The sequence below is a fragment of the Vicia villosa genome, linkage group LG4, assembly GCF_029867415.1.
Source record: "Vicia villosa cultivar HV-30 ecotype Madison, WI linkage group LG4, Vvil1.0, whole genome shotgun sequence".
NCBI classification, from domain to species: Eukaryota; Viridiplantae; Streptophyta; class Magnoliopsida; order Fabales; family Fabaceae; genus Vicia; species Vicia villosa.
The window spans coordinates 151,379,140-151,451,228 of NC_081183.1; the positions used below are offsets into that span (position 1 = coordinate 151,379,140).

At 39.1% G+C, this 72,089-nt stretch overlaps 1 pseudogene; it reads right to left on the reverse strand.

The window, feature by feature from the left end:
* Positions 1 to 3,985: 3,985 nt before the first annotated feature.
* LOC131598083 (probable 1-deoxy-D-xylulose-5-phosphate synthase, chloroplastic) lies at positions 3,986 to 52,389 on the reverse strand (annotated as a pseudogene).
* Between the last annotated feature and the right edge of the window lie 19,700 nt (positions 52,390 to 72,089).

Below are 72,089 nucleotides of genomic sequence, written 5' to 3' on the forward strand. Positions count from 1 at the left end.
GACGAAGGTACGATGCTGCATCTTGCTCGTCCAAGTCCCCGTCTTCCCGAGCATGATGTTTGGGGGGAAAATTGAAGTGGGCCTTCCACCAGACAAAGGGGAACACACTGCAGAGTCTGGTCTGAACATTCCCTTCCTCGTCCCTCTCCGGGGCCCCGTCCTCGCCACGCACTGTCACCATTTTCGACAGCGAGGTGTAGGCTGCCCGGCTGTGCAGACGGATGACATAATACCGGTCTTTGAAGTCCTTAACCGAGTCAACAAACATTTTGAAGAGCTTACGGTCGGCGTTCTTGAAGGAAACCCAACCATACCGCCCGTCGGCCACCTTCCGTTGGACTCTGAAACACCGGCAGAACAGGTCGGTCGTGGCCCCGATGCCCAGATACTCACAGACAATTTCGAAGGCTCGCATAAAAGCAAAAGCGTTCGGATGTAGTTGAGACGGCGCCAGTGCAAGACGAGCCAGAAGCGAAACCTGGAAGCTGGTGAACGGCAGACGAAATCCGAGCTCCCGAAAAACATACTCGTACATGGCGAAACTATCTCCATGAAAGTGAGAGCAAATGCGCTCGTCGGCGGACGGGCATACCACCCGAAAGTTTAGTTCATCGCTCGGACCTCGTTCTTCAACTTCACGGAACGCACCGGACAGCGACTCGGTGTATCGCGATACCTCCAGTTGGGGCTCCTCGGCCACCCAATCTAGGTCCACTTCAAAGTCATACTCAAACAAGGGGGTCACGGGGACATCCTCGTCGGACCCGGCTTCCTCGTCAGACCCAGCTTCCTCGTCAGACCCCGGGGACACCCCCTCATCGTCACCCTCTTCTATCACTGAAAGAGGTGCGCTCTCGACCTCTACCACTTCGACCTCGGAGCTGCTCGCACCCGTCTTTTGAGACTCATCCCACGAGCTCGAGCTAGACCCTGAGCTTGACTCCGAGCTAGACCCTGAACCTGATTCACCTGCACGCAGAAGGAAAAAATGAATTCGACCGGTCATCAAATCCACCCTTCCACCGCGAAGCAAGTGAAAGGGTGGAACAGCAAGCAATTAAGCCACCGACCAAACCCCTTCAATGAATCAACCAAGACAGCGGCCAGGACGCTCGGGTCCACCTCGGCAAAACTCAACGGGGCCTCAATAAGGCCGGCAACGTTGTGGAACAAACCGATTGGAAACTTAAACACGCCGTCCGTTCCATGAATACGACAAGTTGAGACATGAAAAAGCCGGGCGGAAAACAAATAGCATCTAACGTTTACATTGGTTCCCCCCGGGCATCGCATGAATAACCCGAGGAAGATACCCTACTCCGCAGCAATATGCCGACTTAGATGGCAAAAAACGGCATAAACTCATAGCTAAACTTATCATAAAAATGCATGAAATCATTCAAAGTCCAGTAGGAACACAGTCGTACCTGATCCAGACATGATTTTGGGGAAACTCGATTGCTGGAAGAAATTCTTGAATGAGAGATTTGAAGATCGACCACAGACGCCGAGCACTTGAACAGAGGCGAAAAAATGCCCTAATGAGAAGCCTCGTTCCTTTTATAGGAGATTTTGCCCGGAATACGAAACGTCACGTCGGCTGACACAGATTCCCTAGGCGCCGCCTCCTACCTCTAGGCAATCATTACACTGCCACGTTAGCGCGTGCCCTCCACGCGCGACCTTCCGACTTTCCCCTCGAGGTGACGCTGCTCGGGGCTGCCGGTCAACAGAAGTAAAACTCGAAGCTCCTTCCTCGGAACTCCGACTTGGGGGGATCCTGTTTTGGGCTGGGCCGAGATTCGGCCCACCTAGTTTCAGCCCATTAGGCTTAAAGGCCCAAACCAACCTAAGCTACTGGCAGACGATGCTTCATGTTCGTCTCGGCTTTGCCCGGCACCGCTCTCCGTCTTCTAGCTGGTGCTCGGCACAGTGCTCTCCATGAGCAGGTGGATGCTCGGCACACAACTCCCCGCGAGCACCTAACTGCCGAGGACCCTGCTCCGCGCAGTGGTCCTTCACACCCAATCCTCCGAATACTACGGAGTCCACGTGGCCCCTATAAGACCGCGTCTCCCTGGGATTCCGGAGCGGTTAACCAGGACAGAGGGCATCACGCACCTCCGATATTTCCGCCTAGGAAACCTGGCAGTCTCCTAGTTGGGCCTGGAAATCCAGTCCACTAGCGTGATCATGGCCCAGCGCTGGGGGCTATAAATACCCTCTCTCAGTAGAGGGTCAGGTACACACTTCTTTCTAACCTTTAGCTAGTACTTGCGCTCCTTTGCTCGTCAACTTACTTTGGCATTGGAGTACCTTGCAGGTACACCCCCCTCCTCCTTCCTAGAAGATCCAATCCGAGCAGCCTACGACGATTCTTCTGATCAGGTACGATCAGCCCCCTTGAATGTTTTTTTTAATAAACGCCCCTTATAAAACCCAAAACCTGGATTTACCAAACCCTTTAACCACATTTGCTGACTGGGCTTTGACTTTGGATGATGTGGCAAAAGGTTGTATAAATAATTAATTGAATTATATTTAGCCACTAATATAAAATAGTTTCCACCACCACCACCTTCACCATAACCAACACCACCACCACCACCACCTTCACCATAACCAACACCACCACCACCACCACCTTCACCTTAACCAACACCACCACCTTCACCATAACCAACACCACCATCACCACCACCTTCACCTTAACCAACACCACCACCTTCACCATAACGGCACACCGGTCCCAATGTCCAAGATTTTGTTCCACCATTTCTGTTTCGTATAATCACAACCGGGTATATATTTTCGCTGCACAAAACAAACCAAACAGAAGGTTAAGAAATAAGCAAAAACTTGTCTGAAATCTCAGTAGTAGGCTCAGCTGAACCTAAACGCAAAAAGTAAACTTTTAAGCCAAACTGTTGCTCAAGTATCATCACCATGAAACATGAATTGTGATATTCTAATGAATTATTGAATGATTCTCAACTTGAATTTTCATCAAAATTTTAGTTCTAATGCATGCAAGTTAAACACGTCTTTGGTCAATTTGGAAGTTACATTGAAATTAACAAATAGTAACAACACATCACATATATAATATTCAATTACTTGCACCATTAATATACATATTTCACAATTTTCTAACACCATCTATCATTTCTCAGAAATGGCTTCCTCTATCCTTTACATGATTTTCATTCTTTTTCTTCAACTTATGTTAGTCCATGCAAACATTGCTCCAATTTCATCACTCACCGCCACCACCAACAATAACAATTCATGGCTATCACCTTCTGGTGAATTCGCCTTCAGATTTTGCCAACTTAACACCTCAACAAACCCTTTCATGCTTGCAATATGGTACAACAAAATACCTGATAAAACCATTGTTTGGACTGCCAGAGACTCAAACAACAACAACAATCTCTTACAAGCACCTCCAAGATCAAAGATTCAGTTAACATCAGGAGGACTTACTTTGACTACTCCACAAGATGTAACCATTGTTAGAATGAAACCACAGGGTGCCCAGTGGAGAAATTTGGATTTTGATACTAAGTTGTATTATTATAGAGCAACACTTGATTATTATGGAGTTTTCACTCAATATTCTCATCCAAGAGACACAATGGCGAAGCAAGAATGGACTATTGTGAGGTATGTTCATGAGAACATTTGCAATGATGTGGACAATGAATTCTAGACTGAGTTGAGTGCCATTGGTAAAACCTGCCACAAAAACTTGGTAAGGTTGATTGGATTTTGTGATGAGGGAATCCATAGAATGTTGCTGTGACAGCTAAAGTGGATGTTTACAGCTTTGGCGCCATGTTATATTCATCTTCTGATTATAAAAAAAAAGTAATGAAAACCTGCCAACCAACAACATAACATAACCCTTTCAACCAAATAGCAAGAGTAATACAAGATAGCATGTGTAATACTCCCCTAATGTTCTTCAGAGTTGAAACAATCTTTACCTTACAAATCGTTCTTCAGAGTTGTCTGGGACATCATTAATCATGAGAGCACCATTAGGTGGTTGCCAATGTTGGGGAACAATACTAGCCGTGGCCTTTAAAACCTACAGAAAAAGAAATCAGAAATATTTAAAAGAGTACATGTGCTGTAGACACAGAAACTGTTTGGTATCCTATTGTTGAAAGTAAGTTCTTCTTCAACCACAATTTACTTCTCTCAGATTTACTTACATGTGTGATCATTTTCTCATGAATTTTTTTTTTGTATTTTTGAGTGAATGTGTATAATGGTTTGACAACTTTTGGATTAATTCTATATAAGGAAAATAGACATGGCCCAAATGCAACTCGATACCTCTCTGCCAAGCTGACAAACTAACTTCACAAAGGCATTTTGTCTGCAAATTCTCAGTTTTAAGTGTTTGCTCATCATGAGTAGATGTTATTTTATATAGAAATAATGCCTTTTTAATTTCAGTGTTTGGTCATCAGTAGCAGACATACCCAGCCTCAGCAAAAAAATTCCAGATGCACATGAGGAAGGGATACATGAGGAAGGGATACAGGTGGTGGAGGTTCAACGGTGAGGTGGTGGAGGGATTGGAGGTTTAATTGAATATAAGGGATAAAAGGGTAAAAGCTATGGTCATATACAGTCATCAAGTCTTATTTTGCCACATCATCAATTAATTCAAAGCCCAGTCAACAAAGAGGGTAAAAGGGTGTGGTAAATCCAGGATTTATGTTTTATAAGGGGCTTTTAATAAAAAAAAAACTTCAGGGGGCTCAAACCAAAACTCGCTATAATGGCAGGGGGTGAAGTATATTAAACCCTAAAAAATAAAATAGATAGTATATTCATAGTAACATGTTAGGGTGTTCGTGATGCGGTTTAGGTTGGGCGGTTTTGACGTGAAAAATCATCCGAACCGCAAGAGAAAAAAGTGTGTGGTTCAGTTTGGATTGATTCGGTTTTTTCTTCCAAAAATTTATTTAGTCATACATACACATATAGATGACAACATAACTTTGTATTTAGTCATTTATGCGTTATCAAATAACAACAAAATTCATCATATTTGGATAACAACTTTTCATTTAATCTACAAAAATAATATCAGAAGAAAATGGAATAAAAAACATAAAACAATAGCATAAAATAATATCAAAAACATTATAATGAAATAGAAAAAAAGAGGAGATGAAATATTAGAGAAGACGGAGAATAAATGGCAGAAGAGATAAGAGATTAGATAAGAAGATGAACATTGAAAACATATTTGGAAGAGAGAACAGTAGAATAAAAATAATAAGATGAAAAAGAAAGAACTTAATAGATGAAAGACTAGAAAAGAATAGGTGATATGTACTTGGAAAAGAAGATGAGAAGAATGCGCAATACCGCTAGGAGAGATTTGAGAATACTTAAACTGAAACCTAAAGTGTGAAGAAGAAAAAATCATTCGTAATCGTAAGGTTAAGGCATAATAGGTTTGAGTTTGGTTGGATATTAGTTAATTGAAGTTTGGGGAGGTATAACATAATGCGGTTTGGTTCCGTTTATAAAATACAAACCGCAAACCGAACCGAATTGCACGGTTTGTTATAAAATGGCTCAAACACATCCAAACTAAATGCGATTTTTTGCGGTTTGGTTTGGTTCGACTTTGCAATTTTCTATTGGAGTGGTTTGGTTTTGAACACCCTTAATAACATGTGATTAAGACTTTAATTTGTATTTATGTGTTTGGACGGATTTGAACATAGGACGATGCTTGACATGCTTACAAATTTAGTAAAAAGCAACATACTTGTGTGATGTAAATTGTCCTTAAAATTATATATTATATCACACAATCAATTATCATCAATTATCATATATATAGTTATTATTAGACAATGCGTGCATATTATCGTTTTTGTTCTTCACTTAAAAATTATTCGCACTAACAAAAGGTTAAAAAATTAAATATATAATCTTTTAAATTAATACCACTATAATGCTATCATATGCTGACACTTGATAGTGCAAAAAATAAATTCATCTGTGACTTCCTATACTAACATGTTAGAGACACTTTATATTATCATTATTTATTTTATAATTAAATAACTTATTTTAAATTTATATCTATATCTAAATAAATTTTATATCATATTAAATAAATTTATCCGTATAGATGCCCATATATTTTCTTAGTAATGAAAAACAATATTGCAAGAGTGGCCGCACTAACATAAAAATGGAGTTGTACAAAATTAAAAAGTATTTTCTTTATATGACTAATTTCAAATATAACCCATCTATTTATATAATTTTGAATTACATACACTTGATGATAAAATCAAAATATTGAAATGGAGATTGCACAATTGTGTTGATATCAATGAGAACAGGGACTTTCCTTTCTGTAAAATTCAGCAGCAAGTTTGAGCTTTTATCTAAAACAAAAACTGTTTGTGATCTTCAAAAAGGGAGACCCCATATGACTTTGAACAAATTCTCCAAAATTTGCACTGCCTTGAGTACTATCATAGTGTTAAGATAAGTTATCCCAAAATATGCAAGTTAGACTTGGGTTTTTGTATTCAGAAGCATGGTGACCTAACATAAAATATCTTGTATTTGTTGACTAGCATTGAAAACGGACGAAGTTCTTGATAACCAATGAACTATTTGATTTCAGGACATAAGCCGCTCTCGAACTTCACACACTTCGACCCTTAAGCTTCCACATCATTATAGTGGGGATGAAATCTGACCAACTCCTAAAACTTAGGTGTATAGTCGTCCACAATCATGTTTCCTTGCTTCAGCTATAAGAACTCAATTTTTTCTTATTGCGAACATCATCCAAAAAATACTTCTCCAAAAACTCTTTCTTGAAGTTCCCCCAAGTGATCTTGATACCTGCAACTTCCAACCTCTGACGAGCATTATCCCACCAATACTCAGCCTCCTCTGACATCGTATGTATCTCAAACAATACTATCTGTTTATCAGCATAAACCATATTGATCGAGTTCACTTATAATAACAATTTTTACGCTATTGGAATGACGTCATTTGAAACATTGTACGGCCGGAGGTGTATAACACCTTTGTGTTGGTATGAATCTGGTCAGAGTGTTGTACTTGGACCGTAAATTTTCTACCAGACTACTGAGAAGGTGAAGTTGATCCGAGATAAATCAAAGCATCACAAAGTAGGCAAAAAAGCTACCATGATAAGAGGAGGAAATATCTGGAATTTAGGGAGGGTGATCATGTGTTCCTAAGAGTCAATCATGTGACTGGTGTTGGGCGTCCACTAAAATCAAAGAAGCTTACTCCTAAGCAGTGTTTAAAAATCGGGTCGGTCATCAAACCGATGAAGGTACTGGGTTACTGGTTCATTGGTTGAACCATTGGGTCAGTGGTCGAACCGCATGACTAAATCGGTTTAAACCGGATAACTCAGTTGAATAAACCGGTCTCTATTACAATACTATATATTTATTAAATCGGTCAAACCAGATGACTTAGTCTCAAAAAAATATTACAACACCTACAATTGTTAATCTTGAGAATTTGTGACAAGTATGGAATGTTGTTATCTCTCCTGAGAATCAAGATGATATAAATGCTTCACATTGAGATTCCTTAGGATTACTTTTGAGATTCACTAGTTTTTTTTTGTATTTCTATCTTGTAACTCTTGAAAGTGTTTGTACCTTAAGGTGATCCTTGTCCCTCTGAAAACTCTTGAGAAAGTTGGTACTTCGATGATCCTCAATGACCCCCGATTGTCCCTCGATGACCCTTGCCCCTTTTAAATGTACCAAGGATGTTTTGTCCATTATTATTAACGAATGAAAATTTCTTCTTCAAGTTACTATATTGTGTTTACATTTACAAAATCCTTAAATAAGTCCTTGAAAGATGTTTATTTTTTACATTCAAATTCTAAATATAATCATCACTCACAACAAAATAATACAAAATATAAATATAAATAAATTTTAAACCAAGTATAATTGCAAACAGAGGAAAAGTTGTTCCAAATAAGATTTGAATAAGGTCTAATTATAATTTTTATAAAAAAAATCACGAAAATGGCGTCGTTTTGTGCAAAAAAAAAGTATGCATTTGAACCACCGGTTTTCTAAAACCGCCGGTTCACCGGTTTTTTCCGGTTCTCACCGGTTCAATAGCATATCTGGTCCAATAATCAGACCAGACCAGTGACCCCTCTGGTTCCAGGTCTGACCGGTCCGATCGGCCAGTTTGGTCCGGTTTTTAAAACACTGCTCCTAAATTTATCGGTTCATATCAAATTTCTTAGAGAATTGGAATTGTGGCTTATAGAGTGACATTCACCCGATCTTTCAAATTTGCATGACGTGTTCCATGTGTCGCAACTTCAGAAGCATATTCCTGATCCGTCTCACGTGATTCAGATGGATGATGTGCAAGTGAGGGACAATCTTACGACAATCTTAAGGTAGAAGCATTGTCTGTGAGGATTGATGACCGAGAGTTGAAGAGGCTGAGGGGCAAGAAGATTGTTCTAGTGAAAGTTGTTTAGGGATGAGTTGTTGAATGAAATATGACTTGGGAGTTGGAAAGTCGGATGCGAGAAATATATCCGGAGTTGTTTGTATTAGGTAAACTTTTGAGGACGAAATTTTTTTAAATGGAGAAGAGTTATAACACCCTATTTGAATTATTTAATTATATAGAATATTTTATTTATATTGTATGTTTTGAATGATTGAGACTAGTGTCCCTAGAATATTAGAATACTAAAAGAGTTTGTAAGAATTTACCGGTACTTAGAGAGTTTGTAAATTTATCTTTTAAAAAATTACATATTGAATACTAAAATATTTTTGTTGAAATATTCTGAATACTAAAATTACATATCCGGAAACTCTTAAAAAAAGCCTCCACTATCAACATGCTGGATTTCATTCTTATCAAAGAATTTAAAGTCAACATTATCCCTCCTGAAGCTCCCTCCAGGGGCGGAGCCAAGGCCCAGCTAGTCCGGGCAGGTGCCCGGGCTCCACCCCTATTTTTTTTTGAATTTCCCCCAATTTAATAGTCAATTTTTAGACAAAATCATGGACAAAATTAGGGCAAATTAGTAAAAATAGAGTGTGAAAATTAAAACAGATGAATAATCAATGGTATAAAGCTTTTGCCCAGGCTGCGTAAAATTTCTGGCTCCGCCACTGGCTCCCTCCATAATTGAAGTGATTTGGACTCCTCCATCGTTTGGATGGATTAAGTGCAACTGCGACGGGGCCTTCTTACATGACTCTTCTAATGCTGGCGGTGCTGGTTTGTTTCGCAATTATAGAGGAGACTTCATCCTTGCTTTCGCGGAAAATATTCGCTGCAATTCTTCGGTTCATGCGGAATTTGGTGCGGTTGTTCGTGCCATGGAGATAGCCATCGATAGGGGTTGGCAAAAGCTTTGGGTTGAAACCGATTCTTCCTTGGTCGTCAAAGCTTTCTCCAACCACAGATTAGTGCCTTTTATTTTTAGGACCCGTTGGTCTTTCTGCTTACAGCAAGCTAACTTTACGAATATATTTATCTCTCACATCTATAGGGAAGGTAACTCCTGTGCCAATTTTTTGGCTAATTTAGCGTTCGGCATTGGCTCTACCATTATTTTAGATTCCATCCCATTGGGGATGAGGAATGATTTTGTAAAGAATAGGTTAGGTATACCTTTCTTTAGGTTTGCGTAATTTGGGGCTAACTGGTTCCCCGTTTTCTACCGTTTCTTTTTATATATATCACCATCTTATTTAAAAAAAGAAAACACCGAATCACACAAAAAAAATTAGTTGTGTTTTTTTTTTTTTGTCTGTTTTTCCAACAGGTATAAGATACTGTTTTATATTTTTGTATTAATGTACTTCATCCAGCAAAATGAATGTGAAAGAGTTACATAATTTGATGGATGAATAGAAAAATATATATTTTAATACCATATTAGATTTTTATACTTAATATTTTTTTTTTTACAAAACTAACTTGAAATTTGTGGACAAATTAATCATTAACTTAGATTGATAAAAGTTTATCAAACAAAAAACATGCTAGTATTTTCTATTTCTCATGTCTTAGTAACCATCTCTAGTGCCTCTCTTGTTTGTCCAAGAATGTTGAATACTGTTTCTGCTATGTGAGATGATGTGAGACCAGCCACGGCCAATTGCTCAGCAGGTGAGCCATGGTCAATATAAACATCAGGAATAACCATTGGCCTCCACTGCATAATATCAAACACATTTCAATTTCCAGCAACTAGCTCAATATTTAAGGCCAAGTTAGAAAAACAAAAATGATTCATAGATACCTTCAATTTTCCATCAAGAAGACCATCTAGGGCCATGAACTGAGCAACATGAGATCCAAATCCTCCTACTGATCCTTCTTCCACAGTGATCAAAACATCATGTGATTTGGCGAGGCGGCGAATGAGGGAATGGTCTAATGGCTTGCAGAAACGTGCATCGGCCACCGTTACATGTAAGCCATGCTGTTCCAACTTGGCAGCTGCAGCTACACAGTTTTGTACTGCTGTTCCAAAACCCAATAGGGCCACTCTTTCTCCTTCAATCAATATCCTACCTTTTCCAATCTATTAAAATGCCAAGTTATAAATGTTAAACTCATTTGCAAAAACTGTTTTTCAATTGTGGCCAAAATTCTAACTCACCTCAAGAGGAGTGCCTCTATTGCCTGGTGGTAATTCAACACCAATTCCATTGGACCTTGGAAATCGGAAACAACTAGGTCGATCGTTAATGGCAACAGCAGTAGCAACCATGTGGATCATCTCTGCTTCGTCCGAAGAAGCCATCACCACCATGTTAGGGAGACATGCCATATAGGTGATATCAAAAGCACCACAGTGTGTTGGACCATCTCCTCCGACGAATCCAGCTTTGTCGACTACCAATCTTACTGGCAGCTTTTGCAAGTCCACATCATGCACCACCTTGGAACGGACACGAAGTATATACTCAAAGCATTATTTACAAAAGTTAGTGTTACTTTATCATGAAGAGTATTAAATTACACTACCTGGTCATAAGCTCTCTGCAAGAAGGATGAGTAAATAGTACAAAAAGGCTTAAAACCTTCGCAAGCTAGACCTGCAGCAAATGTAACAGCATGTTATTCTGCTATCCCTACATCGAAGCATCTTGTAGGGAAACGGCGAAGGAAGTGATTCATGCCAGTTCCACCTCCCATTGCAGCATGAATTCCAACAATGTCTTTGTCAACTTCTGCTTCTGCAATCAAAGCATCAGCAAAGCATGATGTGAGTACCGGGGTTCTAGCCTTGCCCTTGAACTGTTTTCCAGTAGCAAGATCAAACTTGGCAACTCCTGCAAAATTACACAATGTAAGACACATATCATGAACATTAATCATATGCTTTCTATAGAGAAATTGTGTTTTCTTTACCATGGTACTTATCTGCCGCTCTTTCTGCATAAGGATATCCAAGGCCTTTTTTAGTGACAACATGGATTAGTACAGGACCAGTTTTCTCAGTACTCTTAACTTCGTCGAGAATAGCAACAAGATCATCAATGTTATGACCATCAAGAGGACCAATATAGCAAAGTCCAAGCTCTTCAAATAGTGTTGATCCAGAACCACTAATCATGCCACTATGCAAAGGTCCAACAATTTGTTTTGATTGTAACTTACTAAGAGTTCTACTCAAAGCACCGACAGGTTGTATCGGACCATCAAGATCAGCAGTAGGTAGAGAGACTTGTTTATTGTCATTCAGAATAATAATCATGTCAGATTGAAGATAACCAGCATTGTTCATGGCTTCGAAAGCTTGACCGGCTGTCATAGCACCATCACCTATAACCGCGATCACATTATTATTTTCTCCCTTCAAATCCCTTCCAACAGCCATTCCTGTTTGTGCAGTAAAATTGTCAAACTTTAATGAGCCAAATCACAAAACCAATTGTACCTAGAAACATATTTATAGATATGAATAACAGAAATACCTAACCCTGCTGATATTGTTGTTGAACTGTGACCAGTGCCAAAGCAATCAAATTCACTCTCAGACCTTTTTGTAAAACCACTTAATCCATCTTTCAATCTCAAAGTATGCATCTTATTCCTTCTACCAGTGAGAATTTTATGAGCATAACACTGCAAAATTCACACACACAGGTTTGTATTATTATGATCAAGTGTCAAAACCAAATACTATGCTGATAGTAATATATAACAAGTAACCCGATGACCAACATCCCACAAGATTTTGTCTTTAGGAGCATTGAAAACATAGTGAAGAGCAACAGTGAGTTCAACAACACCAAGGTTTGATCCCAAATGACCTCCAGTTTCAGAAACATTGAATATAATATCTGAACGCAGCTCATCCACAAGTTGTTTCAATTCCTATATCACAATTTTAACAACATTAAATACGATTCTCAGATATGTATATTTGAACAATTCAAGGTTTTTGTCTACATTTTCTGGCCAGCTCTCTTGCTTCTTTGTTCTTATTTTAAAGATAAAAAGAAACTAGACTTCCAAAAAACAACACAGAACATATTTATACTTATATTACAAATTTGCAATGATAGCCAGGCCAATATTGTTGCTTTAAAAAGAACATATTCACTAGATATGCCCCGTGTTCAAGCCAAATGGTGAATGTTGCCAAATCCACAATTTATGCAGGTTTTATCTCTAAAGCTATGCTCCCGAGGATTGCCAACTTTATTGGCTTTAGCATTTGTAGTCTTCCTTTCTGGTACTTAGACATTCCAATTTTCAAGGGCAGGTAAAAGATGGCCTACTTGCAACCTATTGCAGACAAGATTAAAAGTAAGCTAGCTGCTTGGAAAGCATCTCTTATCCCTATTGTTGGAAGAACACAGTCGGTGAAGTCAATGGTTCAAAGTATGCTCACTTACTCTATCACAATTTATGCTTGGCTCATTTCCTTATTGAGAAATTTAAAAAGATGGATTAAAAAGTTATTTGGGTTGGAGATATATCTCAAAGGAAAATTTTCACAGTGGCATGGAAGAAAGTTTGACTGCATTATTGTCAAGGTGGGCTTGGGCTTAGATCCTTGACCACCCTCAATGATGTCAACAATTCTTGGCTTGATACTTTTCTCATTATTATTTCTCGTATATATAAAGGTTACAGGGCTATATCGGTAATTACACTAAATAATTACATTTAAACTAATTCCTATTCACATCCCCCCTCAAATTGATGCTGCTTGTCAATGAGCATCAATTTGCTAACAAGAAACTGATGACGTGGACGCGGAACAGCCTTGGTAAGAATATCTGCAATCTGCAACTGAGTACTGACATGAGGAAGTGATATTATTCTGTCATCATAAGCGTCACGGATTGAGTGACAATCAACTTCAATATGTTTGGTGCGTTCATGAAAAACAGGATTCGCAACAATTTGGATGACACTTGTATTGTCAGCATAAAGTGAAGTTGGCTCTATTTGAGGAAATCCAAGTTGTAGCGGTAAAAATGTGACTCGAGCGTTATCGCGCGCTCGAAATATCAACAGAGTCGCCACCGAACTTTATTTATTCCAAAGAGGAAAGGGAAAATATCGATAAAACCCACGAAAGAAAAGATAACGGATAAGATGGTCGTTCGTAACCAAATTAGGGTTCGGGAGTCGGTTAAGCAAGGGGAAGGTATTAGCACCCCTCACCTCCATCGTACTCGATGGGACCCATTTAGTTAGTTTTATGAATGAGTGTTTGCGTGATGTATGCGTTCTTTAATTTATTAATCAAGAAAAGAAAAGGGGTTTTTATTTTTTATTATTGTGAAGGAAAAAGAAAGATTTTTTATTATTATGCTCGCCAAGACGTTTGTATCTTGTGCCTACGTATTCCCTAGTGCAATGGGAAAGTCAGAGCAATCGTAGTTCGGGCTAGGAACCACGAAAGGTTTGTTGGTTGATTTTAGCGAGAGGTACTCGATCGCTTTCAAATGGAAATACTACGCGCACATGGATATGATATCACTACAAGAATGGATGACTAAATCAAGATAAGACATGATTTTGGCCATCATCGCATTCGAGTGGAAGATGTTCGATCTTCACATGTGGAAGTATGTTCGTATTGAAAATTGGATAAGTGTCTCGTTTATGAAAAGAGTTTTAAAATGAAAAGGCCATAAGGCAAAAAGGTTGAATGAAATTGAGATTGTGTTTTAAAGGGACATTTAGCAAAGGATTGAGCATAGGTGTTCACCTAGCGCGTCTTTACCCAAGGTATTGAACAGGAGCGAGCCCCATTGTCACTTGTTGTCCTTGTTAATTAATTTGTTTCAAAAGATCAAGGTATTCAAGAGGTGTGCACTTCTTGTCACAAGATCTTTCGGTTTGATTAATGTGTTTTAATTCAAAAGATCAAGGTATTCAAGAGGTGTTCACCCCTTGTCACAGGATCTTTTGGTTTGATTAAGTGTTTTAGATTCAAAAGATCAAGGTATTCAAGAGGTGTGCACCCCTTGTCACTCAATCTCTTGGTTTGATTGATGTATTTTGATTCAAAGGATCAAGGTATTCAAGAGGTGTGCACTTCTTGTCACAGGATCACTTTGATTAATTAAAGAGTTTTGGTTCAAGAAAATCAAGGTATTCAAGAGGTGTGCACTTCTTGTCACTTGATTTCTCGATTTATTTAAGAAAGCATTTTATTGTTTGATTCAAAGGATCGAAGGTATTCAAGAGGTGTGCACTTCTTGTCACTTGATCACTTTGATTTTATTAATGTGTTTTAGTTTCAAAAGATCAGGGTATTCAAGAGGTGTTCACCCCTTGTCACAAGATCTTTCGATTTAATTAAAGAAAGGTTTAAAAAAATGTGTTAATCCAAAAGAATCGAGGTATTCAAGAGGTGTACACTTCTTGTCACACGACCTTTCGGTGCGGTTAAGAAAAAGATTTTTGAAAAGAAAACTCGACTTTGGATCGAGAAATGATTTGAAATGACTTGGCGTTGGACCAAGGTTTATTTATTTTCGAATTGTGAGATTAATCTAATATTTTTAGTATTTTAATAATAATAACTAATAAAAAACTTAATTAAAAAGCATATTTTTTTTGTATTTGTTTTTATGAAATCTAAATCTAAACATATTTTTTATATTTTTATATTGATTATGAATTATGCAAAACAAATGTTAAATAAAACTAAAAAAAGAAATTAAATAAACGAATAGGCTAAAAAAAACAATACGATGGGGGTGTACAAGGAAATTGGGTGTAGGCCCATAATAAAACAAGAAACTGGCCCAAGACTGATTAAAAAAAATAATAATAAAACGATGGACCTGGGCCGGGTCAGGTTGACCCAGGATCCATCTCCTCCTCACACTCAGCGGATAGAAAAAAAAAGGACCTAGAACCATATGAATGGTCCGCCTCTCACTCTTCTTCCCCAACTCCCATTTCACGATTTTCTCTCTCAATCTCTCTGTTCATCATCGCGACTCGCTATGCTTTCTCTCTCGATTCGCCTTCATTCAAAAAACAACAACGATGACATAACCGTCATCTCTCAATCGATTCAACAGCAAAACTCTCTCAATCTAATCTCTCCGAAATCTCTCATCTCGGTTCGGTTTCAAACATTTGTTTATCGATCTCTCACTCTTGTTCGATGATACGGTTCAGCAAGCACAAACGAAAGGGAAAACATTCAAAAATAAGCAATCAAAATGGAATAGACCCAAATCGGAGACATTCATCATTCAACAAGAATCACGAAAAAGAAGATATAGCTACAATTAACATTAAGCGCGAATGAAAATAGCACAAGTGAGGAACTCGAAAATACCAACTCTGAAAGTTCTCAGAGGCGAAGATAAATCCAAGTGAATCGATCCTCCTTGCTTTGTTCTCCTCCTCTTCTGATGCGAAAATCTGATAATGACGTGTTGTTTACTTCGGGATGACGTTGTAGCGTTGCTGTTGTGTTGTCACTGTTGTGGTTGGTTCTGTGCGTGTGAAGGTGCTGTAGGTTGCGAAGGTGTGATGTTGTCTGGCTGAACGTGAGGTCGTGTGAGGAGGTTTGGTTGCTGGGTATGCGGTTGGGTCACGAATGGTGTGAAGATTCAGGTGTAGCTTTTTCGGTTTTGGAGTGAATGAGAGGCTGAGTGATTCCGATGCTGTTGTTTGTTTGTTATGTTAAACTGTGTGTTGACTGTAGGTGAAAAACGTTTGGTTGAAGGTGGTTTGGAGTTGAGTGTTTTCAGTGAGGTATGAAGTGGAGGATCGGTTTTGAGCAGAGGTTTTTTGTGAATCGTTGCTGCCTCCCCTTTTCTTTGCCTGTTGTTCTTCGTTATATAGAGGGACCTAAAGGGTTTTTGGGGGGAAATTTGGTTGGAATTTGAACACTTATGTGTCATACCCCAAATTTGTCCTACCCCTTATTTCTAACTGGCTTTAGCTTATGCATGTCATAATTTCATGTACATACTCTCCATTAGGTCATTTGAATAAACTTTGCATTCATCCATTTAATAAGACATCTAAAAATATGGGATCAAGGGTCATGAAGCAAGTTGAAGTTTCACTTGGGTCTTGGCGAATATTGTTCGAGTTTTGTTTCTTCTATCACAAGATATGGGATTAATGGTTAGTTTGAAATTTGAAGTGCAAGTTCTGTTGATATCAAGCATTGAGAGAAGTAAAGAAATAATTGATCATTTAAATTTGGAAAAAGAAGGAAAATTAAAGATGATCTCATTGGGCATAAGTTGACTTTTCATAAACAAGTCAACCTTGGAATGTTGATTTTTGTTGACCAAGTCATGTTGACTTCCTCATTCAAGATGGACTATGATCGCTTCCTTTTGAGATGCATTAGGATCATATTGAATATCGAACACTGAAGCATGAAAAGTTCAAATTCAGAAAAGTATGGGAATTCACTCAAAGAAAAAAAAGTTTTGTTCATTACACTATTCAACCATCATCCTATTACAAAACAAAGGAAATCATTACATAATATTCCACAAAAAAAAACACAGTTGATCCTCCTAAGGCCTATTATCCTTCAAATCTTCAAAGACTTCTTCATTCAGCTTCATGTTGTTTCCATGGTGCACCATGTATTGCTTCCATCTTGCATAATAAGACTTACTGCCTGCACATAACCAATAAAATAAAACATTTAGCAGGCACACATCTCCATTCAACCAGAAAAGACCAGGCATCAATGCATAAACAAATTCAAACGGTTCAAAACCACACACCTTCATCAACACGGTGCCGAACCTGCAACATACAAAAAACCATTCAAAAACCTGCCATGCAATTCAAAACAATTTTGCGGCACTTAATAAACCAAACCAGAAGAATCATTTTCAAGTTAAACCACTGCAAAGCCAGAGAAATTGGTCCAGAAAAAGGCGCAAAGTCAATACATCTGTTCAGAATTTTATATACAATAATCAACATTCACCAATTCATTCAATTCAACCCTTCCATACCAATATTTCAAAACCAAAAATAGACCCCTGCTCCCACATTTTCAAACTCACAGTTACCACCACAAATGCATTCACATACATAGCTGATACCATAAAGCATCACTAACATACCGTACATATCAAACCTGTCTAGCCAAAATATAAAACAGTGCATCAAACAAATTTCCCTGCATATTGTCAATACCAACAGCCTGCTGCAAACTAACAGTTCAGTTTTAACATTCCACACAAAGCCATTCAATTCAAAACCAATACCAAACGGAGGCGAGTTGAATAAAAAGTTCAGCCACAAACCATTGCAACTACCACATGTTCAGTTATTCAGTTACTAACAGAAGCAATTAACCAACAGTTTAAGTTACTAACCTTTTGCTAGCATTTCATTCCTAACAGTTTTATTCCTTTTAACCCCTTTCACTCCAATTCAAAAACCTAACAGCATCTAAACTACTAACTTCCTAACTATAACTACTAAACAAACTGAAAACAGATTCCCTAACTACCTTCTAACAGAACTAACTGAAACAACTTCAAAACTGTCATAACAACCTCCAACTTCTCCTAGCAGAATATAACCGGTCCCTAACTGTAACTAACACCTAACCTCCATAACTGAATTGCAACTAACTCCTAACTGATTCAATCCGCACCACTCAATCTCTAACAAACTTCACTAAATCCATTGGCTCAAATCAATCACCTTCACCTATAAATTCAAACTTCCCTCCACAATCCAAGACTTGACGCCATTCCCTTCACTTCACTCCAAACTCCTCCACCATTTTTGCTCTTCATCATCCTGCTTCCAGAACCATTCATCATTCTCAGACGCCATTTTCCATCACCTTCATACTTCAACCTTCACCTTCATCATCATCATCTTCTTCTCTCTGCACTCTCTCCCTCTCTCAGATTCCACACTCTCTCAGTAACACATCATTCTTTCGTCTTCCTTCTCCTTCCACTCTCTCTGACCTCACTCACACAAAGCTCCTTCGACATATCCTTTGAAGTTTCACATCGAAACTTCATTGGGATAGAGCTAGACCTCAATCCATTCTTCACACACACTGAATTCAGAATAACAACACGCGACACGCCAAAAGTTCCCAGAGAAATCGAAACAAAAAAGAGGAGAAGAAGATAGCTCAAGAAAGGAGAGAATAACGAAAAATTACCGGAACGAAGTACTCCGCGCGTTTATTTCGCCAATCAATCAAAGAACTCTCCTCTCTGACTTCGTAATCTTCAATTACTTCCCGCAAATCCAGGTAAACCTCTTGATACATTCAATCTCGCGTTTTGTGTTTGGCTATTGTGATTTTGTTCGATTCGGAGGTGAGAAACGGAAGATGATAATTTTGCTTCGTTGTAATTCACGGTGGAAGGAGGTCGATGTGGGTTTCGTGATTGAGAGGCTGAGATGTTTCGGTCAGAGACGGCGAGATTCCCCATCGCCGCCGTTATTGTGTAGAAGGAGGAGGGGGATTTGAATGTCACACGAACCCTAGGTCCCAATTTCACTATCTTTTCCTTTTTTTATTTTATTTTTATTAATTGATAATTTTGTAATAAAAATCTGAATAAATCTGGATGCAAGTGGATCAGTTCAATAATTCCTTGGGCTATGCACACGAAACTGCTAATTACACCACCCCTTGGCCCATGACATCTTTTTGCTGGACGAAACTGATACAAAAAACTCTGTTGGGCCAACACCCTGGGCCCAACGCCTCTGCTATATGCATCACTGAATTCAACTTGCACCCCCTGACTCCATTTAATTGATAGTTTTTTAGGTTTTTTACTTAGTTTTTTTGCTACTTCTTTTAGGTAATGGAATGACATAAAAATCTCACAATAAAAATACTAGTTTAGGCGTATTAAAATTTAGGTTTTAGGCTAGTACTAATTTTGGCATTTAATTTCCTTCATAAAAAACCCATAAAAAATAAGTAGTTTTTAGTTTTAATTCAAAGTGGTGTAAACATGATAAAAATCTCTTGACTTTTGTTAGACTTTTAGGTGATTGTTGACATAAAAAGCTTATAAAAAAAATAGTAGTATTTTTTAGTTTCATTTTCGTACTAATGCTTGAATCGCTTTTGTAGTATTTCCATGATCGTTTTGTGTAATTGTTGTGTGACTTTGTTGCTTAGTTTTTGGCCTTATTTTGGGCCTATGTTGTTAATACCACTTGTATGCTTCTTTTAGAATCTATCTCATGTTAACAATAGGAATTAGAATAACTTAGATTAGAGAATAGGTTAGTTCCCTCTTGCATTCTTTTTCTTTTTCAACTCTTTTAAAATGCTTAATAAAAGGAAGATGCGAATCACATTAAGAAAGTGATAGAGAAATGAATGGGATTCATTCCCTAATCTGTTTCTCAATCACTTAGTGGCATAGAAACGAGTGGGATTCATTCCCTAATCTGTTTCTCGGTCACTACTTAATGGGAGAGAAATGAGTGGGATTCATTCCCTAATCTGTTTCTCAAACATTAATTAATGGGGGAGAAATGAGTGAGATTCATTCTCTAATCTGTTTCTCAAACATTACATAATGGGATGGAAGTGAGTGGGATTCATTCCCTAATCTGCTTCTCGATCATTATACATTTTATGTGATTCGAATCGTGAAGTAAATTCCCTTAAAAAATACACAACCAAAAACACTTAAAACATCTAACAATGGTTCAGACTAAAGCAAAGTAGAGAAAGTGGTGAGTGGCCCGGTATTGGGTACTGTTCATCACTCATCTACCCTAAAAGACACAAACCAATCTCTTTCTTCTTCTTAAGGGCATCGTTATCTCCGTTCCATTGCATCCTAGGCTGTCCCCTTGTGCAAGAGCGCGAGCGTTAACTTCGCCCAACTAAAAAACACAAAAACAAACAGAAAATCTTTAGCCGAGCTACGGTAACTCTGATTCCTGAAAAGGATACGTAGGCAGCGGGGTAGGGCCCGTGCGAGTACAATTCTTTATTTTCCCTACATTTTGCATTCATTCCGCATTTAGACATAGACATAGATATACACCCTTTAGATAGAAACAAACATAGGTGGATACCATCGAGTACGATGGGCGCGAGGGGTGCTAATACCTTCCCCTTGCGCAACCGACTCCCGTACCTTGATTCTCTGGTCGCAAGACCCTGTTCCTTCATTTGTTAGGTTTTCTGATGTTCCTTTCCCTTATGGGATAAATATATTGGTGGCGACTCTGTTCATTTTTCGCGAGCGTGCGACAGCTGGCGACTCTGCTGGGGATGTTGCTAGACCTGTTGCTGGTCCATCCTTAGTGAGTCGATCCTAGCCTGCGTTTGTTTGTTTATTTACTGGGTGTTTATTTGTTTTTATGGCTATACCTTGTATATATGTTTGCATGTTTACTTTTCTGCCTGCATATCATGTTTATTTCTGTTTGCACATCATGCATATGGATTATATTCTGTGTTCCTTGGGGTCTTCTGTTCTGTTTTGCAGGTTGGGTGGGATTGTTCTATGAGGTAAAAGGCCCAATACCCAGGCCATGAGTGATACCTTAGGAACTAGGAATAGAGTGGCCATGACGGACAGAAGACGTATGTCTGATTGATCCGATCATGTATCCACGGACAGAGCTTGGTTGAAAGAGGCAATATCGTATGATTACGCCTACTTTCAATCCTCTGTTGGCTTTTTTGACCTACCTTGACCTAGATTCACCTGTGAGTGGGGAGGGATATACATGACAGGTATCGTTGGTGACTATTCTGTTCTGTTGGTGACTATTGGTTTTCCTGGTATTCAAAAAGGTGTCGGACCTTTGATCCTGTGACATTCGACCTGTATCAGTTATTCAGAAGTTTGTACAGTGGTTACTAAGATTATGTGGACTGTTGACCCCATGCTGTTGCATCGCATAACATCATTTCTTTATCCACTTCATTTATGGGGGATCCTAAAGTCTATTTCCAAAAAAAAAAAAAGAGAGAAAATAAAAGAAAAGATATGTAAAAGAAAAGGAAATAGAAAAGCAAAAAAAAAAGATACTCTATACAAAAAAGGAAAGCTTTGATTCCAAAAAAAGAGATAAAAAAGAAGAATGAAAGTGTGCGAAAAGACTTTAGGATCTCTCATAAACGAAACATGCACTCACACTATCATGCATTTCATGGTTCTCTCAGATACTTATGGGACCCTTTCTATTCAGATTTCCAGATCAACAACAAATTTGACTTCTCACCGCCACGACTCCAAAATCAACTATGGAACAACTCCGTGAGGAAATGGATGAGATGAAGGAACAAATGGGTCATCTTATGTTGGAGATGTGAGACTTGATCTGTAATCAGGATGCACTAAAAGAGGAGAATAGTCAGTTGAAGACTCAATTGAGCTTGGTCATGGAAGTTCTGAAGACGGTATTAAGGAAGGAAGGGGATGTTGTTCCTACTGCGGCAACAGAAGTTGTTGATCCCTTCTCTTCAGTAGGATCCCTCCCCACTCATGGAACACCCCAGGAAGTTCCTCCTCAACTCCATGTGCCATTACCTCCATGCCAATCTGTTCTTCAAGGAGGCCAAATGTGTGGGAAAAAGCCTAAGATACCTCAGAGAATTCTCGATCCTATCCCGATGCCTTACGCTCAGTTACTTCCCCGTTTGTTGGAGCTTCAGTTGGTTGAGCTACGAGAATTGGCTACGCCTGAAAAGCTTCCCCCCAACTTTGATGCCAATGCTCGATGCGAGTTCCATTCTGGGGCACCTGGTCATGATGTTGAGCATTGTAGGGCGCTGAAACATCAAGTTCAAGATCTCATTGATTCAAAAGTGATTTTGTTCACCCCCGAGGGTATGCTTGTTCGAGGAAATGGGTTTCCGACTGCGGTGGAAGAAAAGGTTGGTTCATACTTCTATGTCAGACCTACTTCAAATCAGAAGCATAATGCACCATCTTGGGTTCCAGGTTTCCCACCTCATCAGTCTCCATTTGTTTCACAGCCAGGTCAAAAGAGGAAGACACCTGAACAGAATGGGTATTGGAATCATTGCCATCAGCAGGGTCCACAAATGCCAAGGAGACCACCAAGAAGAATTGACCCAATTCCTATGACCTATGGTCAGCTGCTTTCTCATTTGCTCAAGGATTCTTTGGTCCAATTCAGGGAGTTTAAGCCCCCTCCAATACCAATTCCTCAAGGATATGACTTAAATGCAAGGTGTGAGTATCATTCTGGGACATCTGGACATTCAACTGAGGATTGTAGTATTTTGAAACACAAAGTCCAAGATCTCATTGACTCTAAAATAATATCATTCACTCCAAATGGCCTGCGCATAAAACGAAGAGTTCACGCATAAGTGAATGCCCGTATTCCAGAAAGTATCAAAAAAAAAAAAAGAAGAATAAGCCCAAATGGAGTCAAGGCTCCTCAACATTGGCAATCATCACTTCATTTCCGTATTCTCACTTCAGTATTCCCTATTTTGGTTGAAAACTACTTCCTTGTCTGGGTTGGTTGGTATGATAATAATAAAAGCACCACAAATTCTCGAGCAACTTAGTCATAATCTTTTCCAAAAAAAAGAAATCAATAATGTTTTGTAGAAGCGTCTCAAGGTTCTTATGATCAGTTGTATCCGTGGAGGTTGGTGTTTCAGTTGGTGTTTGAGTTCTCTTTGCAACAAATAGCTTCTCTAAGTTTGGTGACTACACAAGGTTCCTCCACTTTTGATAATGAATACTTCTACAACATCTATGCTTGGGGCTCCCGCACGAGGGATAAGCAAGACGCACTCTTATCTTGAGCATTGCATCATTCGCCTTGCTCGAATCCCCAAAGCATTACAAATTCTTGGGTGACTTCGTCATAATCTTCTTCCGTGTGATAATCAAGAGTGTTCTTCACAATGCTTCTCATTCTCAAGGGTCTACTTCATATATCAGTTGCCTTTTCTCAGGATCTCCTTCTCAGTGGCCTTGCTAGTTAACAGAGACAAGAAGAATATGAGAAACAAATTGACGTGATTCTATTGCCTTGTACTCATTCGTTTCCTTGTTTGTTGGAATCACAATTGGTTAAGATTCCAGTATTGGGTCTTCTTCACCACAAGTATCTCTCGAGTTGATGATCATACAAGATTCTTTCCATTTAGGATGGCGATTACTACTCTAGAAACTATGCTTGGGGCTCCCGCACGAGGGATAAGCAAGACGTACTCTTATCTTGAGCATTGCATCACTCGCATTGCTCGAATCCCTAAAGCAAGGCAAAAAGTTTACAACTCATGGGTGACTTGTTGGAGTTCTCTTTTGAAGTAATCTGAAGTGTTTGGAAGGAACTGCAGAAAGTATTCAAGCTCAACAAGTCCAGACGGAGTCAAGTCTCCTCAACAATGACACCCATTTAGTTTCTTACTGCATTCTCATTGTAATTTTTCATTTGTGTGTTTAAGCATCAATAGCATGTAAAAACTTGTTAATTTCTGAATGAAAATCATAATACATTGTCTATGTTTGTCTTGAAGTAATCCATTCGTTTTCACTCAAAAATGTTTTTGGCATTACGATACCAACTTTACTAATCGCTTGCTTAGGCAAAGAGCGGAGGGAGAATGATGAAAGATAAAAAATGCAAAATCTCTAATCGTGTGCTTTTGAGTAAAACCCCGCTGAGGATGTACAGGCATTGTTTCAAATCCCCAAACACCGGAGATATAAGGGAGATAGACCCTCGACAACCCCTTTGAGCCTTGGAGAAGGAGTTTCTTTTCTAATCATAAAAACCCTTATTTTAACCTTGGGGCAGGGTAGTGTTCATTTAACTTGATCGAGTGTTCAGAACTCACCAAAAAGGGTATGCATCCAAGGATACAACAATGGTTATCCTTCAAAAGGTTGAGGAATGTCAAAACCGCAATGGTTATCTTTATTCCATCAAAAGATCCCAAAAAGGATCAAAACCACAATGGTTATTCCTCATCAATCAAGGACTCAGGCAGTCACAATATTTCAAACAAATCAAGAGCAACGCGATATCACACGACTTGTTCAAAAAAAAAAAAAAAGAGAATATAAAAAAAGAGCCCGCTAAGTCAACAACTTGAAAACAAGTGACTTAGGCAAAAAAGTTAGGGCATCCCGCTGGACTCCAATATAAAATTCAAGAGAATTTGTCCAGGCAAAAGTTAGGGAAAGCAGAAGCGAAAAACAAGGATTACAAAATAAAAATCCTTATCAAAGGAACAAATTCGTGTGATGATCAATCAAAAGAATAAGAAAGGAGTGACTGCCATGTCCAAAAAAAAAAAACCTCATTGATTCCTCAACCATTCCAAATTCCTTGTGAGGAATGAACACTCATGTCGAGTTAATTGAACCTAGGAATGGAAAACATCATGAAGGGGGTGGGTACCAAATAATTTTGAGCCTAAAAATCCTTTGTTTCTTTAAACCGTGAACCCAGCCAAGTTACAACCCTTAAAAGTCCTAATTGAAGTAGGGTTTATTTTGAAAGCACACTCCGATGAGATAGAGTTTAACTGACTCCCAATGAAGCGAGACTCATATCCATGTTGGTATCGTACATTTGCTTTATCTTCCATATGCAAAAAATCGAGGTTGTGTCAACTAGTGATCCAGTCACAAGAGGTCGCAACCTCCTTTCATAAAAAGTTTTTAAACTTCAAGACTAACATACGCTTTGCATTAGAATTATCACTCTTAGAATTAACATTCTTTTGCATACAAACATCTGCTTAAACATCAAAGAAATTTCAGGATGAGAATCAGTGAGCAACTTGATCATGTCAAAGTACAAGAGACTTGAGAACTCCAAGGAGTAAAAGCTAATCATCTCAAATGTTGACCATCAAGGGGCAAGTTATCCAAAGAACTCCGTTGGGCATGAACAGTTAATGCTTTCCTTGATCACCTTGAGGGGAAGAGTTTGAAGACTCTGTTGAGCGTGGTAAAGTTGTTTCCATGTTTGTTTGACTTCAAAACAAAGAAGGCTTGAGGATTCTAGTAAGATGTACCCAATCTGGGGCAATCATGTCGATAAATCTCTTCAAGCTTTGATCAATCTGGGGTAGTCAAGTCGAGGAATCTCTCTCAAACTCAACCAATCTGGGGCAGTTACGTCGAGATTTGGCAAATCTCTCTGAGGGTCCACTGGGGCAATTTCCTTCATGGGTCGTGAAACTTGGGGCACGATCTTCTGAGTTTTATTGTCGCTCCATGACCATAGGAGTTTATTTCTCCTAGAAATTTGGTCTCTCCTCAAGCATAGGAGTTTATTTCTCCTAGGAGTCGTTCTACTTCCCTAATCAAGGCTCCTCATATGGATTTCTCATCCCCAACATGGTGGATCGAGGGAATCTCCTCAAACTGAAAATCCTCCAAGCAGTGGCACATGGTGAGGAGTCAGAAATCATTCTTCAAGTCAAAGAAGGTGCATCTTACAAATCAAAGTCCAATATCTATTGGCACCTCCACATGGTCCTTAACACTAAGGGGATTTTCCCTGGTGTTTACCTCACTAATGCCTTTATTTGGCACTCTGCATATAGTATTCACTGCATATAGCATTGCATCCTCAAAAGCGTAACATATCCGTCAAAAGCGGAACATTACGCCATAGAAAAAGTCAAACATGCATACAAAGCATAAACCAGATAATGCAAATCAGCCCTCAATCAGGACAATGATACATCCCCACATAAAATGTCCTTACAAACCCCGATTGATATCTGCTACTACATCACAAATCTCCTCCACCCACGGTGCCGATACTGGGTTTTCTCAATCCCTATCCTCAGTATTTTCGATAATCTTCTCGTGCTCCGGCCTCATTGTTTACCCTCATCCTTTGCATCCTTGTGGATCGTAGGTCTGTCAACCTTATCCTCATCTTTTTCAATTCTTGTGGATCGTAGGTCTGTCAACCTTATCCTCGTCTTTTTCATTCTCGTGGATCGTAGGTCTGTCAACCTTATCCTCGTCTTTTTCAATCCTTGTGGATCGTAGGTCTGTCAACCTTATCCTCGTCTTTTTCAATCCTTGTGGATCGTAGGTCTGTCAACCTTATCCTCGTCTTTTTCAATTCTTGTGGATCGTAGGTCTGTCAACCTTATCCTCGTCTTTTTCAATTCTTGTGGATCGTAGGTCTGTCAACCTTATCCTCGTCTTTTTCATTCTCGTGGATCGTAGGTCTGTCAACCTTATCCTCGTCTTTTTCAATTCTTGTGGATCGTAGGTCTGTCAACCTTATCCTCATCTTTTTCAATTCTCGTGGATCGTAGGTCTGTCAACCTTATCCTCGTCTTTTTTATTTCTCGTGGATCGTAGGTCTGTCAACCTTATCCTCGTCTTTTTCAATTCTTGTGGATCGTAGGTCTGTCAACCTTATCCTCGTCTTTTTCAATTCTTGTGGATCGTAGGTCTGTCAACCTTATCCTCATCTTTTTCAATTCTCGTGGATCGTAGGTCTGTCAACCTTATCCCCATCTTTTTCAATTCTCGTGGATCGTAGGTCTGTCAACCTTATCCTCGTCTTTTTCATTTCTTGTGGATCGTTGGTCTGTCAACCTTATCCTCGTCTTTTTCATTTCTTGTGGATCCTAGGTTTGTCAACCTTATCCTCGTCTTTTTCATTTCTTGTGGATCGTAGGTCTGTCAACCTTATCCTCGTCCTTTTCAATTCTTGTGGGTCGTAGGTCCGTTGACCTTACCCTAGTTTCGAGTCACAGATCGTAGGTCCTACCTTTCCATCAAACCCGTATTTTCTAACCACAGTTTCATACAACAGAATCATTTCCTTTGAGAACCTTGTATTGGCACCGCTACCACGTTATAAGCTATCTCCATCCAAATCCATTGTTCACTGTAAATATATCCACCAGAAAAACAAAAAGAGAATTCTCTTTCCCCAGCAGATATCAAAACAAAAACAAAAAATAAAGATAACACTTACACCATCCTCTCTTCAGGACAAATTTCTGCTACTTTGATATTTAATCTTCTTCTACCTTCAATGTTCGAAAGGCTAGCGCCAATCTCACTCTCAGGTTTAAGACGATTAAATAGGGGCAGCTGTCATACCCCAAATTTGTCCTACCCCTTATTTCTAACTGGCTTTAGCTTATGCATGTCATAATTTCATGTACATACTCTCCATTAGGTCATTTGAATAAACTTTGCATTCATCCATTTAATAAGACATCTAAAAATATGGGATCAAGGGTCATGAAGCAAGTTGAAGTTTCACTTGGGTCTTGGCGAATATTGTTCGAGTTTTGTTTCTTCTATCACAAGATATGGGATTAATGGTTAGTTTGAAATTTGAAGTGCAAGTTCTGTTGATATCAAGCATTGAGAGAAGTAAAGAAATAATTGATCATTTAAATTTGGAAAAAGAAGGAAAATTAAAGATGATCTCATTGGGCATAAGTTGACTTTTCATAAACAAGTCAACCTTGGAATGTTGATTTTTGTTGACCAAGTCATGTTGACTTCCTCATTCAAGATGGACTATGATCGCTTCCTTTTGAGATGCATTAGGATCATATTGAATATCGAACACTGAAGCATGAAAAGTTCAAATTCAGAAAAGTATGGGAATTCACTCAAAGAAAAAAAAGTTTTGTTCATTACACTATTCAACCATCATCCTATTACAAAACAAAGGAAATCATTACATAATATTCCACAAAAAAAAACACAGTTGATCCTCCTAAGGCCTATTATCCTTCAAATCTTCAAAGACTTCTTCATTCAGCTTCATGTTGTTTCCATGGTGCACCATGTATTGCTTCCATCTTGCATAATAAGACTTACTGCCTGCACATAACCAATAAAATAAAACATTTAGCAGGCACACATCTCCATTCAACCAGAAAAGACCAGGCATCAATGCATAAACAAATTCAAACGGTTCAAAACCACACACCTTCATCAACACGGTGCCGAACCTGCAACATACAAAAAACCATTCAAAAACCTGCCATGCAATTCAAAACAATTTTGCGGCACTTAATAAACCAAACCAGAAGAATCATTTTCAAGTTAAACCACTGCAAAGCCAGAGAAATTGGTCCAGAAAAAGGCGCAAAGTCAATACATCTGTTCAGAATTTTATATACAATAATCAACATTCACCAATTCATTCAATTCAACCCTTCCATACCAATATTTCAAAACCAAAAATAGACCCCTGCTCCCACATTTTCAAACTCACAGTTACCACCACAAATGCATTCACATACATAGCTGATACCATAAAGCATCACTAACATACCGTACATATCAAACCTGTCTAGCCAAAATATAAAACAGTGCATCAAACAAATTTCCCTGCATATTGTCAATACCAACAGCCTGCTGCAAACTAACAGTTCAGTTTTAACATTCCACACAAAGCCATTCAATTCAAAACCAATACCAAACGGAGGCGAGTTGAATAAAAAGTTCAGCCACAAACCATTGCAACTACCACATGTTCAGTTATTCAGTTACTAACAGAAGCAATTAACCAACAGTTTAAGTTACTAACCTTTTGCTAGCATTTCATTCCTAACAGTTTTATTCCTTTTAACCCCTTTCACTCCAATTCAAAAACCTAACAGCATCTAAACTACTAACTTCCTAACTATAACTACTAAACAAACTGAAAACAGATTCCCTAACTACCTTCTAACAGAACTAACTGAAACAACTTCAAAACTGTCATAACAACCTCCAACTTCTCCTAGCAGAATATAACCGGTCCCTAACTGTAACTAACACCTAACCTCCATAACTGAATTGCAACTAACTCCTAACTGATTCAATCCGCACCACTCAATCTCTAACAAACTTCACTAAATCCATTGGCTCAAATCAATCACCTTCACCTATAAATTCAAACTTCCCTCCACAATCCAAGACTTGACGCCATTCCCTTCACTTCACTCCAAACTCCTCCACCATTTTTGCTCTTCATCATCCTGCTTCCAGAACCATTCATCATTCTCAGACGCCATTTTCCATCACCTTCATACTTCAACCTTCACCTTCATCATCATCATCTTCTTCTCTCTGCACTCTCTCCCTCTCTCAGATTCCACACTCTCTCAGTAACACATCATTCTTTCGTCTTCCTTCTCCTTCCACTCTCTCTGACCTCACTCACACAAAGCTCCTTCGACATATCCTTTGAAGTTTCACATCGAAACTTCATTGGGATAGAGCTAGACCTCAATCCATTCTTCACACACACTGAATTCAGAATAACAACACGCGACACGCCAAAAGTTCCCAGAGAAATCGAAACAAAAAAGAGGAGAAGAAGATAGCTCAAGAAAGGAGAGAATAACGAAAAATTACCGGAACGAAGTACTCCGCGCGTTTATTTCGCCAATCAATCAAAGAACTCTCCTCTCTGACTTCGTAATCTTCAATTACTTCCCGCAAATCCAGGTAAACCTCTTGATACATTCAATCTCGCGTTTTGTGTTTGGCTATTGTGATTTTGTTCGATTCGGAGGTGAGAAACGGAAGATGATAATTTTGCTTCGTTGTAATTCACGGTGGAAGGAGGTCGATGTGGGTTTCGTGATTGAGAGGCTGAGATGTTTCGGTCAGAGACGGCGAGATTCCCCATCGCCGCCGTTATTGTGTAGAAGGAGGAGGGGGATTTGAATGTCACACGAACCCTAGGTCCCAATTTCACTATCTTTTCCTTTTTTTATTTTATTTTTATTAATTGATAATTTTGTAATAAAAATCTGAATAAATCTGGATGCAAGTGGATCAGTTCAATAATTCCTTGGGCTATGCACACGAAACTGCTAATTACACCACCCCTTGGCCCATGACATCTTTTTGCTGGACGAAACTGATACAAAAAACTCTGTTGGGCCAACACCCTGGGCCCAACGCCTCTGCTATATGCATCACTGAATTCAACTTGCACCCCCTGACTCCATTTAATTGATAGTTTTTTAGGTTTTTTACTTAGTTTTTTTGCTACTTCTTTTAGGTAATGGAATGACATAAAAATCTCACAATAAAAATACTAGTTTAGGCGTATTAAAATTTAGGTTTTAGGCTAGTACTAATTTTGGCATTTAATTTCCTTCATAAAAAACCCATAAAAAATAAGTAGTTTTTAGTTTTAATTCAAAGTGGTGTAAACATGATAAAAATCTCTTGACTTTTGTTAGACTTTTAGGTGATTGTTGACATAAAAAGCTTATAAAAAAAATAGTAGTATTTTTTAGTTTCATTTTCGTACTAATGCTTGAATCGCTTTTGTAGTATTTCCATGATCGTTTTGTGTAATTGTTGTGTGACTTTGTTGCTTAGTTTTTGGCCTTATTTTGGGCCTATGTTGTTAATACCACTTGTATGCTTCTTTTAGAATCTATCTCATGTTAACAATAGGAATTAGAATAACTTAGATTAGAGAATAGGTTAGTTCCCTCTTGCATTCTTTTTCTTTTTCAACTCTTTTAAAATGCTTAATAAAAGGAAGATGCGAATCACATTAAGAAAGTGATAGAGAAATGAATGGGATTCATTCCCTAATCTGTTTCTCAATCACTTAGTGGCATAGAAACGAGTGGGATTCATTCCCTAATCTGTTTCTCGGTCACTACTTAATGGGAGAGAAATGAGTGGGATTCATTCCCTAATCTGTTTCTCAAACATTAATTAATGGGGGAGAAATGAGTGAGATTCATTCTCTAATCTGTTTCTCAAACATTACATAATGGGATGGAAGTGAGTGGGATTCATTCCCTAATCTGCTTCTCGATCATTATACATTTTATGTGATTCGAATCGTGAAGTAAATTCCCTTAAAAAATACACAACCAAAAACACTTAAAACATCTAACAATGGTTCAGACTAAAGCAAAGTAGAGAAAGTGGTGAGTGGCCCGGTATTGGGTACTGTTCATCACTCATCTACCCTAAAAGACACAAACCAATCTCTTTCTTCTTCTTAAGGGCATCGTTATCTCCGTTCCATTGCATCCTAGGCTGTCCCCTTGTGCAAGAGCGCGAGCGTTAACTTCGCCCAACTAAAAAACACAAAAACAAACAGAAAATCTTTAGCCGAGCTACGGTAACTCTGATTCCTGAAAAGGATACGTAGGCAGCGGGGTAGGGCCCGTGCGAGTACAATTCTTTATTTTCCCTACATTTTGCATTCATTCCGCATTTAGACATAGACATAGATATACACCCTTTAGATAGAAACAAACATAGGTGGATACCATCGAGTACGATGGGCGCGAGGGGTGCTAATACCTTCCCCTTGCGCAACCGACTCCCGTACCTTGATTCTCTGGTCGCAAGACCCTGTTCCTTCATTTGTTAGGTTTTCTGATGTTCCTTTCCCTTATGGGATAAATATATTGGTGGCGACTCTGTTCATTTTTCGCGAGCGTGCGACATTATGGAAACTGATTTCTTGCTTTTGTTTATGCAGATTTGTTGTTCCATTTTGATGCAATATTTGGCATGGCATGGGGAGCAGCAAGTTGGTGGGATAGTGATATAGCATGGCAGAAGAAACAGGGCGTGGGATAGTGTTAGCTGAAGATTTCGTTGAACAAATATATGTGCTTCGAAGGAGTGTATGATCGAAGGCAAGGTGGTTACTGATGACCATCTCTGAGAAATATAAAATGGCTACTGATGGCCATGTTTCGATAGCAAGAAACGTCTAAGTTTTTATGAAGGTGATGGCTACTGAAAGCTATTGGAAGGACATATCCTCGAAGACTTAGACAAAATTTATAAATTTGCTTAAGTATTATTATTTAGCGTGTTTGTTAGTAAGTGTTTATTAACATACTGCCACGCGTCGAAGATGGACTCAGGCGGGAAGATTTGAAATTCGAAGATAGTTGCGTAACTGCTTATTCACAGATGTCATCGCTGGAAGTTCTTATGAGAAACGTGGCAGCGGATTAGCGTAGGGCCGTTATGGTCGAAACTAGTATAAATAGGAGTTTTTATGATAGAATTCCGTGTGTTCATTTTGTACAAATCACTCACATATTTACTCAAGTATCAAGCGTTAACGAGAACGAGTTCGCTGAGAAAATGTACGTATGACACCACCATCTTAATACATGAGTATTATCTTTTATTGCTTTTCGTTTTCGAATATCTTTAAATTCTTGCATTCTATTTACTTCTTGTCATTTACATTACTGTATCTTTACTTTCATGTTATTTACTTTCATGTTATTTACTTTCATGTTATTTACTTTCATGTTATTTACTTTCATGTTATTTACTTTCATGTTATTTACTTTCATGTTATTTACTTTCAAGATCTTTAACAGTTTTATGTTTTAAGATTCTTTTTAACAGAATTGCATGTTACGTTATCTGCGTTGTTTACATTTTAAAGTCATAATCACATATAATCAAGTCATCACTAAAAGTGTATGTTTTCAATCGAATAACATTTGTCGAAGACAACGAATCATGAACATGGTTCTAAAGAATATTGATAACAATCTAATTGACTATGTGTCCTAGGATCAATCTAGTCGATCCTGCGAGTAACCAAATCATATTTATTATAGTTTGGAGGACTAGCGGTTGTTTACCGGAAATCACCGTAAACAAATTGGCACACCCGGTGGGACAGTGTCGAACGGATTGTTTTAATCAATTGCTTTGTTTTGTCTAGACAATATCAAGACCTTGTATGAACCTTAGGAACGGTAAATTAACAAACAGTGCACAACCGGTTCCCAAACGAAGGTACAACAAGAAAATGGCTGTTACAGCCAGTGCAGGGGGTGATCAAGATCCCTCACAAGGCACAGGATCAGGAGCGGCAAATTCGAATTCCACTCAAGGAACAAGGGATACAACGGGTCCAAATGGATCGAGACCTGCAGATAATTCCCAGTCGGTGCCTGAAAATAATACAGGACTTTCAGGGACTTTGCCAGTTTCAGTGTCAACAACTGCACCTTCGACCACGAGTGCAGAGGAAGTATTACCGTTTCCCTCAACAAATGCTGCGAATAACTTGTCTAGTCAAGGCACGAATTCAACTTTTGAATGGAGGCCAAATCCTCCATACGGGATGCCATTTCCTTTTGGATCAGGCGTACGAGGGCCCGGACCTACTTATGTCCCAACTAATAATGCGACATTTTCACCAAATGTGGGATCTGCGAGTCGAAGTACACACAACGTTGGTTTTTCTACCCAGGTGCCTCATTATACCACAAACAGCCAAGCAGCATTTCGACAAGAAATGGATGCAAGCAACCATGATATGCTAGGGGCTTTAGCCAAAGAATTGACTTCAATCTTTACCCCATTGTTGACAAACATTACTTGCACAAATAGGGAAAATGTAGAAACTTTCCAAAAGATGTCATCTCAAATGAATCGGATGGCGGAGTTCATGGGTGTAACACAACCAAAAAGGAAAGATAAACAGCCCGCATACCAAGAGGGAATGCCCGTTTTAGAACGCATACAAGATGAGGGCCCATCATCGAGACCAACCATCCGAGATATAAACTCCTTGCGGAGGACGAATTGGACGGAAGAAATTCCAGTAATTAATTTAGAGACTTCAAGTCAAAAAACCGTCCCCGTTCGACAAGAAACGGAGGAAGAACAACCCAGAGTAAGAGTTGTAGGTAGAAATGAACATCCAGATGGGGTTGTTCAAAGAGTCAGAAGGGAAAATCTGGCCACAGAAAATAACTTGACTGCTATGATAGAAAGGGTGATGGCCAATAATGGCCTAAGTACTGGACTCAGACGTCCAAATTATACATCCCCTATATCAGACTATATTATGCAGACAGAATTACCTAGGGGCACTAAGGTACCCAAATTTACAAAATTTTCAGGCGAAACTAACGAATCGACAGTGGAACACATTGCTAGGTATCTAACAGAAGCAGGGGACTTGGCAGGAAACGAGGACTTGAGGATCAAGTATTTCCCTAGTTCGCTGACAAAGAATGCCTTTATCTGGTTTACTACTTTGCCACCCAATTCGATAGATGCGTGGGCATACCTAGAAAGATTGTTCCATGAGCAATTTTACATGGGTCAAACTAAGATAAGTTTGAAGGAATTGGCCAGTGTTAAGAGGAAATTCACGGAGACTATTGATGATTATTTGAATAGGTTCCGTCTGTTGAAATCTAGGTGCTTTACGACAGTTCCTGAGCACGAACTTGTCGAAATGGCTGCAGGTGGTCTAGATTACTCAATAAGAAAGAAATTAGATACCCAATACCTTAGGGACATGGCCCAGTTGGCAGATAGAGTTCGACAGGTCGAACGCTTGAAAGCAGAAAAGGCTAGGGCTAACAAAAGTCATAAGAAGGAAAGGATAGCGTACGTCGAAGCCGAAGACGCTGATGATGAGTCTTTCAATGACTCATATAGCCTGGAGGAAGTCGAAATAGACTTAGCAGAATTAAAAGAGGCACCACCTTATGCCTGCAAACTATTAAATCCTGCAAATGGAAAGAACCCTGTAGAAAATGATAAGAATGATAGGTTTCCTAAGAAAACTTATACATTTGATATTACTAAGTGTGATGAAATATTTGATCTATTAGTAAAAGATGGCCAAATGATACTACCTCCTAATTCCAAAATTCCTCCGTTGGAACAACGGAAGAAAAGAGGTTTCTGTAAATATCATGGGTTTTTAGGCCATAAAACTTCACAATGTTTTCTTTTCAGGGATCTAATTCAAAATGCTATCAATGATGGAAGGTTGAAATTTGCTGACAAGACCAAGAGTCACATGAGGGTCGATACCAATCCCCTAAACATTGCTGATGCTAGCCTCTGTGAGGTAGAAGATATCAACATGGTGGAAGTATCGGAGATCGAAGTGGCGGAAACTAAGGCAATGCTCAACGGAAAGCAGGCTACTGAAAGCCTAAATGATGAAATAATCTTCAATACTGAGATTGAAGAAGCTTCCCAAACAGAGATGACTGAAGCACCAAAAGAAGAGAGCAATGAGGCCACTGAAGACCTCAGGATAAAACTCCAGAAAATCCAGATCTCTGAAGTTGCTCCAGCGGTGGTCAACATGGTTAGCGCCAGACACCCAACATCTGAGTTTGGCGAACTAGAGACACGGCTGACAAGGCAGAATGGGGGTATTAAAGTTCCTCTAAGAGCTGAAAGCCTCAAAGACTACCTATGGAATTGCCATGAGAGAAATGGTGGAAAACAATGGATGTGCCCAAGGTGTTCGATCATGCTGAATCGAAGAATCGAAGCCAATTTCGAAAGGGCTCGACGTGAAAGATGGGAACACCCAGGGAGAGAACCAAATCCTTTACTACAAGTGTACCCAAGGATGGATGAAAGCTTATTAGGATTTTTGATCAGATGCCACAAAGGGAACTCTGAAGTTGCACTCTGCCCCAGATGTGGGGCAGCCTATGATGAGATGCTAGCACGATCATTTGAACGTGTGCACTGCTCCATGAATCAAGAAACTCAGGGGCTACGTCCTGACCTGTATGGTTTCGATGTATGGACCCCAACGAAGAGACCAGATAGTCCACACCCTAGAGTTCGAAGGGTAACGTTCAAAATCCCTGCAGATCCACCTAGGGATAGATGGGTACAAGCCGATGCAAGAACCAACAAACGGCGTAGTTGGGACCAAGGAGGAAGAACCGCAATGGCATATAGGAGACAATTTCAAAGGCCAAATCGAGAGACATATCGATTGGAGAACTATAAGGGAAAAAACCCTATGTCTCGGTCCCAATGGAGGAGGCACCAGAGGATGAAAAAGGCCCAGAAGGAATATAGACCAAGAGAAACTGGAGAAACTAGCAGCAACCAAGTCCCATACCAGGGAGCAAAGTCAAACAAACCTCCGGTGGAACGTGCATTGTTCGAAGCTGAAAAGCTCTTGGATGAAGAAGATAAGATGCGGTCAAATTCCTGGAACGAAGAGGACAGAATGACAAATGATTTTGATTCTGATGGAGTCTCGTCTATAAATTTAAATTGCAATGTTGTGTCCGTACTCCCTCACGAGTTTAACCAGGAAACTGAGGTAGAAGACTGTGAGGAGGCTGATATCGAAGAAATGGCAAAACACAGACCTGTGTGTTACTATGTGCTAAATAATGGTGCAGTCGAAGAGCAGAATGCTTTCTTCGAGAGGCCTGATGAGGGTATGAGAAATCATTTGAAACCACTCTATATTAGGGCTAAGATTGAGAATGTTGGCATCAATAAAGTCCTAGTTGATGGGGGAGCAGCAGTAAATTTGATGCCCCAGTATATGATAAAGAGAATTGGCATGTTCGATACGGACATAAGACCACATAACATGGTCCTGTCTAACTATGAGGGTAAGATAGGACAAACACTGGGATTTGTTCAAGTCAATTTGACAGTAGGCTCAGTTACCAGACCCACTATGTTCATGGTTATACCAGCAAAAGCAAACTATAACCTGTTGCTCGGAAGGGAATGGATTCATGGGGTAGCAGCTGTACCCTCAACAATGCATCAAAGGGTGACAATCTGGAGAGAAGATGGCATAGTAGAAAACATCGAAGGTGATCAGAGTTACTATATGGCTGAAGTTAACCAGGTAAATAAATCCAACTTCGATAGGAATCTGGCAAATATAGGACCTTGTCATACTGCAGAAGAGATGTACACCCCAAATAAGAATGCATTGTATTATCTTACTTTGCACCCAAACGGATTCCAATGGGATAGAGAGATCATGGATGGTCCAACGGATACAGCACCTTTAGAAGATCATGCAGCAATACGGCCAACAGGCTGGGACGATGACATTAATCATGTCTGAGTCTTCATTCTTCGAAAAGATTTCGGCCTACGTGGCCGAGAACAAACAGAAGGCGGCTCTCGAGGCCGAATTAGCAGATGTAAAGGTAGATACCATCCAAATCAAAGAAGAGATAGCAGAATTGGAGGTGCATACAGATTTCGAACACTCCAAAGATACGATCCTAGACGAAGAGATTATGGACGAAGGATCAAACCAAAGATTAGATGCAATATACGAAGAAGAACCTTTAGGGTTCGAAAAAGACCCAATGGCTTCTAATATAAAGATGTTAGCCCAAGATCCACTCGAAGAAGTAAACCTCGGAGACAGGGATCAAAAAAGGATAACATATATCAGCGCGAAATTAGAGCCAGAACTAAAAGCAACGGTCATCAAAATGCTGAAAGAAAATAGAGATTGCTTTGCTTGGGATTATGATGAGATGCCTGGTCTAGGAAGGGATCTAGTCGAATTGAAGCTTCCAATAAAAGAAGGGAAGAAACCTGTGAAGCAAACTCCTAGAAGATTCGCGCCAGAGATCCATTCGAAGATTAAAGCAGAGGTCGAAAGGCTTTTACGTTGCAAGTTTATCCAAACTACAAGGTATGTCGAATGGATTGCCAATATAATACCTGTAATTAAAAAGAATGGCTCTTTACGAGTATGCATAGACTTTCGTGATCTTAATGCAGCCACTCCTAAAGACGAATATCCCATGCCTGTAGCAGAAATGCTGGTAGACTCAGCCGCAGGTTTTGAGTATCTAAGTATGTTGGATGGATACTCAGGATATAATCAGATCTTTATTGCAGAAGATGATGTATCCAAGACAGCGTTTCGTTGCCCAGGGGCAATAGGCACTTACGAATGGGTTGTAATGCCTTTTGGTTTAAAAAATGCTGGGGCAACTTACCAAAGAGCAATGAACTCTATATTCCATGACTTTATAGAAACATTCATGCAAGTATATATAGACGACATTGTGGTAAAATCTACTTCGGGAATGAGTCATCTCGATCATTTAAGCCAATCATTCGAAAGAATGAGGAAACATGGGTTGAAGATGAACCCCCTTAAATGTGCTTTCTTTGTACAAGCAGGAGATTTCTTGGGTTTCGTAGTCCATAAAAAGGGAATAGAAATTAACCAGAACAAGACAAAAGCCATCATGGAAACCAAATCTCCATCCACGAAGAAAGAGTTACAATCACTGTTGGGAAAGATAAATTTTTTAAGAAGATTTATCTCTAACTTGAGTGGACGCACGCAAGCCTTCTCGCCTTTACTACGGCTTAAGCAAGGAAAGTTCGAATGGCGTGCTGAACATCAAGAAGCTTTCGATCAGATAAAGCAATACTTGACTTGTCCACCAATCTTATCTCCCCCAAACGGGAAGAAACACATGCGCCTGTACATTTCAGCATCAGACAAAACAATAGGCAGCATGCTGGCACAAGAAGATGAAAATGGCATCGAAAGAGCCATTTACTACTTAAGTAGAGTACTCAATGATGCAGAGACTAGATATACTGCTATAAAAAAACTCTGCCTTTGTTTGTATTTCTCTTGTATTAAACTTAAGTATTATATAAAGCCAGTTGATGTTTACGTTTCGTCTCATTGTGATGTTATTAAGCATATGTTATCCAAGCCAATATTACATAGTCGAATTGGCAAGTGGGCTTTAGCCCTAACGGAATATTCGCTAATATTCCAACCTCTCAAGGCAATGAAAGGCCAAATTGTGTCAGACTTCATTGTCGATCACGCAGTGGTTGAGAATCATCAGCATTACGTGGACCTAAAACCTTGGAAGTTGTACTTCGATGGGTCGACACATAGAGAAGGTTCTGGAGTTGGAGTGTTGATAATTTCTCCTGATGGAATTCCAACAAAGCTCAAGTACAAACTCGAAGGACCATTATGCTCCAACAATGAAGCTGAGTACGAAGCGTTAATCGCCGGACTTGAGGCTTTGTTAGAACTGGGGGCAACCAGAGTCGAAATTAAAGGAGACTCCGAATTGGTCATCAAACAATTAACAAAAGAATACAAGTGCATCAAAGAGAATCTAATCATGTACTTTGTCATTGCAAATAGGCTACTCAAGAAATTCGAATATGTAGAATTGAAACACGTATCAAGGGTGAATAACCAAGAAGCGAACGACTTGGCACAGTTGGCTTCAGGATACAAAGTATCGAAAGAAAAATTGGAAGAATTGATCGAAGTAAGAGGAAGAGCAATGTCTACTAAACTTTCTCCGAGCGATCTAGAGAATTCACAATTGGGTTATGCCAACAAAGAAGAGTTCGAAGTCCTAAATATTGACTTTTTGGCAGACACGGATTGGAGGAGCCCAATAATCAACTATTTGAAGAATCCTTCGACGGAGACAGATAGAAAAATCAAGTATAGAGCCTTGTCATATTTTCTAATGGGGAATGAATTGTTCAAGAAAACTCCTGAAGGGGTATTGCTGAAATGCTTGGGTGAAGCAGAAGCATACTTGGCTCTATCAAACGTACACAGTGGGGCATGTGGTGCACATCAAGTAGGACATAAGATGAAATGGCTTTTGTTTCGTTATGGGATGTATTGGCCTTCAATGTTGAAAGATTGCATAGAATTTGCCAAGGGGTGCCAAGAATGCCAAGAACACGCAGGTATACAACATGCTCCAGCAAATGAACTCAGTACAATAGTGAAACCTTAGCCTTTCAGAGGATGGGCTTTAGATTTAATTGGAGAAATTCACCCCAAATCATCCAGAGGTCAAAGGTACATTTTGGTAGGAATAGACTATTTCACAAAATGGGTCGAAGCAATACCATTGGCAAATGTGGACCAAGAAGCGGTGATTGAGTTTATTCAAAAATATATTATATATAGGTTCGGAATCCCAGAAAGCATAACAACTGATCAGGGATCAGTCTTCACTGGACGAAAAATGCAGGACTTTGCCAAGGAAATAGGATTCAAGTTGCTAACATCCACACCTTATTATGCTCAAGCAAATGGACAAGTCGAAGCAGCAAATAAAATTATAATTGGTCTTATTAAGAAGCATGTGGGGAAGAAACCCAAGAATTGGCATAAGACTTTGGATCAAGCACTTTGGGCTTGTCGAACATCTCCAAAAGAAGCTACAAATACAACTCCTTTCCAGTTGACGTTTGGACATGATGCGGTACTACCAATCGAAATATGTTTGCAGTCAGTAAGAATACAAAGACAAGCAGACATTTCTCCCAACGTTTACTGGGAGTTAATGATGAATGAGTTGGTAGATCTAGACGAAGACAGGCTTCGAGCATTGGAAATGATTAAAAGACAGAAAGAAAGGGTATCCAGAGCATACAATAAAAAGGTGAAAGGTAAAACTTTTGTTAATAATGATTTAGTCTGGAAAGTTATTTTACCTATAGACCGAAAAAATCAGGCGCTTGGTAAATGGTCCCCACATTGGGAAGGACCTTTTCGAATCTTAAAAACATTTTCGAACAATGCTTATGAAATCGAAGAATTAGCAGAAGATCGTAGGATCTTAAGAGTAAATGGGAAGTATTTGAAGAAATATAAGCCAAGCATGTTCGAAGTTAAGATTGCAAAAACGTAGACACTTGAGGTGTCACGAAAAGCCAAAATGGTTAGCCATGTGTCAAAACACATGAGCCATATTGATCAAAATGGCTTTACATGCAGAATAACAGACTTAAAAAGGAAAAGTCAGTCGAAAAGATTGTCTGAATCCAAACCTTCAGGTATTGGAGTCAAGACACGAACGTGTTCGAGATCTATATGGAGATGTCCTTTGAAGGTATCCAAGGTATGCTTAGTCGGAACCACCCGTTCAGCGCGTTTTTTACTACTGTTTTGAAGATCTTTTAAAACGTTGCCACACACAAACCAATCTGGAAAAGGGGGGCTCAAAGCCACACCAAAATCCGCGCTTGGCAGTGGAGGAAATTTTGGAGGATTAAGTTTGAAAGCCACTTCATAACGTAGTTCTGGTCGAACATACGAGGGCAATTTCAACTTATCCAGTTTGGCGGAAAACTTTTCGCGCAAAGTGATTGCAGCCTCATGAACGGTCCGACTAAGATCATCAGGCCTATAGATAGTTTCAAAAAAATTTTTGGAAAGCTTGTATTTCTTTAATATGAGTTGTAGTACCTTTACGAAAAGTCTCCTGCACATCAGCAAAAGCTGCAGTTAGTTCCTGCGTCAAACTATCAGCATCAAAGATTTGAGAAGTATAATAATTCGTCCACCATTGATGGAAGTCTGGTGTACAGTAAAAGGAAGGTTCGAAAGGAATAGGGGAAAGGTTGGTGACGCCAGCATATCTGTTAACTTTTGTTTCACATTCTTCTTCTGACAAGTATAAGGTGTGGAAGCACATATGACTCCTTTTCTCATATAAGCATTTTGGTTTTATTTGGACCAATCCAAACTGTCGTGAAACCAAATTTGGTTGATAGCACACAAGAATGCATTGCCCTTTCGATGGTCGAAGACGATGGAGGAACAACCTTGGAGTCAGAAAAGATTCCCAAATTTCCATAAGCTCAGTTTGTTGATCCTGAGATGTTGGTGGGAATTTCTGAGTAAACCATTCAGGACCCTTGGTTCTATGTACAAACGGAGCCATAGACGGATCGAATTGACGACGCTGGGCAAACATCATCATATACGCTAAGAAGTATTCTTGAAGTTTCCCAGGCTCTTCTTTTGGAGTCAGGTAAGCCAACCTAGTTCCTTCAATAGTTCGATTCCTGATTTTGTCATTTTCCTCCTTGACTTTCCCTCGAAACGGAAGATGAGCTTCGAACGTAGCATTTAGCCACAGTTGCAAAAGCCAGAAAGGTCCAGCATAAAGTAAGGTACCAGATTGGTAATTCTTGGTAAGGTTTGCAGCTTCGCTAAGGTTTTCATAAAGAAATCCCAGAAGTAGTTGGCCAAGATTGAGCTTTTTTCCATTATGCAATTGATTAGCCATGCAAAGATATCTCTTTGCAACTTGTATGGATCTTGAGCAGAAAGCACATCGCGAAAGCCATAGCGCCAAGAAGGCAATATGTTCGTCAGTGTTCACCAGACCGTGTGGTGGATTGGAGCTTTAGAGCAGGTTGAAGAACATTGGAAGATGAAGCCATCGGACGAGTTTTGAGAAATTCAGATTTGAAAAGTTTGAAGATGTTGGTTCCTTTGTTTGATGAAGAAGACGGAGAAATAGGAATGAGAAGTTGCAAAAAGAATGCAAGTCCAAAGTATTTAAAGGTTTAACGGAAATCCTTTTTAAATCTTTTGGGTAAAACCCAAAGGACACGTGGCGAATGATGATTTAATCCAATGGCGGTCGAAAGATTCAGCCTTACTCCTAGTATATAGGAGTAATGATCAGGAAGTAAGGACAAGGACGTGGGAATGTAAGTTATGAGAAGACATTTTGAGAATGACAAGACGTTTCGGAAACAGAGATTATCAATGATTATGACGTTTAGTCAGTAGTCTTGGAACTATCAAAAATTTAATAAGAGACGAAATCTTATGATGGCAAAAAACGCCTATTTCTGTTGATCTTCGAAACAGGCATTTATTGGGGGCAATTTGTTAGCTGAAGATTTCGTTGAACAAATATATGTGCTTCGAAGGAGTGTATGATCGAAGGCAAGGTGGTTACTGATGACCATCTCTGAGAAATATAAAATGGCTACTGATGGCCATGTTTCGATAGCAAGAAACGTCTAAGTTTTTATGAAGGTGATGGCTACTGAAAGCTATTGGAAGGACATATCCTCGAAGACTTAGACAAAATTTATAAATTTGCTTAAGTATTATTATTTAGCGTGTTTGTTAGTAAGTGTTTATTAACATACTGCCACGCGTCGAAGATGGACTCAGGCGGGAAGATTTGAAATTCGAAGATAGTTGCGTAACTGCTTATTCACAGATGTCATCGCTGGAAGTTCTTATGAGAAACGTGGCAGCGGATTAGCGTAGGGCCGTTATGGTCGAAACTAGTATAAATAGGAGTTTTTATGATAGAATTCCGTGTGTTCATTTTGTACAAATCACTCACATATTTACTCAAGTATCAAGCGTTAACGAGAACGAGTTCGCTGAGAAAATGTACGTATGACACCACCATCTTAATACATGAGTATTATCTTTTATTGCTTTTCGTTTTCGAATATCTTTAAATTCTTGCATTCTATTTACTTCTTGTCATTTACATTACTGTATCTTTACTTTCATGTTATTTACTTTCATGTTATTTACTTTCATGTTATTTACTTTCATGTTATTTACTTTCATGTTATTTACTTTCATGTTATTTACTTTCATGTTATTTACTTTCATGTTATTTACTTTCAAGATCTTTAACAGTTTTATGTTTTAAGATTCTTTTTAACAGAATTGCATGTTACGTTATCTGCGTTGTTTACATTTTAAAGTCATAATCACATATAATCAAGTCATCACTAAAAGTGTATGTTTTCAATCGAATAACATTTGTCGAAGACAACGAATCATGAACATGGTTCTAAAGAATATTGATAACAATCTAATTGACTATGTGTCCTAGGATCAATCTAGTCGATCCTGCGAGTAACCAAATCATATTTATTATAGTTTGGAGGACTAGCGGTTGTTTACCGGAAATCACCGTAAATAGATAGGGTGCAAGCAGAAGAAGACAAACTCTTTTTTTTTTGTTAAAATTGTATCATTTTTGTTTGTTTTTGTTTACTGTAAAAAAAAATGATAAGTGGACTTTATAAAACCAATTTGGGCCTAAACAACAAAAAGCCTTCTTATTTTTTTATCTAAACTAATAATAAACAATCAAAAGTAATAAATAAACAAAATAAACAAAAGTAATCAAAATTTAAACTAAAACTCTAAAACTAATTATTTTTTAATACTTTTTAATAAGAAAGGTAATGATAAGAAAAACTAAACTCTATGGAAAGTAAAAAGTAAAAAAAAGTTCGATAACAAAGTAACTTGACTAAAAATATGTGAAATATAAGTTGTTTTTGTTGACTTTGATGAAAGTCGATATGCAACGATGCGATGAATGAATGATGAATGCGCATGAAACATGAATGTGATTTGACAAAATGAATGAAATATTGTAGGTCAAAAATTGGGGTGCGACACAAGTTCAGCCAGAAGACCACGAAGCCAAATTATTTCAGAACAAGCAGCAGACATGGCACGATACTCAGATTCAGTACAAGATTTAGAGACTCTCGCTTGTTTCTTACTTTTCCATGAGATCAATGAAGAACCAAGAAACATGCACCAACCAGTGACAGATCGTCGAGTATCAGGGCACCCTGCCCAATCGGCATCACTATAAGCACTCAATTTAGGAGGAACTCCAGTAGGAAAGAATAAACCACGATGAGAGCTTCCCTTCAAGTAACGAATTATACGACGAACTGCTGCCAAGTGAAGGTGGCGAGGAGAGTGCATGAATTGACTTACTTGTTGAACAACAAATGATATGTCAGTGCGAATAATAGTCAAGTAATTAAGGCTACCCACGAGTTGACGATACAATAAGGGATCATGCAACAGATCACCATCATCACGATGATATTTAACATTAACCTCAAGAGGAGTATCCACTGGATTAGCCGATTGCAGACCAGCCATAGAGATTAAATATGTGGCATACTTGTGTTGATGGAGGAATATGCCCTTGGATGTAGAATGAACCTCAAGACCAAGAAAATAATGCAAATTACCAAGATCTTTCATATGAAACGCTGCTTGTAACTGCTGTTTAAGGCTTTGAATGAAAGCATCATCAGAACCAGTAATAATCATATCATCAACATACAGAAGAAGTAGGACAATTCCAGTAGATGTTCTATGAATAAATAGAAAAGAGTCGTATTGACTCTGAGTAAAGGAAAACCCAAGTAGAGTGGAGCGAAATTTTTCATACCATGCTCTAGGCGCTTGTTTCAAACCATATAAGGAGCGTTTGAGCTTGCACACACCCTTAGATGACGGAAATAAACCTTGAGGAGGAGTCATATAAATATCTTCCGCCAGGTCACCATGAAGAAAAGCATTTTTCACATCTAATTGATGAAGAGCCCACCCGTTAGAAGCAGCTATAGAGAGTACCGTACGAACAGATGTCATTTTGGCAACCGGTGCAAATGTCTCATCATAATCAATTCCATATTCCTGCTTGTTTCCTAAGGCAACCAAGCGAGCCTTGAAACGGTTGAGGGACCCATCAGAATTCAATTTCACAGAATACACCCATTTGCAACCAATGGGTTTAACATCAGGAGGACAAGAGACAATATCCCATGTGAAATTCTCTTGAAGAGCTTGAAGTTCCTCATTCATTGCTTTTATCCAACGTACATCTTTAACAGCCTGTGAATAGCAAGTTGGAATAGATATGCTAGAAAGTGTGGCAGTCAGAGAAGTATGTGAGGAATCATACCTGTCTGGTGAATATCTACCTGGTGCTCGAGATATTCGACCAGAACGTCGTGGTTCAACCGTTACAGGATCAGGTGGCGGTTCAGCGTCGGGAAGGGGTGTGGGAACCTGCTGTTTGTGTTTTCTGACATATACATGACATGGTTTATAGCGTTCTATAGATTGAGGCATAATAGAAAACATAGGAAGAGTAACAATATCATTCATGACAGGAGAAACACATGGAAACATAAACTGATTATCAAAAAATGTCACATTCCTAGAAATGCGAAAACGATGGTTAGTGACATCATAACACACAAATCCCTTATGAGAGTGACTATACCCCATAAACGCACATTGAACAGACTGCGCTCCAAGCTTATGCCTTTCAAATGGAGGTAAGTGAACAAAACAAACACATCCAAAAGTATGTAAATCATTATAATTAGGCTGAATTTTAAAAAGACGAAAAAAAGGAGAATCGAGATCAATAACCGTAGAAGGAAGACGATTGATTAAGAAGACAGCTGTGGAAAGAGCCTCCACCCAAAATCGGGGTGGTACAAAATCTTGAAGAAGTAAAGTGCGGGTCACATCAAGCAAATGACGATTCTTGCGTTCTGCCATCCCATTTTGTTGGGGGGTATTGGGACAAGATCGTTGAGACAAAATGCCTTTTTGTTGAAGAAATTCTTGAAACTCACGAGACATGTACTCACCACCAAAATCAGAGCGAAATTTTTTAACATTTTCATGAAATTGAGTTTCAACATATGTCAGAAATTTCTTAAACATAGAAAACACTTCAGATTTAGACCGAAGAAAATATATCCAAGTAAAACGACTATAATCATCAATAAATGTGACAAAATATTTATAGCGAGCATGACAAACTACAGGAGACATACCCCATACATCACTATGAATCATTTCAAAACAAGAGGAAGCCCGATAAGCACCAGACGGAAAAGGAAGTGTTTTACTTTTAGCTAATTTGCAAACAGAACATGAAAGAGAGGAATTAGAAACAACATTTTTATTTTCCAATAAACCATTTTTAAATAAATGAGATAAAACAACAGAGTTAGGATGACCCAATTTTCTATGCCAATCCTCATAAGAATTCAAGACATTATTACAAACAAGAGATAAATGACTAGAAATAAACTGAAGTGGAAACAGTCTTCCCACTTTAGGCCCCTTCGCAACCACCTTCCCCGACACCTGTTCGTGCACAAGGCAACCATCACGAGAAAAATTTACATTACAATTATTATCAACCAATTGACCAACAAATAATAAATTGGAAGCAAGTCCAGGTGCTACAAACACATCCAGAAAATCCGAGTTGAGGTCACCAACATTCGTGATAGAGAGAGCATTACCATCCGCAATTTGAATTTTCTGATTACCATGGTAAGAATGTAAATTGTGCAAGTATTCAGAAGAGGCTGTCATGTGATTGGATGCACCAGAATCAAGAAACCACGGGCAGGAAACATTCGAAGACTTACCCTGAATTCCCAAGGTTGAAAGAGCGGAAAGTACCATCTGTTGGATTATTTCAGGTTGGAGAGCACCACCATTAGGTGGATTAGTGATGGAAGGACCAACTGCAGAGCTTGTACTAGCAGGAAATGCTTGCACCGAACGTTGTGCTGATCGTGGAGGACGGGTGGGACAATCAGGGATAATATGGCCCCGCTGCTTGCAATAGTTACAAAACTTCTTACTGCAACTCTGAGCAAAATGTCCAAATTGTTTGCAAGAGAAACATTGGACATGTCGAATATCACGACCTTTACCTCTACTCTGAGGAGCATATGCAAACATAGCAGACTCAGAAATGACAACATCGTGAGACATGGATCCTTGAGTAGCAAGACATTGTTCCTCTCTGAGAAGTTCACCAACACATGTATCTAAAGAAGGAACAAGATTCCTATTCAGCAAAGCACCTCTGACAACCTCAAATTCTGCACGAAGCTTCATGAGAAATTGATCTCGCCTACTAGTATTGTAGACCTCTTTAACATCAGCGAGAGAACTCTTGGGAACATCAACATGTATAATTGCAGAGTGTTCTGTCCACAAATTCAAAAAACCAGAATAATATTCTTGAACAGACAAATTGCCTTGTTTGTAATTGGCAATGTCTAGCTCCAACTGAAAACGTTTGGCCGCGTTGTCTAGGTTACAGATACGCTTCAAGTAGTTCCACATTTCTTGGGCAGTGGAAAAAGATCGCAAATTATTAATCATGTGAGGATCAATAGTACCGAGAATCCAAGTGATAATCTGAGCATCTTCTATTTCCCATGCATCTAAGTCAGTTGTCTCTAACGGTGCCAAAGAGACATCGTCCAAGTGACTCCATAATCCTTTCCCTTTGACATACATCCGAAACTGAAATTCCCAAACAAGATAATTCTTTCCGGTAAAACAAACACAAATATGATCTATCTCTTCTTCGGAAGCCATAATATCATAGATGACTTAAGAACAATTTTGTTAACGTAACAATTTTGTTAACGTGAAACAAGAAACACCAACGGAACACTGAAGAAAATACTTGCCGACACCAAATCAACACCCCAATTCAGGATACTCGCCGACAACAAGTCAAAACCCTAATTCAGAATACTTGCCGACACCGAGTCAAAACCCTAATTCAGAATACTTGCCGACACCGATACGATAACACGATCAAAGCAAACACGATTTGTAAGCACCCGAGATTATAATCGCAATCTTGGAAGAGATTACCGAGAACCGAGATGATTTCAATTACCGAGAAACGAGATCTACCGAGACGATTTCAAGAGCGACCCAGTGGGGTGTCGCTGAATAAAGCCAAGATTAACCTAAAACTCACAGGTTTGATCGAAAACCTACTGATACCATGTCAACAATTCTTGGCTTGATACTTTTCTCATTATTATTTCTCGTATATATAAAGGTTACAGGGCTATATCGATAATTACACTAAATAATTACATTTAAACTATATCCTATTCACAAATGAGGCTTCTAACATGCTGCTTTGTTGGAATCTGCTGCAATCTAATAAGGATTGGGCTAAAATTCTTAGAAAAAGGGTTCTAATATCTACCAGTTGCATTCATCATCATATTCACTCTTCCCTCTGGAGTAGCATTAAGTCTGAGTTTCTTGTGGTACAAGAAAACTCATGTATGGTCATTGGTTCTGACTCCATGATCCTTTTGGAGAGACAAGTGGCTTGGGTCCCAAGCTCTTGCCCAACTCATTACTTTCACTCCACACTTGTAGCATCTTCTCAAGGACAAGTTCAGTGATTATTTTTTCAACAATGACTAGAATTTCCCTCAGGAGGCTCTCAAATGCTTCCCTGACTTGCATAAATGGTGGAGCACATAGTATTTCCTGATACTGATCAATATGATTGTTGTCCCTAAAAGAAGCATGCAATTTTAAAAGGCTTAAAGGCAGAGTCAATAACTGGGCTAATCATGTGTGGTGCAAGGACATTCCTCCTTCAACGTCTCTTATTGCCTGGGGGTTAATCTATGATAAGATGGCCATTGATGACAATCTCAAGCTCAATGGTTGCAGTCTTTCATCAATTTGTTCCTTTTGCCTTAAGCAAGAAGAAAGCTCGTTGCATCTGTTTTTACACCGTGACGATGCCACAAAGCTTTGGCTTTGGCTTGGTCAAAGTACAGGTGGGAATTTCTCAATTACATCAGTATTGGATCTGTGGAGCATCTATGAGAAGCAGAGATCCCCCCAATGTCTACTTGTCTTCAAGTCAGCTGTAGTTAACACTGTGGCCACCATCTAGTTTTCTCAAAACCATATCAGATTTACTAGCAAGATCATCACCTGGAAAATTGTAGTCTCCCACATCTTTTCCTTCATCTATTTAGCATGTAACAAGATATCCCTTCACTCTTCCTCATCCATGCAAGACTTTGATCTTCTTTAATCCTTTAAAATCACCAATTACCCTCCTAAGGCACCTTCTATCAAGAAGGTTATATGGAATTCTCTTATCATCAATTTGATAAAGTGAAATGTGGATGGCACATCACCACAATCATGGCTTCATGTGGTGGAGTTTTTAGAAACACACATTAATTTCTTGGGAGCTTTTGCTAAACCAGGTTGGTCCGAGTTCTGCTTTCTTTACAAAGGTCTTTGGTGCTCTTCAAGCCATTGAGTTAGCTCATCATCTTCATTACTCCAACCTTGGTGTATAAGAAACCGGTGGTTCAACTGCTTATGCTATGCAAGAAACATGAACGTTATAGACTTAGTGTATCTCACATCTATAGAAAAGGCAGTGATTACGCAAACTCTCTTGTCAATGTTGGTCTCTCTTTTCATTGCCTTTTTTTTGGTCTACCATGACTAATTTTCTTAGAAGTAATGTAATCAAGAATAAAGTAGAATTACCTATCTTTAAATTCAAAGTTCACCTGAGGGTTTGGTTTTGTCTCACCCCTCCCTCTTTGATTATATCTTCTTTGGTTTATAAGTTTTGGATGTCCTCTTTGCCCCCACTTAGTTAAAAAACTTGTGCTCCATTATATATTTATATTTAACATAATATTTTAGTGAATATAATATAATATTATATTTTAATTATAATTTATAACAATACAATGAAAATGCTAAGTCACTAAAATATATATATATATATATATATATATATATATATATATATATATATATATATATATATATATATATATATATATATATATATATATATATATATTTTAGAGTCTTTAATTTGATTTATAAGTATCAATAATTTATTTATACAAACATTATGAGAAAATAGAAAGAAATGTAGGGATTGAATTTAGACCAATAGTTCACATCAATTTAGTTCAACTAGCATATACTAGTTGGGTTAACCGATCCAAAATTTTTTTTTGCAAATTCATAATTAATATAAAATAAAAATGTTATTTAATAATATTTGATACAAACTATTGTGAAAATTTATTTTTTTTGTATTTATTTAAGTAGGTGGAATTAATTGACATAAAAAATGTTTTCATAACTAGTAGTTTAATTAATTTTTTTAATTTAAAAAATTTACGTTTAAATAAAATATAACGAGATTGGATTGAGAGTGATTCTTCCATTGTGATCTAAATTTTTTCAAATAATATTTTAGTTTCTTGACAGCTTAGAAATAGGTGGTTAGATTGTAGAATTATTTTAAAAAACATGTCTTTTGTGATTACTCATATCTTTAGGTAGTGTAAGCTCTTTAGGTAATGGTCAGTTATTAGAGAGGAATCGAGTGGGTAGTAAACATGATTGAAAGAGAAGTTTCAATTGAGAGGGCGATTTCAAATTCTGGGTAAATTTCGGAGTTTGAGTGCATAGGGTTTTGTGGAGAACAGAAAGTTTTAGGTCTGAGAGCACGACAATAAATCAGCATTAATATTAATTAATTAGTATTAATAATAATTAGTACTAGTATATAATAACAACACCTCTTTTTCCAAAATTAGGTATTGATGGATAATTACAAGTTTGCCACCGCCTCTTTATTTTACATATGCTTTTCTTAAAATTAGGTGTTACATAATTAAATATTTTATTTGATTTAAAGATACGTACGTTTGAAACCTTATAATTCAAAAAATAGGTGTCTAAAATTTAACCTTTTTAATATATTTGCAAAATTGTCTTCGCTGATGAATTTTACACCTATTTTTAATAAAATAGATATGATATTAATAATCCTATTGTCATTTATGCACTAGTGATAGTGACGTTTTCTTTTTCAATATTACATTTTTATCTATAAAAAAAAAAAAACTATAGACCCGTAGACTATAGACTTTCAGTTCGGGATTAGATACATTCCAAACTATTTTAGAAAATATTGTAATGCTAGTATATTAACTAGTTACATTGGAAGGACTAGAAATAGTAATATACGTAAACAGTAAAATAACAAAGTAACATAAATAAATATAAATAAAACTAATTTAATTTAATAATAATAGACCAATAATTAAATAAACATAGTAATAGTAAAATAAATACTTGAATGTAATTAATCATCAATGTTAGTTAACGATATATTTTAACCTCATTTACCATTGAAATGATTGTCAAAAATTATTTTCAAAATATTATGTCAAATTGCTTATATGCTATGAGTTATATATTTCACCTTATTTGAAAGATTCTTCATATGAGTTGGATAGTTTTTAGTATCCAGGAGTGGGGTTGGTAGTCTATGAGAATGATATTCCCTAGTTTCCGATTTTGTTGCATAAACTCCAAATGACTTTTTTCTTTCCTACATCCATTCAAAATAAGACACATGCCTTTCTTTCAGAACACAAGTTCCATCTCAAAATATAATATATTTGCATGTAATAATAACATAGCAAACCTGGTTGAGTATGTGATGGGAATGATAGTTAGTGCCACCAAGAGGAGTTGATCTTCTTTGATCCAAAGGTCTTGTTGCTTGGCTCAAATAGACATGAAGTGAAAATTTTGGCATTGGAACCATGATAGAACAACTCAACGAAAACTTGTTGAAGAGAGAGAGAATATGAATGAATGATTGTGTTTCTGTTTTATTAAACAAAATGGAAGAATTAGTACTTCAAAAGCTTATGATATTTAAGTTTGGATCCACAACTTGATAAATGACTTTTTTTTTGGAAAGATATGTTTTTTGGTACAAATCTTAATAATTTTATGCTAATAGAACATATATGTAGTGTATACTAAAGAATTGAAATTAAAGTTGAAATGAAGGGAGAGAAGAAAATGGAAATGTTCAATGTCATTTTTAAATAAAAGTTAAATTCCCTTATTTTGTCATGTTCTTGAAATCGGATTCTTTAATTTGTATTTAAATATCTCGGTTATATATCACATATTTTTTATGATGTGGCATGACACAAATGTGTTTTTTATTTGCTTGATTATTTTTTAATTAAACAAAAATAAATTATTAATAGATAATGAAATATTTTAAATAAAACTCAGAATTCTTTTTTTCTCACCATTTTCACAAATTATAAAATTCGAAGGGAAATAAGAAGATAAAGTGAGAAATCATTTATTTATCATTTTTTCGGATAAAAAACGTCCACCGAAGGGAGATGAGGCTGAAACCGTCCAAGTAATATCACGAATTCTAAATTATTTTCTGAGACTGAAAAAATATACCAAATTGAAACCCTAACTTCCATTTCAATGTTAGCGGTGAAATGTCGTACTCTCATGGAAGTTCCCAAGTATTGTCTCAAGTATGTTGATTTTTTAATCTTAATTGAATAATGGTATGTTGTAAAAAAAAATGTTAAGTATGTTGATATAAGTTTTGATGAAATTGATTTATTATTTTAGTGTGCAATAGACCAACTCATATAATATTCTACCATCCAACGATCTAAGACTTTGACTTGCATCTAATAGGGAATCAATTAATCCATGTATCGTGAGAAGAGCTCCAGGTAGATCAAAGAAGAATGAAAACAAAGTTAATGATAAACCATGTTCAAACAATATACTACCTAAGAATTTGACAACTTTAAAGTGTAAAAGTCGTGGGACTTTTGGGTACAATTCAAGAACATGAAAAAGGAAAACAACGGCAGATCGACAACTGCCCAAAGGTAGTATCAAGGCTAAGAAGAAAAAGAGAGCATCAATTAAAGAAACAATTATTGTGTTGACCCATGGATCATAAGTGTCACAAACACAAGAATCAACTAAATTAAACATGTAGTAAAATGTTCTTTCTGTGTGTAATGGTTCGAGTACTTTTGGTGTGTAATGGATCACATTCACTATGCCAAATTTGTCTTTTAGCAGTGTTGCACCCCAAAATTTGCCCTCTTGCTCTGTGCTATAAGTTATGAAAGACGTTTATTTCGTCAATTGAAAATCAGAAAAAAGTTATAAAGAGTTTCTTATGCATCATGTGTGCGATCGTTAATTCAACTGGGATTCATTGAATTTCGTAGTGAAGTGTTCTTATGTGCTTCGATTTTTATCTTCATCAAAGGAGTTCTCCAAGCCTTATGGTTATGATAAAGTCTTTTGTTGAGGAAGTACCTTTGTCAGGACATGATATATGACTTAAGAATTCATTTCAATCGATGCATCCTCGTTCTTTCAAATTGTTTGGTTGTTTGAAGTGATGTCAAGTTTTGGTGCCCACAAGGATTTATTGGTATTCACATTACAAGGCTAAGGCGTACATGTTTATGCATCAAAAGGATTCGTTCAAGTATTGATACAATTTCTTTCGAATTCATTCAATCATTCATTCGTTCAAGTTCTACACATCTTGGTGTTAATCATCATTAAAGTTTTCATACATTTCAACTTTCATCCAAAACTCATTACAAAAAAATCATGTTATTACATTCAACTTCATTCACAAAACCCTTTCAAATTTCTATCCAATGTCCATTACAAAGAGCCCACTAAACAAATTACAAAAAAATATACAAAAAAAAATGGATTTTCCTTCATGCTTCATCAAAGAAGCACCTGCTGCATTCAAGCCAATATTCTGAAACAAGAGAGCCGGTTCGGCCCGGCATCCTGCATCTAACAAATAAACAGAACCAGACCTGAAACAAAGGAAAGAATCGATTCAGCTCAATCAACATCTTATGGAAAAAGGTGGCAGAACGAAGTAAACCAAAAAAGAGGAGGCTCAAGAGAATTCCTAACGGAATCGATAACAGAAAGGAGAAGAAGATACGTAACAGAAAAAAGAATGAGAAAACTGAATCGTAACAAACTTATCTCTCTCTCTGAATTCACGATAGAACCATTCAATTCACCACCAATGATCTTTCTCTGAACCGTTCTTCATCATCAATCAATCTTCATCATCTCAGAACCTTGATTCACCAACCTTCAACGCGTTCATCATCATCTCCATCACCTCATCAACATCGCAACAACACCTCTTCAATCTCTCTTCGTTTTCCATCGTAACAACCTCACTCCAGAAAATAACACAGAAAAATCATCACCGACAAAACCTTCATTCACGCAGCAATTTTCCAGAATCTTCACTCGGCATCATCGCTAATCACCAAACAATCTTCAACCTGCATTTACACAACTGAAACAATTTCAACGTTTATCATCAATTCGATCTTCTCTTCATAATCTGAGAGAATCACCTTCACCTAAATCTGCAAGAAAGACGAAAATCATCATTGCTTCATCGTCTTCGTGACAACGCATCCACACGGAAAACGCAAAGGAGAAGAACGGAATACAACCAGAAGCGAAAAGTGAGGGAGAAGCATACCTATCTTCGAGTTACCGTCGTGCCTGAGAAATCTTGAAGCCACCGCCGCAAGTGAGATCGGAGATTCGGAGAGTCGATGATAGATGAGAGATGAACATGAGATAATAGGAGATCGAGGCGGAGAGAAACGTGACGGGAGAGGTGTGAGAACGAGTCATGGCGGCGTTGGCATCTGGTTTGAGAAAGGAAGGAGGTTGTCTGAGTTTGATTTCGCCGGAGACGGCAGTCCTCCGCCGCGGACATGAGAAAGATGAGAGGAGATTCAAACTATCGTAAACCTAATCCCTTTCCTCATTTTTTTCTTTCTGTTAATTAAAATTAATTGAAAACAATGCCATGATTAGTGTGTATAGTGTGAATTAACAAAGGTTGATTAAGATTGGAAAAATGGAGTATGGATTGAAGGTCATTGGGCCTCACGAATTTTTGCTACCATGTTCACCCATTTGAGCCCAATGAACACCATTTTTGCATAAAAAATGACATGAACAAAAACTGTTTGGACTTCTCTCCCTGGGCCCTGCGCCTTTTACTTCCAGCACCACTGATTTCAATCTAAACATCCCCTGTTGCACTTCAATTTTATGTTAGAATTTAGATTTCTTTCCTAGTTTGTTTCATATTTCTTTTAGATAATAAAATGATACATTTGTTAGATTTGTAGCCTTATAAAAATGAATAAAAAACATGTAATATGTTCTCTTGTTAGAATTTATTTGTTTTGTTACGTAGTTTTGTTCTATTATTGTTAGATAAAAATACCATGAAAAATATGATGTTTGATTAGCTTTCTCGCATTGATAAAAAATAATCAAAAACATGTAATATTTTGCTTGTTAGACTTTAATTGTTTTGTACATAGTTCTATTCTAGTTTTAGTTGAAAATGTCATAAAAAAACAATTTAATCTTGTTAGATTTTGTTTTAGAATTCACTTAGAACTTAATTGCTAGTATTTTCTATGGCGGTGAGCGCTTGCCTTGTTACTACTGATTTGTTTGCTGAGATGTGCGAGGTACTTCGAGAGAGCCTTCGATTGCTCCGTGTTCCACTTTATTTGTGGGACACGAATTCGCTTCCAGTGCGATTGATTTGCGTCGTGTTCCACTTTATTTGTGGGACACGAACTATTTCGATGCGATTCATCTGATCTCTCATTCATTGAGATGTATATTCCTGTATTGTCTGGCTTGTGTTCTCTTGCAGGTTGCTTGTGTGGTTGTGTTTGATACGCACCACATAGCGGTTGTGATTTATTTTCACACCGCATCGCTTTGACGCTTATGCTGGACTCCTGGCTTTGATGGATGTTAGATTACGTGAAGTTTCTTCTCTGCTTACGCTTGCTAGCTCATTGCGGATTTGCTATCCGTTCGGTATCGTCTCCTTGTCCCTTTTACTGCTTTCCGCATCATCCTATAACATGAGAAGTAGGACCTAGACATGCATCTGGCCAAGCCCTCGAAAGAGGCTCTGTTTTTGTTGGTGTGTTTACATTTGTGCTTTGCGGCAGGGAGTCACGGTGTAATAAGTCCTATATGGCACTCCGTTAAGTCCTCATGGAAGGCATGCGGTCAAGGGTTCGTAATCAACCCCCGCCTAGTCTCATCGAGTCTGTTTGGTATGCGCACGCCTCGCGTTGCTCGCTTCCGAACCTGCACAAGATCTTGTTATCGAGTATGTCAGGAAAAGGGTTCATGTAGCCGGACCCCCGCCTTTCTTATAGCTCGCGTCGTTCGACGTTGATGCTCGGTGTACGCACGCACCGTTTTCCTTTACGATCCGTGACGGCTTGGTTGCTGAGAAGGGTCCGCCTTCTTGTCTATGGCCCGATCATTTTCGCGAGGTCTGATGCTTGGTTGACTTGGGTTGAGCTGCTCCCCTTGGCTATGGCGGGACCGCCTTTCTACCACTTGGCCAGTGCCTTTGGTTTGTTTGCTTCACGAGTGGATGCTCGTTTGTGTGCTATATTGTTTGCATTCGCTTTTCCCCCGTAGGTTGTTTAGTTTAGTTTAGACTTGTACCCTTTGTATGATAACATTAGGTAGCAAGCTTTCCCCCTTAGCTTAGGTCTTCCTCATGCATTCTTTAAAACACAAACCACACTCTTTGATTTTCTTTTCTTAAGAGCTTGTTATTTCCGCTCCATTCCCAAGCATAAGTCTCCAAAGGTCGAGCAGCGGAGTGTGAATGTAACTCGTTCACCTAAAAAACACAAAACAAACAGAAATTAGTTAGCCGAGCTACGGTAGCTCTGATTCTGCAAAACAGATACGTAGGCAGCGGGGTAGGGCCCGTGCGAGCATAATCCTTTCTTTTCCCTACATTCTGCATTCATTTTAGTCCAGATTAGCGTAGATTTGTTACACACCCATAGATTTAGACACAAGCGTGGATACCATCGAGTACGATGGGCGCGTGGGGTGCTAACACCTTCCCCTCGCGTAACCGACTCCCTTACCCTCTTCTCTGGTCGTGAGACCGTTGTTTTGTTTTGTGGTTTGCTGGCATTCCCTTCCTTTTCAGGATAAATATGTTAGTGGCGACTCTGTTAATTTTCGCGGTAGCGACAGCTGGCGACTCTGCTGGGGACGTCTCGACCTGTTGCTGGTCCGGACTCAGCGAGTCGATCCTAGCGCTTGTGTGTTTATCTTTGGGTGTTTTTACTGCTTTGCATATTTACCTGTTTGCATTGCATTCTATGTGCGCTTTTACTTTTCTGCATCATATTCTGGACTGGCTGGATCTCTGTCTGTTGAGTGGGTGTTTCAAGAGGTAAAAGGCCCAATACCCAGGCTATGTGTGAACCATAGGAACCCTAGGATAGAGTGGGAGCATGGTTTGTCTCGAGGTGTACGTCTCGGGATGGATTATGTGACCACGAGCAGAGTAGTGGTTTCAAACGGAGGTATTATCGTCACCCGCTTTCGCGCTGTGATGATGCTTACCTTCGGGCGGACCGTATACTGCGTTTCATGACCTTACCTTGGCCTAGATTTTACCCGTGAGTGGGGCGGGAATCAATGATCATATTAACAGGTACATTGTTGGTGACCGCTGTTCTCGTTCGTGGGTTACCGCTGTTCTTGTTCGTGGGTTACCGCTGTTCTCGTTCGTGGGTTACCGTTGTTCTTGTTCGTGGGTTACCGCTGTTCTCGTTCGTGGGTTACCGCTGTTCTTGTTCGAGTGTACTATGGTCCTTGTTCGTGGGGTACTATGGTTCTTGTTCGAGTGGTAGTCTATGTTCTATTCCAGTGTGTTGGTGACTATATGTTCTGGTTCCGATGGTAACTTGTTCCATTGGTGACTTGTGGTTTGTGTGGTGGTCTGAAACTATGCCGAACCTTTGACCTTGTGCCGTGTGATCTCTCGGCGTCTCAGATATATCTATTATTGTGGTTCCCACCACCTTGCATCATTGCATATTTACTTTCCAAAAAAATGATGTACAAAAATAACTAGCATACATGTTCCTTCCAATTCCAAGGAATCATATCTTTAAGCCTCGTGTCGAGCTTTTCCACCTCTTGCTTGCCAAAAATCAAAACACGAGGATTCCTTGGAAATTGAATGAACATGGCATTGCACGCATATCATGCATCCCATACATTTCATGCACAACAGGTGTTCAGGATCGAGGATCTCTTATTCAGACTTGGAACTCTCACCAAACTCAGACTCGACTTGTTCTTATTGTTTGTTCAGAGATTAGTCATGGAACAACTTTGTGGGGATTTTACCGAGAGGAAAGCTCAATTAAGGTTCTTTTTGAAGACTTGTCTTATGCTCATTTGCTTCCATGCTTGCTTTATTCGCAACTGGTTAAGCTCTGTACCGTATTGATGTTTGCAAGTTCTCTGCTTGATGGCGATGACGCTAGGTGTGAATTCTATCCTGGAGCACCTGGTCGTGATGTTAGGATCTACAAGTCTTTGAAATTGCTTGGGGCTCCCGCACGAGGGATAAGCAAGACATTGTCTATCTTGAGCATTGCACCATTTGCATTGTTCGAATCCCTAAAGCACTTACAAATTCCGTGTGATTTCGCCAGAATCTTCTGCCAGACAGTAATCAAAAGTGTTCTACAGAGATGCCTTTCATTCTCAAGGTTCTGCTTCATATCCCGAGTCACCTCCTCCTCTCTTGGAGTTTGCTTGTCAGTATCATTTGCTTGTCAACAGAGACGGAAAGAGTAAGAAGCAAGTTGATGTTATCCCCATGTCTGGTGTTCAGTTGCTTCCTCGCTTGATGGAATTTCAATCGGTTAAGACTCGTGCTTTGGGTGTTTCTCACCACAAATAGCTCTCTTGATTTCAATGACAATACTTGGTGTTTTCCATTCTCGGGGCACCTGATCAAAATGTCAAGCCTTACAAGGTGATGAGGTACAAAGAGTCCAGGACTTGCTCGATTCAAAGATGTTAGAGTTTATTCATAATGGTTTCTACTGGTCAATCCCATTTCATCTGCTGCAAGTAGATTATTTGTTCTTCCTCGAGGAAGTAACTCTTGAGAATCACTTGCAATTTGTACTACTAGAGGCTTCCTTCCCAACAAATCTTGTATGTTCCAAGTAACAACTTTGATGACCAAGCGGCAGAGGTTATTGTTGTTCGCCGATAGCAACACAAAGTTCCTCCATTCATGATGTTGATTTCTGTTTCAGCAGTTATATTTGGGGCTCCCGACCGAGGGATAAGCAAGACTCTGTGTTCTTGAGTTTGCACCTGGCAGCTCAAATCCCTAAAGCATTCACAAACTCCAGTCACTATATTTGGGGCTCCCGACCGAGGGATAAGCAAGACGCCTTGTATCTTGAGTCTGTGCACCATGTGCATGGCTCAAATCCCTGAAATCTGGACACTTGCAACTTCTGTATGACTTTGCCGAAATCTTCTTCCAAGAAGTGATCTAAAGTGTTCTGACGTAGTGCTTGGTGTGCTTTCCACCCTGGGGGCACTTGGTTATTTGATTGGAGATTGTCAGTCATTCAGAGAAAAGGTTCAAGACCTGATTGACTCAAAGGCTATCACATTCGCACTTGAGGTCCAGAATTGAAGTTCTCCTCCGACTCAACGGATCTTTTGAAGCAATAAGTCCATACGGAGAGGATCTCCTCAACATTGGCAATTCCTAATTCATCATGCATGTTCATGTTTAAGCTTTCTTGTTTTTGTTCAATACTGTTTGTATGCAAAACTTGTTTATTTTTGAACTATAATCATAATGCATTGGATATGTTTGTCTTGAAAAAATCCATTCGCTTTTGATCTTATATGTTTTTATATGCTTTTTGTGATACTCAACTTTTGTACACAAAGCATGATAACTCCGAAGGGAGGATGATGAACATAATACCAAGAAACTCAAATGGTATGCTTTCGAGTAGAACCCTGTTGATGATGTACAGGCATTGTTTCAAATCCCCAAACACTGGAGATATAAGGGAGTGAAACCTTCGTTAACCCCTCTGAGCCTTCGAAGTAGGAGTTTCTTTTCTATTCATGAAAAAACCCTTATTTTTAACCCAGGGGCAGGGTAGTATTCAGTTAACCTGATTGAGCATTCAAAATTCATGAGAAGCACACATCTAAGGATACGACAATGGCTATCTTTCAAAAGTTTGAGGAAATTCAAATCCACAACAATTATCCCTCACTTCAGGAGGTCGAGACAACGATTATCCCTCACATCAGGAGGACGAGATCAACTTCAAAGTCGCTGTGGTTTATCCCTCACATCAGGAGGTCAAGAGAAATATCAATACCACGATGGTAGTTCTTCATCAATCAACGACTCAGGCAGTTACTATGCATTTCCAACAAATCAGAGATTCAGGATCACACGACTTGTTCAAAAAAAAAGAATGAATTAAAAAAAAGGCCCGCTAAGTCAACAACTTGAAAGCATGTGACTTAGGAAAAAATTAGGGCATCCCGCTGGAATTCAAACTCAAAATTCAAAAGAATTTATCCAGGCAAAAGTTAGGGAAACAAAAAAAAAGCAAAGCAAAAGCAAAAAACAAGGATTACAAAATAAAGATCCTCAACAAAGAACAAAGTCGTGTGATCAGACACCAAAGACGAAAGGTAAAGTGATTGCCATATCCAGAAGACCTCGTTGATTCCTCAATCATCCCAATTTCCTCTTGAAAGATGAATGCTCGTGTCGAGTTAACTGAACTTAGGACTGGAGAACATCACGAAGTGGGGTGGGTACCAAATAATTTGAGCCTAAAAATCTTTTTTATCTAAAAAACCGTGAACCTGACCACGTTACAACCCTCAAAAGTCCTAACTGAAGCATGGGTTAATTCGAAAGCAAACTATACACGAGAATACGGTAAACTGACTCCTAGGAGATCCGCTAAACGCTTGAGTTGGTGTCACACCATCTTTCTTTAAAAAAAATCGATGTTACGACATCCTTTCAAAAAGTTTCTTTAAACTTTGAGACAAACATACTCTTTGCATTAGAAATATATTTCTCATAATAAACATTCTTTGCATATAAACAACTGCTCGACACCAAGAAAGTTTCCATCATGAACTTCAGATGAAAAGTCTATTCCTCCCGAAGGGCAAGTTGTCTTCAGAACTCCGTTGAGTTGAAGCAAGAATATCTCAAAGTCTGAGCACCTTCAGGGGCACAAAAGCTATTTGACTACTCTATCGAGTAAGTTTTCAATCAATCTGAGGCAATCAGGTCAAGATTCGAAAAATCTCTCAAAATGCAAAGCAATCAGGGGCATTCACCCAAGCGTAGCTGAAGCTACCTACAACACAAGTCAGGCAAGGGCATGGTTCCAAAGTTCGTGATACTGGGGCAAGTCAGTTTGATATGAACGGATATCAGAAGGTCCTTACGAGACCAATTTCTTCAAAGTCCTTACAGGCTGGGGCAAGACATTATGCATTGGCATTTTATTCTCATCAGAAGGTGTTCAGTTTAAAGTTCGGGTGTGAGCTAAACGACTTATGAACTTGAGAATCGTCAGGGTCGTCATCCTCAGCAGCTAAAAGCTGAAAGCCCAATACTTGTTGGCATCCTTACAATCAATGTGAATCTTCAGAATTCTTTGAAAGCCAATGCTTGTTTGGTCCCTTTGAAGTCAACACTTGCTTGACCTCTTAAACCCACTTCCTGGTGGCACTCTCTCCAAGAATCAATGCTTGTTTGATACTTTGGCCAATACGTGTTTGGTGTTCTAATCAGTGCTTGCTCGTCAACCCGCGAATCCATTGCTTGTTTGAAAAGTTTCAAGCTCTGATGTCTGATAATCTGTTTGCTCTTGCATTTGCCTATTGTGGGTGAGCATCACTATCCTCTGTCATGTGAGGAAACCCCGTGAAGATGTTATGTTATATCCTGGGGCATTTTCATCTGTTTATCTCGAAGGTTACATCCTTTTGAGTGCATTATGTCAGCACATTGGCGGATCTAGCCAAGTGAGAGATTCTCATTCCCCAGCTGAGTACATTCACACGAGGTTTTCCTTGTTCCAAGGTTCTCACTCCCCAGCCGAGTGCTTCCTAATGAGAGATTCTCATTCCCCAGCTGAGTACATTCAGATGAGACTTTCTTTGTTCCAAGATTCTCATATCCTCAGTAAAGTACCTCTCGATGCATTCTCCATGCTCCAGAGCCTTGTTCCCGACGGAACGCTTTCTCCCCAGTTGAGTCATGATTGGATGATATCTGATTCCCCAGCAAGCTCTTAATGAGATTCTTGGCCCGAATGCCTCTTTTTCCCCAGTAGAGGGCTTTCTCTCCCCAACAGATTGACCTGTTTTCCCCAGGAGAGTCATCTTATTCCCCAGTGGAGTTGTCTTAATAAAAGGTTCTTATGCTAAGTTCCTTATCCCCAGTGGATCTCTCATCTCCCCAGTGGAGTTGTCTTAATAAAAGGTTCTTATGCTAAGTTCCTTATCCCCAGTGGATCTCTCATCTCCCCAGTGGATCGTTATGTAGAAGTATTCATCTTCCCCACTGAATTCTCTCCTCAGCAGAGTTTCACATGCATCCTCAGCAGAATCTGTGTCCTTCAAGAATTTCCCCAGCGGAGTGCGTCCTACACGAGCAAGTTGGTCACTCCCCATCAGAGTTGTCTCCATAAACTTGCCTTTATCTCCTCATCCCCAGTATGTCGAGAATTTGCTTCTCTAATGAAGTTGCAAGGGTCTTCCCCAAGCAAGTAAGTGGGATGTTCTTATCTCCAAACAGGATTTATTCCCCAGCCAGAGCTCGCATCCAAATTTGATCGTCTCCAGCAGATTTCTGATTCATCTCTGTCAGCTCGTAGTTTGTGACTTCTAGTCACTCATCTTGTCCTCCCCGCAGAATTCTATAATCTCTCCAGGACTTCTTCAGCAATTCAGTGCTCCTCCGTTGTCTCCCCAAGCAACGTTCGAATCATGCATCATTTGCATTGCATTCTCAAAAGCGTGTAGCGTCTTCCTTTTCCGGAACGTTATTCCATAAACATTCACACATGCATCATGCATAAATCTTATCATATCTGTCTCTTTTCTGCAGGAAAGATATCCAGATTCAAATGCTCCCCAGAGAGCAATATCCGTCTAGCCATTACAGGCGCTTATCCTGATGTTTTGAATCAGAAGAGGATTGTTCTACTTATTTTCTGGCACAGCTCAGATCAGTTCAAAGACATTCCTATTCCCGATGCCCCCAGATCGGTGGAAGATATTTGTTCCTATTCCTGATAAATCAGACTTCTGGTTGAAGGAACCGCCTCCGGATCTCCCAAGATCTTCCAAAGGAGCAAGCCCTCTGATACATCAGATCAGTTGGAAATATCTACTCCCTGACGATTTAGTTCGTTCAGAAGAAGAAACTCGTTTGCCCAGTCCTGATACCTTACTATCAGTTGAGGACGTTTTCTTTACCCGGCGTACACAGTTCGGAAGAAACATCTGTTCCTATCCTAATATTCAGATTCAGATTAGTTGAAGGAACCGCCTCCGGATCCCCGTGGTCTTACGAAGGAGCAAGCCACTGATATCATCAGATCAGATGAAGATGTTTGCCTGATTGACTTTTTCATTCAGATGAAGATTGTCCTACTTATTTTCTGGCATCATGTCCAGATCAGTTTAAAGGCATTCTTTTCCCGGCGTACACAGTTCGGAAGAGATATTGTTCCTATCCTGATTACCAGTTCAGTTGAAGGAACCGCCTCCGGATCCCCGTGGTCTTACGAAGGAGCTAGCCGCTAATTCCCAGATTAGTAGGAATATCTACCTGATGATTTAATTGCATCAGAAGAGATGTCTGCCCAGATTCCCAGATCATGATTCCCAGATCAGAGATACCTATTACCCGTTGATGTCCGAATCAACCGATGTATCTCCCTCGATTCCCAGATCGACTTAAGACATCTATCCCGATGCAAGTTCGGAGACATCTGCTACGTCTAATTCTCAGATCAGTCGAGATGTTCCTTCTCTTGATGCCCAGATCATTTGAAGTGTTTCCCCTGCCTGTGGGTGCCCGTTCCTTCTTATCACAAGTAGGAGCATATTTAATTATCCAGGTCAATTGAAGTTTTTTCTCCCTGCTTGCGGGGTGGTACATTCCTTCTTCATGCAAGATCGAATCTTCTATTGATCAAGAGCGCAAATTTTCGAGTTCATTCTGGTATTCAATCTCCTTCTACCTCAACGATTCGAAACTTTCGTTTCTCGCTCGTCAGGTTCAAGAAGTTTGAATAGGGGCAGCTGTTGCACCCCAAAATTTGCCCTCTTGCTCTGTGCTATAAGTTATGAAAGACGTTTATTTCGTCAATTGAAAATCAGAAAAAAGTTATAAAGAGTTTCTTATGCATCATGTGTGCGATCGTTAATTCAACTGGGATTCATTGAATTTCGTAGTGAAGTGTTCTTATGTGCTTCGATTTTTATCTTCATCAAAGGAGTTCTCCAAGCCTTATGGTTATGATAAAGTCTTTTGTTGAGGAAGTACCTTTGTCAGGACATGATATATGACTTAAGAATTCATTTCAATCGATGCATCCTCGTTCTTTCAAATTGTTTGGTTGTTTGAAGTGATGTCAAGTTTTGGTGCCCACAAGGATTTATTGGTATTCACATTACAAGGCTAAGGCGTACATGTTTATGCATCAAAAGGATTCGTTCAAGTATTGATACAATTTCTTTCGAATTCATTCAATCATTCATTCGTTCAAGTTCTACACATCTTGGTGTTAATCATCATTAAAGTTTTCATACATTTCAACTTTCATCCAAAACTCATTACAAAAAAATCATGTTATTACATTCAACTTCATTCACAAAACCCTTTCAAATTTCTATCCAATGTCCATTACAAAGAGCCCACTAAACAAATTACAAAAAAATATACAAAAAAAAAATGGATTTTCCTTCATGCTTCATCAAAGAAGCACCTGCTGCATTCAAGCCAATATTCTGAAACAAGAGAGCCGGTTCGGCCCGGCATCCTGCATCTAACAAATAAACAGAACCAGACCTGAAACAAAGGAAAGAATCGATTCAGCTCAATCAACATCTTATGGAAAAAGGTGGCAGAACGAAGTAAACCAAAAAAGAGGAGGCTCAAGAGAATTCCTAACGGAATCGATAACAGAAAGGAGAAGAAGATACGTAACAGAAAAAAGAATGAGAAAACTGAATCGTAACAAACTTATCTCTCTCTCTGAATTCACGATAGAACCATTCAATTCACCACCAATGATCTTTCTCTGAACCGTTCTTCATCATCAATCAATCTTCATCATCTCAGAACCTTGATTCACCAACCTTCAACGCGTTCATCATCATCTCCATCACCTCATCAACATCGCAACAACACCTCTTCAATCTCTCTTCGTTTTCCATCGTAACAACCTCACTCCAGAAAATAACACAGAAAAATCATCACCGACAAAACCTTCATTCACGCAGCAATTTTCCAGAATCTTCACTCGGCATCATCGCTAATCACCAAACAATCTTCAACCTGCATTTACACAACTGAAACAATTTCAACGTTTATCATCAATTCGATCTTCTCTTCATAATCTGAGAGAATCACCTTCACCTAAATCTGCAAGAAAGACGAAAATCATCATTGCTTCATCGTCTTCGTGACAACGCATCCACACGGAAAACGCAAAGGAGAAGAACGGAATACAACCAGAAGCGAAAAGTGAGGGAGAAGCATACCTATCTTCGAGTTACCGTCGTGCCTGAGAAATCTTGAAGCCACCGCCGCAAGTGAGATCGGAGATTCGGAGAGTCGATGATAGATGAGAGATGAACATGAGATAATAGGAGATCGAGGCGGAGAGAAACGTGACGGGAGAGGTGTGAGAACGAGTCATGGCGGCGTTGGCATCTGGTTTGAGAAAGGAAGGAGGTTGTCTGAGTTTGATTTCGCCGGAGACGGCAGTCCTCCGCCGCGGACATGAGAAAGATGAGAGGAGATTCAAACTATCGTAAACCTAATCCCTTTCCTCATTTTTTTCTTTCTGTTAATTAAAATTAATTGAAAACAATGCCATGATTAGTGTGTATAGTGTGAATTAACAAAGGTTGATTAAGATTGGAAAAATGGAGTATGGATTGAAGGTCATTGGGCCTCACGAATTTTTGCTACCATGTTCACCCATTTGAGCCCAATGAACACCATTTTTGCATAAAAAATGACATGAACAAAAACTGTTTGGACTTCTCTCCCTGGGCCCTGCGCCTTTTACTTCCAGCACCACTGATTTCAATCTAAACATCCCCTGTTGCACTTCAATTTTATGTTAGAATTTAGATTTCTTTCCTAGTTTGTTTCATATTTCTTTTAGATAATAAAATGATACATTTGTTAGATTTGTAGCCTTATAAAAATGAATAAAAAACATGTAATATGTTCTCTTGTTAGAATTTATTTGTTTTGTTACGTAGTTTTGTTCTATTATTGTTAGATAAAAATACCATGAAAAATATGATGTTTGATTAGCTTTCTCGCATTGATAAAAAATAATCAAAAACATGTAATATTTTGCTTGTTAGACTTTAATTGTTTTGTACATAGTTCTATTCTAGTTTTAGTTGAAAATGTCATAAAAAAACAATTTAATCTTGTTAGATTTTGTTTTAGAATTCACTTAGAACTTAATTGCTAGTATTTTCTATGGCGGTGAGCGCTTGCCTTGTTACTACTGATTTGTTTGCTGAGATGTGCGAGGTACTTCGAGAGAGCCTTCGATTGCTCCGTGTTCCACTTTATTTGTGGGACACGAATTCGCTTCCAGTGCGATTGATTTGCGTCGTGTTCCACTTTATTTGTGGGACACGAACTATTTCGATGCGATTCATCTGATCTCTCATTCATTGAGATGTATATTCCTGTATTGTCTGGCTTGTGTTCTCTTGCAGGTTGCTTGTGTGGTTGTGTTTGATACGCACCACATAGCGGTTGTGATTTATTTTCACACCGCATCGCTTTGACGCTTATGCTGGACTCCTGGCTTTGATGGATGTTAGATTACGTGAAGTTTCTTCTCTGCTTACGCTTGCTAGCTCATTGCGGATTTGCTATCCGTTCGGTATCGTCTCCTTGTCCCTTTTACTGCTTTCCGCATCATCCTATAACATGAGAAGTAGGACCTAGACATGCATCTGGCCAAGCCCTCGAAAGAGGCTCTGTTTTTGTTGGTGTGTTTACATTTGTGCTTTGCGGCAGGGAGTCACGGTGTAATAAGTCCTATATGGCACTCCGTTAAGTCCTCATGGAAGGCATGCGGTCAAGGGTTCGTAATCAACCCCCGCCTAGTCTCATCGAGTCTGTTTGGTATGCGCACGCCTCGCGTTGCTCGCTTCCGAACCTGCACAAGATCTTGTTATCGAGTATGTCAGGAAAAGGGTTCATGTAGCCGGACCCCCGCCTTTCTTATAGCTCGCGTCGTTCGACGTTGATGCTCGGTGTACGCACGCACCGTTTTCCTTTACGATCCGTGACGGCTTGGTTGCTGAGAAGGGTCCGCCTTCTTGTCTATGGCCCGATCATTTTCGCGAGGTCTGATGCTTGGTTGACTTGGGTTGAGCTGCTCCCCTTGGCTATGGCGGGACCGCCTTTCTACCACTTGGCCAGTGCCTTTGGTTTGTTTGCTTCACGAGTGGATGCTCGTTTGTGTGCTATATTGTTTGCATTCGCTTTTCCCCCGTAGGTTGTTTAGTTTAGTTTAGACTTGTACCCTTTGTATGATAACATTAGGTAGCAAGCTTTCCCCCTTAGCTTAGGTCTTCCTCATGCATTCTTTAAAACACAAACCACACTCTTTGATTTTCTTTTCTTAAGAGCTTGTTATTTCCGCTCCATTCCCAAGCATAAGTCTCCAAAGGTCGAGCAGCGGAGTGTGAATGTAACTCGTTCACCTAAAAAACACAAAACAAACAGAAATTAGTTAGCCGAGCTACGGTAGCTCTGATTCTGCAAAACAGATACGTAGGCAGCGGGGTAGGGCCCGTGCGAGCATAATCCTTTCTTTTCCCTACATTCTGCATTCATTTTAGTCCAGATTAGCGTAGATTTGTTACACACCCATAGATTTAGACACAAGCGTGGATACCATCGAGTACGATGGGCGCGTGGGGTGCTAACACCTTCCCCTCGCGTAACCGACTCCCTTACCCTCTTCTCTGGTCGTGAGACCGTTGTTTTGTTTTGTGGTTTGCTGGCATTCCCTTCCTTTTCAGGATAAATATGTTAGTGGCGACTCTGTTAATTTTCGCGGTAGCGACAGCTGGCGACTCTGCTGGGGACGTCTCGACCTGTTGCTGGTCCGGACTCAGCGAGTCGATCCTAGCGCTTGTGTGTTTATCTTTGGGTGTTTTTACTGCTTTGCATATTTACCTGTTTGCATTGCATTCTATGTGCGCTTTTACTTTTCTGCATCATATTCTGGACTGGCTGGATCTCTGTCTGTTGAGTGGGTGTTTCAAGAGGTAAAAGGCCCAATACCCAGGCTATGTGTGAACCATAGGAACCCTAGGATAGAGTGGGAGCATGGTTTGTCTCGAGGTGTACGTCTCGGGATGGATTATGTGACCACGAGCAGAGTAGTGGTTTCAAACGGAGGTATTATCGTCACCCGCTTTCGCGCTGTGATGATGCTTACCTTCGGGCGGACCGTATACTGCGTTTCATGACCTTACCTTGGCCTAGATTTTACCCGTGAGTGGGGCGGGAATCAATGATCATATTAACAGGTACATTGTTGGTGACCGCTGTTCTCGTTCGTGGGTTACCGCTGTTCTTGTTCGTGGGTTACCGCTGTTCTCGTTCGTGGGTTACCGTTGTTCTTGTTCGTGGGTTACCGCTGTTCTCGTTCGTGGGTTACCGCTGTTCTTGTTCGAGTGTACTATGGTCCTTGTTCGTGGGGTACTATGGTTCTTGTTCGAGTGGTAGTCTATGTTCTATTCCAGTGTGTTGGTGACTATATGTTCTGGTTCCGATGGTAACTTGTTCCATTGGTGACTTGTGGTTTGTGTGGTGGTCTGAAACTATGCCGAACCTTTGACCTTGTGCCGTGTGATCTCTCGGCGTCTCAGATATATCTATTATTGTGGTTCCCACCACCTTGCATCATTGCATATTTACTTTCCAAAAAAATGATGTACAAAAATAACTAGCATACATGTTCCTTCCAATTCCAAGGAATCATATCTTTAAGCCTCGTGTCGAGCTTTTCCACCTCTTGCTTGCCAAAAATCAAAACACGAGGATTCCTTGGAAATTGAATGAACATGGCATTGCACGCATATCATGCATCCCATACATTTCATGCACAACAGGTGTTCAGGATCGAGGATCTCTTATTCAGACTTGGAACTCTCACCAAACTCAGACTCGACTTGTTCTTATTGTTTGTTCAGAGATTAGTCATGGAACAACTTTGTGGGGATTTTACCGAGAGGAAAGCTCAATTAAGGTTCTTTTTGAAGACTTGTCTTATGCTCATTTGCTTCCATGCTTGCTTTATTCGCAACTGGTTAAGCTCTGTACCGTATTGATGTTTGCAAGTTCTCTGCTTGATGGCGATGACGCTAGGTGTGAATTCTATCCTGGAGCACCTGGTCGTGATGTTAGGATCTACAAGTCTTTGAAATTGCTTGGGGCTCCCGCACGAGGGATAAGCAAGACATTGTCTATCTTGAGCATTGCACCATTTGCATTGTTCGAATCCCTAAAGCACTTACAAATTCCGTGTGATTTCGCCAGAATCTTCTGCCAGACAGTAATCAAAAGTGTTCTACAGAGATGCCTTTCATTCTCAAGGTTCTGCTTCATATCCCGAGTCACCTCCTCCTCTCTTGGAGTTTGCTTGTCAGTATCATTTGCTTGTCAACAGAGACGGAAAGAGTAAGAAGCAAGTTGATGTTATCCCCATGTCTGGTGTTCAGTTGCTTCCTCGCTTGATGGAATTTCAATCGGTTAAGACTCGTGCTTTGGGTGTTTCTCACCACAAATAGCTCTCTTGATTTCAATGACAATACTTGGTGTTTTCCATTCTCGGGGCACCTGATCAAAATGTCAAGCCTTACAAGGTGATGAGGTACAAAGAGTCCAGGACTTGCTCGATTCAAAGATGTTAGAGTTTATTCATAATGGTTTCTACTGGTCAATCCCATTTCATCTGCTGCAAGTAGATTATTTGTTCTTCCTCGAGGAAGTAACTCTTATAAGGGGGGTTACGAAAGCGCTTTCAAAAAGCGCTCTTATAAGGGGGGTACGAAAGCGCTTTCAAAAAGCGCTCTTATATGGGGGGGGTACGAAAGCGCTTCTCAAAAGCGCTCTTATAGGTGGCTTTATGAAAGCGCTTTCAAAAGCGCTGCTATAGGGGGTAGGGTACAAGAGCGCTTTTCCCTTAAAAGCGCTGGTATAGCTATGTCTACTAAGGCGCTTTTCAAAAGCGCTGTCATAGCCTTTTTAAATTAAAATTTTTAAAAACAAAATTTTGTATTACGCGTTTCAGAATCCCTAATTCATCTTTTTTCTCCCATTGACGCTAACTGCCCAGAAAACCCAGAAAACCAATCTTCCACAAATTCAACTTCGAATCTGCAAAAGCCATTCACCCAGAAAACCATCGTCGCCCCCACTTCGAATCTGCAAAAACCATTCACCCAGAAAACCGTCGTCGCCCCCACTTTGTCTCCCACAACTCTGTATATCAAAGCTCTTCACCGCCGCCGCGGCGTGTACCATCTCGCCGCCGCCGCGGTCATCTTCATGTATGTCAGCTTGTTTTCTTTTGCTTTATTTGTAATTGTTTTTGTTCGACTGGCTATGTTATGATATGAACTACTTACTGCATAATTTCTTCTTTGTCAATTGTTTGATATATTGGATTTAGAAGTAGCCTGCATTTTTTTCTACAAAGTGGAACTGATCTGCACATGCCAAGAACACATATTAGTCAATCTGATAATACTAATCTGATTAAAAGAATCCAAGGTGGTTTGACTTTATGATAGACTAAACAATTGTTATGTCTTCAACAAGTCCAGTTCATATCATTGAGTTATTTGAATTGTAATGGGTAGTTCAATTGAGGGTTAACTTGTCTACACCAAATGATTATTAAGAGAAACTGTGTTCACTTTAATGTTTTATGGTTTTACTTGATTCTAAAATATGAGTGAGGATTCTTTCATTTCTTAAAAGGAGTAGAGTTTTGAAAAATGGAGACCTTTGTTACTAAAGTTTGTTTAATTGTATAAATGCATATATGTTTGAAAGTGATAATATGTATTTTGTGTAATTTGATTTCTTATAATCTCAAAGCATTACTAATTTGATATTTATTTCATTTCATATTAAAAGTAATGTATGAAAAAAAATTAAGATTCTATTTTAAAAAGATAGCAACAAAAAACAACTAAGTAGGTTGCACAACTTAACTTCATAAGTTATCCATGCTTTTATCTAAATCCGA